The sequence below is a fragment of the Biomphalaria glabrata genome, chromosome 5, assembly GCF_947242115.1.
Source record: "Biomphalaria glabrata chromosome 5, xgBioGlab47.1, whole genome shotgun sequence".
NCBI classification, from domain to species: Eukaryota; Metazoa; Mollusca; class Gastropoda; family Planorbidae; genus Biomphalaria; species Biomphalaria glabrata.
The window spans coordinates 46,081,923-46,154,011 of NC_074715.1; the positions used below are offsets into that span (position 1 = coordinate 46,081,923).

Here is a 72,089-nt window from a genome sequence, read left to right on the forward strand (position 1 = left end):
CAACAAATGCGGACAGGAAAACCAATGACTTAGAGGGTTGAAGTATCTTATTAACATGCACGACTAAATTAACACATGGATACGCGTAGGACGTAATAATCTTCTCTTTTGGAGGAACGTCTTTAATTTATAAGATAAGACAATGTATGTTATTTGTTTTTTAATTCTATGGGAGGTAATTCATGAAATTTTAAACGTTGTAACACTCATAATTATTGTCTTCCTACTGTAGGCCTACAGAGATACTTTTGAATTAATATAGAATTAGAACTATAGTAGTTTATTATTATTTTGTTGTTTGGAAATACAATATTAAAACGTGGCCTCGTTTCTCTTGTATTATGTCTATTGATGATAATAATAATTGTCGCCTGTGGGCTTGAGAGTGTAAGCAATAAAAAAAAAATATTATTATATTGTACAAAGAAAACATCATATGTGCTTGAATAAAAAGTATCCGAAGTCATGAAATACAAGGCAATATTCATTGTACATGTGTATACCAGGCTGTTATTGTTGTCAAAACGCGAAAAAGCAGAAAATCAGATGGCATCGCTTTCAGTGAAATGTCATTCAAGGCTGTGGGCCGGATTTAAGGGAGGCCTCCACAAAATAGAAAAATATATCCGTATTTCAACAGGTCAGAAAATTTTAAGTTTTTATTTTTCTAACAGTTTTTACCGCACTTTTACGTCTGGTAAAAATGTCGCGATTGCGTGTAGCGTGCTTGGAATAAGTTAATACAGCCCCTGGATTAACGGCAATGAGTCCACCAAGGGTCCCTACACAAACTCAAAAAATTTACACTTTTTAAAACTAAAATATACAGATTAAATATTTTTTTAAAAGGAAAGTGAGATTAAATTTGCAAGAACTCTATTTTTTTAAATCTAAAAATATATATAGGCTACTATGCTTTTAGATATAGGTATTTTCCTTCATACAAGTGGATCTTTATAAAAGCTTTCGAAAAATTGTAGGGGTTTCCACATAGCCTACTTAAATCTGGCTCTACTTTGAGGCAACTTATTAGGCCAACGATGTCTTTCCATCATAATGTTCATTACGCGAGGACTTATAGTCCTATACAGGACTTTCACACACAAATGACCCTTCTCTCCTAATGCTATAACTGCTATTAAAGCATGGAATGGGGTTGCCTGTGTCAGCCAGGAAAACCAATGACTTGGCAGAATTTAAGGCATTGATTAACATGCATGACATAAGATTGACCAAAAAACACGCGTAGGACGTAATAATCTTTTTTTTAAAACTATGTCTGTATTTCACAAGATAAGAAGACTAATATAGATCATGTCATAGAAATGAGATGATTGCTTGGAAATATGTAGCTATTGAATAGTATCTACATCAACGTAACGATAATATCGTCCACACAGCAGTCCTCCTCCCCTCCCCCAACTGTAGTCTATAGAGTCAATTGAGCCATGTTAAATAATAATAATAGATTAGAGGTCTATCTTATTTTATAAAATACAGACGTACGTTACTTTTTAAAACATAAAAAAGTCGCTTACGTCATACGTCTATGGTCTCTGTAGATCTATATTTATCTATAGATTTGAATCAAGAAATTTTGAACCAGTTTTTAATTTACCGATTTTTTCTTTTTAATAACTTCATTCAGTTTCCGGTTTTCGTAATCGACTGTTTACTTTCAAAACAAGAGTATGGTGTTTTATTTTATTAGCAATGGTAGGCATTCGCAATTTATAGAGACCAAGAAAGTCTGTATTTGCTTATTTGGTGTCTTCTTTTTGACAGATCTAGATATAAAAATATCATATGCGTCCTCTGTTTGGGTCATACTCATAGACTAGTCACTAGAATAGATTCTACTCAGCCCAAGCCCAAGTCTGTTACTGTAACTGTACAGTTACAGTCACCAGTGTACTTCTACTGTCACCTGTGGTGTACTACTAGAATTTACTAGATCTACTTTAAGTTTAACTTATTTATTAGATCTAGAGATCTACTAGTAGTACTAGAGTCTAGTACTAGAGGAGCTCTAGATCTAATTCTCTAATTCTTAAACTTAAAATAAGTACTTACTTACTTAGAGTTTAGACTTAGACTTAGTGTCACTTAGTTTAAGTTTAGTAGTAGTACTAGATCTAGTACTACTCAGTCTACTTTACTAATTGTACTACTAGCTTAGACACTGACAGTTACAGCTAGATCTATCATCTAGATAGATTCTAGATTATAATTTAAATAATAATAATTGTATATAATATTATATTATAGTAGTATTATAGTATTGCTAGTATTAGTCTAATTAGACTTATTAGTAGATAGACCACCAATACTAATAGACGTCACTAGTACTACTAGTAGATCTACAGTCACTAGTAGATCTACATTGACTACATACTCACAATCACCGTTGCTGTCACAATCTAAGAATGATATTGATAATCATAAAATGATAGATCTATAATAATAATCTATTAGATTAGAATTAGATATAGATCTAGATCTATATTATATATCAATATAGATTATATAATATCATATATTATATGTAAATTGTAGGTCTAGATCTGTAGAGACCAGAAGTAGTCTTGTGAGTAGTCAGTAGCCACAGACACACTATCTGATCACTGTCAGCTGTGACTCACCCAGTCACTGTCACACCACAGACACCACACACTCAGGCACAGTAGTAGTACTATAAGACAATAAGTGGTAGATATAGAAATATAGATTTAGATCACTATCTAATCTAGATGTAGAAGTAGAATTCTAGATAGATGATTAATGAAAATCTATATAGATTATAGATCTATATTATAATATATATACTAGTCACTATTTTGCAGGGCCAACCTTAGGCCACTGCAACCTATGCGACCGCAGTGGGCCCCACACTTTCATAGGACCTGCGCTAATTCTAGGTGTATAAATTATTAAATTAAACCATATTATAACTTAAAATAGTAAAACTTGTCCCACCCCCCTTTTTTTTTCCTGAGCCATGCTCTGTGTCGCCTCGATAGTTCCTAAGGAGTAGATTACTTGTTTACTTGTTTAGATTATATAATATCATATATTATATGTAAATTGTAGGTCTAGATCTGTAGAGACCAGAAGTAGTCTTGTGAGTAGTCAGTAGCCACAGACACACTATCTGATCACTGTCAGCTGTGACTCACCCAGTCACTGTCACACCACAGACACCACACACTCAGGCACAGTAGTAGTACTATAAGACAATAAGTGGTAGATATAGAAATATAGATTTAGATCACTATCTAATCTAGATGTAGAAGTAGAATTCTAGATAGATGATTAATGAAAATCTATATAGATTATAGATCTATATTATAATATATATACTAGTCACTATTTTGCAGGGCCAACCTTAGGCCACTGCAACCTATGCGACCGCAGTGGGCCCCACACTTTCATAGGACCTGCGCTAATTCTAGGTGTATAAATTATTAAATTAAACCATATTATAACTTAAAATAGTAAAACTTGTCCCACCCCCCTTTTTTTTTCCTGAGCCATGCTCTGTGTCGCCTCGATAGTTCCTAAGGAGTAGATTACTTGTTTACCCCCCCCCCCCCACACCCTCCTGTGATCTTTCTTGGTTACAACGGTCCAGCCCTGCTATTTTGTGAATACTTGTTTCCCACCACCCTCCCCCCTCTTGTTTTTTCGTGGGGTGACTATCAGCAGAAATAAGAGCTCTAGTGATCTTTCCTTTACTTCTTGCTCATCCAAACTGTTGAGCGAAGAAGAGAATTATATAGAGAGATATTAGATCTAGATCTTTATTTTATATATATATATAATTATATATTCCTAGAAGATCTAGACTAGAGTTAGAGTCTAGACTAATCTAGTCTAGAATGAAGTTAGTGAAGTCTTAACTCAAAGAGTCTTTAGATTCTAAAATAACACTAGTGTCTAGATCTAGATTTAGTTAGATCTACTTGAGAAAACTTGTACTATGCCAGTAGACTGAGAATGAGTAGTCTCATTAGTGACTGTCACAACATCAGATGGTATGATGTCACGATGTGTTGTGATGCCGGGGATTTTACTTGAATTCAATAGTTAACAAAAAATGAAGATCTAGAATCACAATTGACAATTCTTTGATAAAACAAAACTCTGGAACTTTATTTAAATATAACGTAAGTACAGTTTATGTACAAATTACAAATCAATGAGCATGAAACATATTATAAAGGCTTTTCAAACAGAGCTCTTAGAAACGTGTCTATCTACAAGAACCTTATTTTATCGACTGACTTTTCTTTCTTACTACCGCCAATTCTCTGGCGCTAACCCTTTTCAAAAATGTCTTTGTTTAAATTCAAATCAACCAATATATTTCAAACATACTAATTACGTCCCTTGGGTAAATCCTGACTTGAATGACAAGTGTCTAAATTTGAGGATTAAATCCCGAGACTCATGTCGAGGGCTTATGTTTCTTTCAAAAGTGAAATGTACAAACAATTCCATAATGTAATCTGTGACATATTACCCCCCCCCTCCATTTAGCATTTGTATGGTAATAGAAATGCTCATATGTATTAAAATTATTTAAATATATACAAAATACCATACATGAAATTATAGAAAAATGGTTGAGGTAACATATGACAAAATAAAGTCAACTTGGAGATAAAAAAAATATGTAAATGCAGTGAATAAAATTATTGATGACTTTGGACACCTGTTTCACTATTCAAGTGGTTATGAAAATGAGACAATGCTTGTTATGAACAATATCAAAAGTTGTACAAAGCATAATACTTGGATAAATTAAATCTTGAATTGAATAGGTTACTTTCTTCACGGTGCCTTATGATGAAATTAAAATATGACATTATAAATCATTTGGTTAGTACTAATGTGAAAATGTGTACATGGAAAAATATATTGCATATGAAAAATTGACATAGAAAAAATAATTGTGATAGTACATGACAATCTTCTGAGAAAATAGTACTCAATGTGATCAATCTTCGGAATAATAATACTCAATGTGATATAAATCTCAACATGTGTGAAGCAATGAAAAATTCCAATTGTCTGTCATGTATCTGTACTGTTATAATAGGATATATGCAATAATATTTGACCTGAAATAAAATACCTGAAATAAAATGCTCATGATTTAAAAATTAAAATGTCTGATGCATGTCATATGCAAAGATGCTGAAACATGATAAACAAAGTATCTTGAATGAGTGACCTTCCTCAGTGGGTTGCTTGGTGCTGAAATAATAAAACATCTGATATAGAACTCCTGTGGAAAAAGGGAGTAAACAAATTAATTTATTAATTAAATATAACTGGATAATGTTCTTCCTTGACGAGTATGAATGATAATGGATCAAGTGACACTAAATATGGTATAGTACATATATAAAATGTAAGTGTGAAGTTTAGAACCCTTCTGAATTGCCGTCATGGATGTGTGTACGCTTTTTCTAAACTTGAAGAAAAGGTCTTTCAGTTTATGAAGCTGTTGACTCCATGTCATAATGATCTCACAGATAATGTCTGATTGAACCGCGTTTGAGTTTGGTGAAAATAAGAACTGTCCGAAACCAAAATTCAATTTTCTGGTTGATGAACTTTGACGCTGTAGAACAATGGTAGCAGAATGCTTTGCATTAGAATGTTCAATAGAGCAATGACTGAACATGTCTGAGTTCAATCGGTCAATACAGCAATGTTGAAGAAGTTCATTTGTTCCTTTCTGAAGAAAAGTTGCCCCTTGAGTAGAAGGAGGATGAAACTTGGTGTTGTCAATGTTGTTGCTCTCTGAGTTGCTTTCAAATTGCAGTACTGGAAATGTTTCAGAAACACTGGTAAAGAAATCTGCATGGTCTGGAAACACTTTAGTGTCCTTCACTTTCTGTAGTGCTATGTCATTCAGAGTGATGACCTTGGGAATGTCAATGTTATTGGATGTTGGTAATGAAACATCTATCTCAGGAATGTGTGTTGATAATGTTTCTTCTTCTTCCTCAGGAATAGTTGCTAAGCTTGTAAAATTATCAACTTCTGCTTTGATGTCTTCATTATCTGTTTCATGGTAATGTTCAAACATATGAACATGAAATACTCTGGTAAACTTGTTGACATTGATTTCATAAAGCAGGTTGGAAATCTTACTGGTGATGGTAAATGGACCTTGCCATTTGTAGAATAGCTTGTTACTCCAATCTGGTAACAGTAAATTGACTTGATCTCCTTGAGCAAAATATCTTGATTTCATGTGTTCATGTAATATTCTTTGACTTTCAATGTTCTTGGTTGTAATGGCTTCTTGAGTTGACTCACATTCTTTCAGATGAGGAATACTTGTATGAGTGGTAGAGTTAAGTTGAAAAGTTTTTCTTTTGTCTGGTATAGCCAAAGTTGATTGAATATAAGTATCTGCTTCTGGTTCATGAGACTTGTCTTGATTGACTTCAGTTTGGCCAGTTAGAGTTCTTGTATCATTGTTAGAGACTCTGGGCATGTCGTCTTGTTCTTCAAAGTTCAACAATGGACATTCGGGAATTGGAGGTGGACTTATGACCGGTAGGGATGGGCTTGATGTAACTGGGGGTGTCCATGTTGAGTGTTCTTGATTGTTGCTGGCTACTGGACTAGTAACTGGTTCTGTTGCATTCTGCATAACTTGAGTAACTGAGGTAGCCATGTGATTATTTTGGCTAACTTGTTCAGGTGCCAAATGTTCTTGTTGTCTGGACATGGATCTTGTCATTACTGCTAAACATTTTTGACCTTGCTCTATGGCATTCGTCCATTCAGTAAGTTCTTGAGGAGTGCATTCTTTATCTCCCTCTATGTTTCCAATGATTAGGTCCACTGGTAGATTGGGTGTTACTAATGCTTTTGTTTGACCACTGAAGAATGGTGTAGTAACATAAATGATGGCTTCAGGTAACTTGCTGACAGTTCCGTTGAATGTAGTGGCTTGGACGTGGTTGCCTGTGAAACGGTTTGCGTGTACGAAGCGTTCATGTACTAATGTGGACGTGCTTCCGGTGTCACGAAGAACTTCCACCTTCTTGTCTCCTACAAAGCCTGGATAAAATTTGAGACCATTGGACTTTGCAATGACTGTCATAGTTGAGTGCTCATTGTAATAGCTTCTGTTAGGCATATATTGTGGTCTGGAGTCCTGTGAATGACTTCTGTAGCGAGGTTTGTTGTTATCTGGTTTATTATTTCTAGGTGCTTTGTTGAGATTGTATTGCTCTCTATTGCTGTATCTTTGAGTTGGTGATGTGGGTCTATCAAAATTTTGATTTTTGGAGACTGCCTGTTTTTTCCAACATTCATGAGTTTGGTGACCCTTTTTATGGCAAAATGAACATTCTGTGGTTCTGCTGCGGCATTGAGATGTGAAATGCCCTAGTTTATGACATTTGTTGCATTTGACTTTGTCATCTGACTTATATCTTGCATTTTTGTCTTGAGCAAAGCAGACAAAATTTTCTTCAACAGATGGTTTGACTGACTTGTTTGGATAGGCTGCTCTATATTGTCTGATGATCTTGGTTAATGTCTGTATATCAGTAGGATTTCTCTCTATAATGTAGGATTGAATATCTTCTGAGTGAGCATGGGTGATGTTGTCGATAATAATATGTTGACGAAGAGCTTGGTAACTTTCTTCTATTTTTGCCATGGATACCCATCTATCAAACCACATTGACATATTAGCTACAAAAATTTGAGGATCATCATTTTGCTGTGGCCTTTCATTATAGAATTTCTTTCTATAGTTGGCTGAAGTTGCTCCGTATTGGCGCAGTAGAGCTTCCTTGATATCAGAGTAAGTGCTGCGTTCATTGATGGACAGTTGTGAGCAAATGTTGACAGCTTTGCCAGTCAAAAGGGTGAGGAGTGAGCTCGACCAATGTGCTTCAGGTAGACCGGATGTTGTAGCTATTTCTTCAAATCTTATGAGATACGAGTCCATATTGTCAATGTTTTCGTTGAAAGCCGATATTTTGTTCATTAATCTGTATTTGTCAAACATACTTGAGTGACCTTGAATTGAAATGCTTTCTTTATTTTCTTTATTTTGCCTTTCGAATTCCATTTTTTCTTTTTCATGTTGTCTTTGCTTTTCGGCGTCTTGCCTTTGTTTTTCAGATTCTTGCCTTTGTTTTTCAGATTCTTGCCTTTGTTTTTCGGCGTCTTGCAATTTTTTTTCTTCTAATTGCATGCGTTTTTCAGATTCTTGCCTTTGTTTTTCAGATTCTTGCTCTTGATATTCTTTTTCTTCTTGTTTCTCTGCCCACTGGTCTGGCTTTGAAATTTGCTTTTCTTTGGCAAATTCTATTAATTCGAAGAATCGTTTTGTTCTAGCACTGGAAGCCGTATTTAATTTTTTTTGTTAGTTTCTTGTATTGGAGCAAAATGTTCGATATCTGGATTTTGGCTTTATCTCAGATATAATAATAATATAGATCTAGTGACAAAGTTCTTGAAGCCTCAATTTGCTAATAAATTCTTGACAGTAGACTTGTAGTTACTGGAGTCGTATGATTGATATATAGATCTATTGAGCCGATGTACTTTTTACTGGTTTAACAGTTGGTTAAATCTGGTCTTCTGTTTACTTTGTGCTGCTCAAATGATTATTTACTGGTCTTCTTTATAATGCCAGTTATTTGATTTACTGGTCTTTTAATAATGCCAGTTATTTGATTTACTGGTCTTTTATATTGCCAGTTATTTGCTTTACTGGTCTTTTAATAATGCCAGTTATTATGTATATTGGTCTTATTCCTTTTGCCAATTACATATAATAATAGATTTCGTGAGTTAGACGTAACTCTAACGAAAATCTTTATAAAAGAATTATCGATAACCAACTGACCTGTTAAACACAGAAATTCTGTCCTCCGTTAAATAAGAATGAAGTTCCTTTGAAGAGTTTTAGAAATTGGTCCTAGGTCTTGAATAAATTTCGTTAAAAGTTGTCCATGAACTTTTGTTAGTCGGAGAGTGCCAATTATGTCACAACACTAGTGCCAGATGTAACAACATGCACGATGTTACGATGTGTTGTGATGCCGGGGATTTTACTTGAATTCAATAGTTAACAAAAAATGAAGATCTAGAATCACAATTGACAATTCTTTGATAAAACAAAACTCTGGAACTTTATTTAAATATAACGTAAGTACAGTTTATGTACAAATTACAAATCAATGAGCATGAAACATATTATAAAGGCTTTTCAAACAGAGCTCTTAGAAACGTGTCTATCTACAAGAACCTTATTTTATCGACTGACTTTTCTTTCTTACTACCGCCAATTCTCTGGCGCTAACCCTTTTCAAAAATGTCTTTGTTTAAATTCAAATCAACCAATATATTTCAAACATACTAATTACGTCCCTTGGGTAAATCCTGACTTGAATGACAAGTGTCTAAATTTGAGGATTAAATCCCGAGACTCATGTCGAGGGCTTATATTTCTTTCAAAAGTGAAATGTACAAACAATTCCATAATGTAATCTGTGACAGTGACAGTGATGTGAATTATCATCATGACTTTCTTCTTATAGACACTTTAAACTTTAAGACAGTTTGTCTAGAATAGTCTAGAGTCTAGATGATTCTACGACAGTCTAGATCTAGAAAACTAAATCTAGGAGTAGATCTAGATTACTAGAATAGCAGACTTTAGACCTAGACAACTTAGTTGAAAAATCCCTAGATTTAAAATAAATCTAGTTGAAGACTTAAACTCTAGATCTAGATAGAAATCATGTCTATCTAGACTAGACAAGTAGATCTATATATCTTAAATATCTATATTCTATATAGTCTGACTATACATAGAGTCTAAATATTATGTTAGGACACTGACAGAAATATTAATAATTAGACTAGATCTATCCATTCTAGGTCTAGAATAATCTTTAACATTAACATGCATGACTAGATTGACCTAGGAAGATGCATAGGACATAATCATCTTTTTTTGAAGTAACGTCTGTATTTCATAAGATTTAAGATTAATTTAAGATTTATAATTGATACAGTTACACTTAATATAAGCTTTGTTTTTTTAGAAAGTATTTTTTATGTTTTTCTTGTTTAAATATGCAATAGGCTAAAGTGACACATTATATTTAATTTCAGTATTCTTTTATCCACAGTGGTTTCACCGCCATATACTTTGTATATGGGCTTTGATAAAAATGAAAGTAAGTTTATTTTTTATCATCAATAAAAAATTATGTCTACAAGAAAGGTGAGCATTTTGTAAATAGCATACCAATAATTGGGATGCAATCAGTTACAAAAATATACTGCACATACTCTTAGATTGCTAATTTTTTGTGTAAGTATAAATGGTATATATTATATATAAAATTTTTAAACTACCCTTGATTAAAACACTTTTTGTTTGTGTACATATTTAGATGAAGAATTAATACGATGGGGATGGCCAGAGGATGTTTGGTAAGTTCATTTTACTTTCTTCTTCTTTGTATTTGTTCTCAGAGTTGTACTCTTGGAACTCTAGGCTCACAGAAGCTTGCCTCCAACTGTGTGTCTGAAACAAAACATCTGCCTGGGAAAGTTCCTAGGAAATGTAAAATTTTATATTCCTACTACCAATATCTCGTATTCCAAGAAGCTTGGGTTAGATACAAGGCTAAAGTTGGAGCACACCAAAAATTCTGCATTTTCATTCTCTGTACTGCATTAGCAGGTCATAAAATAGCTCCCTGAGAAAAGGTGTGTGGATAGTGACAAGTTGTTGGGGCTTTGTTTCATCCCTGCCAGTGCAATGGACTTTTCCCTTAAGCACCTCATCTGTGCTCTGTTTGACTTCTTTGGTATCCATATCATCTCCTCCAATGACCATTTCCACCTGAGCACCGCATTGAGGCTGAGAGGCTTTGCCTGGGAAAGTTCAATATATAACAGATATGTTTTACATGGGTTGTTTTTTATGCTTCTGTTTTTTATATTTTTGTTTTATTGTATAATACAACATAAATTAAAACTATTGTTAGCTAAAATTCATTCAAATATTTTAGGACAATTTATCTTACATGCATGTATTTCTTAAGACTTTATTTTTATTTATTTTTTTATAATCACTATTACAGGTTTCATGTTGATAAATTGTCATCTGCTCACGTATACCTCAGGCTACACCCAGTAAGTCTTATTATCGGACTGTTTTATCTGTAAAAAAGTATTTGTCATATTAGTTTATTGATCATTTCTTTATAATGATTAAAAAGACACTGTCATGCTACTTCGGAATTACTTTTTAAATTTTTTTTTTATTGTTATGCTGGTACAAAGCTATGAAATACAATACTTTTTATTTGAAACAGGGAGAAACTATAGACGACATTCCTCAAGCTGTTATAGATGACTGTGTACAACTTGTTAAAGCCAACAGCATTCAAGGTAGACCTACTCAGCTAATGCATACCTATGAAAAAATGGTTGTAGATTAAAATACGAAAAGATTAATACAAAGCTTCATTTCCTGTAGAAAAAAACGAAACTTATAAAGAATAAGAGAACTATTTACAGTCTTAATATTTTTCTGTAATCTTTTGGATAAATGAGGTGATTGGTACTTGTAAAAAAGGTTTCCTGTTGCCTTTAGGCCCTCAGTAAACAGTGAAAACATAGTATGAAAATTAAATTAATATTTATTTTTGGTACCATAGTTCATGATCCTAGTATTTTAACGTGCTCTGTTTTTTTCCTATCACTATCACTATTCTTTGTGGTTGATGAGGAGAAAAGTTTCCATTTGGTGCTGGACAAACACAGCTGAAGTTCTGAAGTTAAATCTTGAATATTCTTAGTCTCCGGCTTTGATCGTTACCTTCAGTCATTCACAAACCCCAGTGGTAATAAAGCAGTAAGTAAGATATCCCCATAAAACTTTTCCACTAAGGAGCATAGACATAAAGGTAACCTGTTTCTGTGGCCTGCAATAAATATGGCTGTTGTTTAGTTAGCACATTGGTCAAGGGTGTTTATTTTCCTGTAAACAAAAGGTTTACCTATTAGAGCTGGTTGATTACATGAATATCACTAAAACTCCTGAAATTAAATTCCAATCCATAACAGTCTAAATTCTTACTACTGCTCTTTCACCCTGAGCTTTTTCCACGTGCGAAGAACACAGAATATCATAAGTGACTACAAATTACTACATGTCACAATGAGTCTCAATAAAGGGTGTGGACACCCCCCCTTTCCCATGAAAATAATCTAAATTGTAAAAAAAAAATTAAATCATGAATATGTTGTTTTTTTTTAATGGTACAGGCAACAAGCAAAATAACCTAGATGTAGTCTACACCATGTGGGCTAATTTGAAAAAGACTGCAAGCATGGACGTTGGTCAAGTAGGCTTTCATAAAGAAAAAGATGTAGGTGTCAAGAAATATTTATTTTTATGCATTAAGCTCAACATCTACATTCTTTTAAATTGCTTGTTCAATACATAAACACAGAATAGTTGTGAGCTTTCATAAGAGGGAACAAAATAATTTCTGCAAATTGTCTTTTAATGTATATTGTCATCACTTTTCCATAGTCACTGTGTGGAATGCTAATTTTTTATTTTTTTGTGTTAAGGTTAAGAAGGTGAGAGTAGAAAAGAGAATTAATGAAATTGTCAATCGACTGAATAAAACCAAAACAGAAGAGCAGCCAGACTTCAGGGCACTTAGAGAGGAACGGGATAAGAAGGAAAGAGAAGATCAGCGCAGGTTACAGCAGGAACAGAAGTTGAAAGAAAAAGAAGAAGAAAAAAGGAAACAAGAACAGGCTGAAATAAGGTAAGCTGGGATATTGTCTAAGGTGTGGTATTGCGAAATAACTGCTACATTTAAAAACATCTTCACTGGCTTCCATGTGCTTCAATCAACATAACTGCTATTGCTAAGTATTCACAATGATGCTCTTCTGGCAGGAGCTGTATTTGATTTATGGTGGCTTTGTGCCTATAATTTGTGACCATTATCCTAATGATATTTAATACACTGCCATGAGACATTCATCTTAAGCTCAGTGCCATGAATAGCAATCATTGGCTAGTTTTTTATAGTCTTGGGTGTGGATTCTGCATTCAAAGAGGGGGGCAGTTTGTCTCTCTGTATCACTTGTGCTGGACCCAACTGCCCCCCTCCCAATTGAGAAGGCTCTTCACTGCACATCTCCCTATATTATAGTCATTTTGGAAGTTAGCAATAAGACATTTGGATCTCATGTCTAGCCCATTGTAGTTGGCACCTCTTTGCTTTGTCATGAATACTGTTCTTCTTTGACATAAAATGTCATGGTGTGCTAAAGGTGTTGTATTCACCTGGAGTATTTCTCAGTGGCATCATAGGCAGAGAGAACATTATTTGAATAGTTAGTTGTCAGAAACTATGTTCCGAGGATACAAGTTAATCTGGTGAATTAGTAGTTGTATTATTGTTACCAAAATAGAAATAAAACTGTCGAGGAAGTAGTTGTATTATTGTGCCTAGATTGTTTTGATTCTGACAGTGAGAAACTTCTAAGATGGCTTATGTTGATTCATATCTCTAGTATTATTTATTTTGTCTGGTCCAGTGTGTTTCTGCTTCATAGAGTACATTATGTTGATGAACGTTGATAAATAGTTTTTGTGTTCATTCAATCATTATTGTCAATTTTAAATTTTGGTTTCATTAATTATTGTGAGTTCACAGCATATGAACAAAATTTTCACATAATTAATCATAACATTTATTGACCATGTAAGGAAAATGTCTACGCCCGTGACACCTCCGAATCCCTCCTTTCCTACGCATGGGTATAATCTAAGACCCAGAAAGAAATAAAAGAGGTGTGAATTGAGTAATCGTTAACTGAAACTTCTGTGTTACCCATGCTTGTATTTGTAATCCTGTTTGTATTATCGTAGTCTGTGGATCGTGACCCATATGAAAATTTTAATAATTTAGGGAAAAGTTTTCCTTATTCAAATAGACAAAACCACATTTCAAATACATTTTTGCATAAATTATTGCAGCCAATAACTATTAGCAATCTGACACTATCTTCATATTATTGAATAAATTATGTGTATAGATACAAAATCAATAATGTAATACTTTTATTTCTTCAGGTCTTATGGTACATATATGAAAAGTGAGAATATGCAGTCGAATAGGGTAAGTGTACTTGTATTTAAACATTTTATTTGTTTACATTTTATTTTTCAAATATATTGAACAGAGAGGCTGCTTTTGTTCTCTGCTCTTCTCCTGTAGCTGCGCAAAGAGAAAATCATATCTGTTGTAGATCTGCCTGCCCTAAAGCCACTCTGCCACTCTGGATAAACACAGATCTGTAATCACTTTAGTAAAACTCTAGCAAAAGCCTTTCCTACTATGCTACAGTGAGATGACTCTATATGTGTTACAATCAGAGCGGTCGCCTTTATTTTTATAAATTGTTACTATGTTGGAATCTTTCATTTCCTGGGGGACCATTTCTTGTTCCCAGCACATGCTTAGCAGTTCGTGGAGTGGCTTGATTAGGGCATGCTTTCCAGCCTGAATGACTTCAGCAGGAATGCCATCTCCTCCGGGTGCTTTCCCGTGTGCAAGCATGTCAATGGCTACACTCAGTTCCTTTATTGAAGGCGTTATGTCTAATTCCCCAAAACTGGAAGTGATGGGAAGTTGGTAACAGCATTTGGTGAGATGGCGTTTTCAATCTGGTATAGTTCTGCATAGTTCTCTACCATCGCTCAATTTTCAGCGCACGAACACTGATGATTGAGCCATCTTTTGACTTAAGCGGAGCACACTTGCTGATGTGAGGTCCAAATGCTTTTCTCATGCCCTTATATAGTCCTCTTGAGTATCTTCACATAGCTCCTGCCAGTATTTGTTAGCACACTGTCTCGTTATTCAATGCCGTGCAGCTCTGAGCCTTATTAAGTTGCTTGGGGTGGGATCCTTTTTGTAGATTAGCATGGCTGCTCTCTTGTTCCTAGTGACAGTTTCTATTTCTGGTAGGCTAGCTTCAAACCAGTCTTTTTTTTTTTTTTTTGGTTTTGTTTCTAAAGACCAGTGATGATGTTTGGTAGAACAAAAGCTATGCAGTAGACCATCAACTGAATGTTATTTAGTACTGACATTTATTTTATTGCTAGATACATTGGGTTGTGTTTTCTTTAATTTCTTTTTGTTTTATTGTAAAATACATTTTTTTGTGTTTTATTATATTTATTATTTTTTTTTAGGATTATGACGGGTCAGACGATGATTTCATGTAAATTTCTGCCACATTTTCAATGTACCTGTTCATTTGCTGCTAAACAACCAAAATGAGCTCTTCTGTTTATGAAGTTGATAAGAAGATTTTCATATGTAACATTGCATCTATTCTATAAGAGAATTTGTAATGATACCATGTTGTGGATTGTGTAACACACTGCAAAAGATTTTCACAAATAAAATTGTTAATAATAGTAATCAGCTCTCATAGCAAAAATACATCTCCTTTCTCTATGGCTTTGTCAACACTGAAGGAAAACTGAAACCACATTCAATATAGTTGCAAACTAATTCAATTGACAGCCTAATATCTAATTATAGAAGGATAAGTCTGGTTTTACCTATTAAGATATTCATTTGAGATTGCAAACCTAATGCCTTTTTAACCTTATGTTCAATAGTGCAGAAAAAAAAATCATCAGTTAATTATTTTATAAATTAGATAATTAGACATGCCGCAGATGTTATTTATTATAAGATCTAGATGTCAGCAATGTTTTAATTTTATTTTAAATAACTCACTTTGACAATGAGAAGAATCATTTGCTGATTTTTGTGTACTAGTAGAAATATATAACCTTAATAGTATAAGGTAAAAACTTAGCCAAAACAACTTAAGTAAAAAGGTTTTAACATACTGTATGGCTGAAGAATATTCCTGCCAAGTCTCATCAAGAATAGCTAGATTTTAATTTCTATAAGCAACTTGCATAAATACACCTTGCAATTTAATTATTAGACATGCATACTGTAATAGGCGTGAATTTGATGGAAAATAGCCTATAAATGTAGTCAAGAGTTGTCTATTGAAAACACTTCTTCATATGAATTTTGACTGAAACATTTGAAGTTGTTTATGTTAAAATGGAATATAATTTTGAATCATTTTCTGACTTACTGAGGAATTTGGTATTGTATAGTTTTTGAATGACAGATGCAGCTTTTTATTAATGTCTATGACATAATTATAATGTAAATAAATGATTATACCCTTTGTGTTGAAATTGTTCTTTTAAATTTAGTATTTAGTGTGTGTTTAACAAAATGAATTGTGAATTCATTACAATTTATATTCTGAATTACTTGTAGTAGTTTAATAAGTTTTTTGCTAAATTAGCAATAAATAATCAATACTCAGGTTAGGATGAGTCACACTTATCTGGCTATCAACAGAAATGAAGTGAAGTTTTGGTGATCCTGTCAACTTGTTTTTTTTTTTTTTTTAAAAAGACATCTTTTATAGAATGCAGATTATATAGCTAGCTACCAGATTGTTTTCATATGCAAGATATGCACATAGCTATTCATTCTGATGTTTTATACATAACTTTCAGTGCTTCACTTGATTCTTTAACTTCTAAATACTGACATAATTTGTGGATCAACATGAAATACATTCTCTGAAATGTTTAGTGGGAAATTTAGTAGAGAATATTAGGTTGGATGACATTGTCCTTCCAAGATTAACTAATAATAATGATATACTTCAGTGATGTTCGACCTGGGTGCCATTTTATTTTTCGACACTTGTGTCACGGGCCATATGAACAAAAAGTTACAGAAACGAAATGAAATTGACCTGAAACTATTTGATTAGAAGCTCGTGGATCTAATACTTACATTAATTAATGGGATATTTTAACATTCATCCTTTTTTATACGCACCAGAAATTGGCTTCATTTCTCTACTTAAAAAATGAACAACATTGTAGCTAGCTATACCACCGACTCATTTTCTTGTGTCTATTTGGTAAATATTGCCATCCATCCTCCAACCTCTAGGCATAGTTTAATAATTTTTTATCCGCTATTCAAATCAAGAATGCTGTTATATTTGTTGTGTGATGCAGTTTATATTTTGATCTTTTTTTTTAAAAAGAAATAGTTGGATCCTATTGTTAGACAAGACTAGCTGTCAAAATCATCATTCAAGATACAGAAGTAATAAAATTACAAAGAAAGCTAGAACATCTTGAAGTAAAAAGTCTGTCATTCTCTTCATTTTAAGCTAAGAATATTTATTTATTTAAACAAAATTATCATTTTTTAGGTAATCGTTTTTACAGCAACAAAAAAAATGAGAACAAAGTTTAAATAAAAAAATACTCTAATGAGACTTTGAAGAACGATGAAAATAATACAAATAGAAGTTATATAAACATACTTTGAATTAAATTTTCTCATTAAAAGATATATCTACAATTTTTTTTTCAATTCCATTTTACAAAATATTACTTCAATATTTTTTCAGAATGCTGAGATTTATAAAAGTTAAAACATTAAATTTGATTTAAAACAGTTTAGTAAAAGAAAAGATAATGTTTTATGTAGTTGATTTCCTCCCCCGCAAAGAACAATCTACAATCTTCCAATTAAGAACAGGACACACACCACTATTAAATTACCACCTGAACAAAATAAACTCCACACAACTCCCCCTTTGCAGACACTGCGCCCACCCCTTTGAAACCGTAAACCATATCCTCTTTGAATGCCCCTCCCTAATCCAGCTTAGGCAGACTCTACTTCCACTACAGCCCAACATAACCAACACCGTGCACGGCAGTGCTGAACAGCTGAAGAAAACAGCACACTTTTTTTCCTTGGCATAGTCTGCAAAAGAGCTCACAGCTCAGCAGCAATAAATCTGGCTAGAAGAAGAAGAAGAATATAGTTGATATTTACGATTGAAAAACTATTAATTTTTATATAAATTAAAAATAGAAGACATCTTTTTCCAACAGTTATCCACCTTTGACGATGACTTTTCAGTAGATTATTTTCGTAGTACGGTCAAAGATATAGAGATATAGAGAGCTCTATGGACATTTTATTAGCAAAAGTTTGCATTTTTATTCAAAAAAAAATTCTTTCTGGCTCGCGGGCCGTATTTTGGGCATCACTGATGTAGTTTTAAGGTGGCTGTTAACAAACATATTGTAGGCTGAAGACGGCTGTTAACTTATGCAGGTTCAAGGTGCTATGAGAACATAAAAAATATTAATTTGAGGGTGAAATTGACAAACTAATATAAATAACATTTGAACAGTGAGGTTCTTATGTTACATTTGTAATGTAGAATGTCTGAGATCAATGGGGATCAAGTTACATACCTTTGGTCCATGCACTGAAAAATCTCACAAACCTTTTGTCGTAAAAAAACGCGGCACAACTTGAAGAGTCGAGTCTATGTCCCGGAGGAACGTTTGTAATGATCGTTTCATTAAGTTACGAGAGATTATCTTTGTTTTAGGTGCACTGATGACAAAGTATGGTTACCTTGTAGTCGATTCTTGCATTCACAGAAAGCCAATAGAGCTGTAACAGAATCGCGGCTTCTTTTGCGTAGAACTATTAGTGCAGGGTTGTCATGCAGCTTAGCGATTTTTCATCAGTTCTACCGGTCAGAAAGACGTCGCGGTAGTCGAAGTCGGGACAGTATGAATGCCAGATTTAGTTTTTTATTTGACTCCATTGTCTAATAATCTAATATGGTCGAATCTAGCCAATTTCCATTTATTAATTATTTTTTTTTTAAACACAGTAACATGAGCTCGACTGCTGTTGGCTCATACCTGTTTAACTTCCATACTGTGGGGACTGGGCAGATTTCATTCTAAGATTTAACCTGAGTTGAGCTTGTGCTTAGTCCACAAAACTAGATTTAAAAAAAAACATCATTTAGACCTTACAAGTTCACGTAAAGATAGGCCTATTAGGCCAGATCGTATTGTTATGTTGTGTAGTAGAACCTGTATAAGAAATGTCATGCGAATTCGCTTGATAGTTTAAGATATCCCTTGATACATATATAGGCTACATTGGTAGGCCTACAATGGTCAGTGCGTTTGTAATATAGGCTAAATATGCTTTACTGGCTCTTTGTTATGTTGAAAGAAAAGGTTGTTTGTTTTTTCCCAAACTTCATGGAAGGCTCCCTATACTAAAAACATGAATTCTAATGGATGAAATATCATGGCTTTACTCTTACTTCCACCCCTCCCCTATTGATTTGGGGAAAGTTGAATAGGCCCTATTAGATAGAGATGGGAATCGAACCCATTTTTATAAAGTTCGGGTTCAGTTCAGTCGTAAGTGATGGTTGAGTTGGGTTCACTTCCCATCCCTACTGGTAGGCCTACTTGACATGCATGACTATTGAGGCACAACGCGTAGGACGTAATCATCTTTTTTTGAGGTAACGTCTGTATTATATAAGATAAGAAGATAAGACTTGAACATGAAAAGTGCTAACAAGAATATGATAAAAAGGAGAGTGGAAGAGTGGGATAGCGTTAAAAAATTAAACAATGGGTTTGTAAAATATTTGACATGTTTCGGATGTTCCTTCAGAGTTGAAGATAGTTTACTTATTAGTCCAAACCTCCCGCTGGACGACGGGGGATAGAAGCGGCAGCTTTGACACGGAGGTCACAATGGAAGCGGGCAGGGTTTGAACCCAGCGCACAAACTGCATGACCAGGCAGTCTAACTGGGAGTAGGCCTATAGGGAATACTTTTTGAAGGCTTTAGATTATTTATAGGCCTACAATTTTTCTGGCAAGCGTTATGTAAAACCTTGTATTAGGCCTATTATTATTATTTTTATAGCCCATATGGCTTGTCTCTAGATCTAGAAGGCTACCTGTGTAGATGGCTGCCTGGTCGTGTGGTTTGCACGCTAGACTCTCGTTCAGATTCATCGATGGTCCCGGGTTCAAACCCTGCCCGCTCCCATCCCCCGTTGTCCTGCGGGAGTCTTGGACTAGGAAGTAATTATCTTCAACTCTGAAGGAACATCCGAAAATTATAAAACATTTTACAAACATTTTACTGTGTAGTTCGCCAAACCATGCCAACATGTAGCCTACAATGTAGACCTAGTCTTGATATATCTCACTTGGTAAACTAAATTTAGACTATTTATCAATCATGTACATGTGCGAAGAAAATACAACAAACAACTACCTTACAGATAATAATTATTAATATATGTCGGCTTTGTAAATAGGCGAATGTTTCACATTCAATTTACCATATGTTCCTTCAAGAAAGAAGATCTCTAGTAAACAAATTATTGTAAACGTTACTCGTTTAAAATCTAGAGTTACAAAGAGTTGATCTAGCATAGATCTAGACTAGATCTCTAGTATCATCTAGTAGTCTAGATTCTAGTTCTAGAGTCTAGATAGATCAATTTCTTTCTGACTAGATATAGCATCTACGACCCACAAACTAAAAATACTACTAGTACTACGGCAACTAATATTGAACTAGATCTAGGCCAATCTAGCAGTGTGAGTGACTGCAGTCTAGCTCTAGATTTAGTTAGATAAACATTTTACCCTTTCTGACTAGATATAGCATCTACGACCCACAAACTAAAAATACTACTAGTACTACGGCAACTAGCAGTGACTGCAGTCTAGCTCTAGATTTAGATAAACATTTTGATTTTTTTAGGTCAGATTTATTTATATTTGTTAGGATCTAGAAAATCTAGTCTAGGTCGTCTAGGATCTACAGTAACAGTTAAATAACTTAAATAAATTATTATATAATAATCTGATTAGAATTAGATACTAAGTGAAAAAGTGCAATACTGAGATCCTTGTGCGATCAGGTATTCCCAGCATCTTTACAGCCCTCAGACAACGCCGTTTGCGCTGGCTTGGACATGTTTGCCGGAAGGAGGACAAGCGCATCCCGACAGTCATCCTCTATGGTCAACTCGCGACTGGCACAAGAAAAACTGGTCGCCCCCACCTCCGTTACATAGATGTAATAAAACGTGACCTCAAATCAGTGAACATCAATACTGACTATTGGGAAGACATAGCTCTAGACCGCAACAGGTGGAAAGAGACAGTGACCAAGAAAGCTATGGACAGTGAAAGTACATGGGTCTCAGCTCAGGAAGAAAAACGGCCAGCTCCTCTACCACCGAAGCAAAAGCCACCTTAACCTGCGCTATCTGTAGATGGGAGTGTCTCTCCAAAATAGGGCTCCACAGCCACATGAGGAAGTGTGCTCTGAGATGAACCATAGTCGTTCTACGACTGAAGGAGGCCAATGCAATAAATAATCTGATTAATCACAATCACATCACAGGAAATCACTGCAGTCAGTATAGTCACAGTCAAAAAGTGGACTACACACATGACTATGACAATGTCATAGCATACAACATATGTAGATCTACTAAGTAACTATCATCTGTGGAGATATCACCAATATTTTTTCCAATAGATAGGTCTTTTAACCTACATTACATGCTTTAGAAGTCGTTTTAAGAGGTTTGCATATAGAAATAATCTTTAAAATCGCTACTACGTTAACCAGTAATTGAGAACAATTTACAACGTCTGTGGACTCATCAAGCTGTATGCTAAATATGGGAAAAGGAGCAGACATCATTTCCTGGATTACCTGATTGTTAGATCAGAAGACATGTCAACTATTCTCCTGTGAACATTGTCATCTGGATATTGCCATAAATTTATTTTTTAATGAATTTTGCTCCAATAAAAAATCTAACAATGTCTTTGGCCTCTGACAATAATTCTTTGGTAATGGTCTTAGGTTTCATAGCTGCAATTCTGAGAGCACCAAATTGGAAGCGTCAATGGCTGCTATGTTTTAATTATGGTACTTGCCACCTGAGTCAAGTCTCAATTTCTTGATTTCATCAGCCTTCAAAACTTAAATACTTGATGTCATTATTCTCAGAGCACGGATGTTAGTTTGGCTTCAAATGTTTGGATAGAAGCTCATTACAAATAATGCATCAGAGTTTATCAATTCCTGCTTAAACTATTTAAGTAAAACCATACACCAAAAAAAGTTCATTTTATTTTCTTAAAGTTCTTTTGTTCAAAGTCTGTGTTCATGAGTTGTTCCATATACCGACTTTATTTTCTCTTATACTATGGACTATAATACGATGGCGTATTATTAATTAATTTCTCTTCATGGCGTGATTACAACACATTTGATGGATGGCATTAGTTGAAAAATGTATTCTAGTACATACATACATAAATACATTATATCAATATTAATATAATTTAAAATAAAAATGTATTTGAATTTTCAGTTGAAGCATCTTTGTGCTGATTTAAGTGACCATGAAGAGCTCAGCTTTACTGTCTGGAGCAGCTAAGGCAGCATCATACAACATGCTGCTGCAGGTAATCTGAATTTGTCTTTTTATAGGTCATACATTTGGTGACAAATTATTTTTTCTGAAAACATCTTAACATCATTTTAACTGATATGACTGGCCATCAATTAAGTTGTAATTAGGATATAATATTTAATAATGAGAATATGTGAGCTTAAAATATTGATGTACAAAAATAAATGCAGTGAGGAAAAGAAAAATTGAAATGGGTTTTCAAATAAATAAAGCTAAGAATCATGCATAAAGTCCTAGATGGGACTGCCTATTTGGCCTATATGTTTTCAGAATACATCTTCATTTTTTGTTACATTTTTGACAGCTGTTCTAAGTAGCCCTCTTTTTTTTTGTATGAAATAAAGAAGACAGTTCTAGGAGAGTTTAGAAGTTTAATGGGGACATAGTTATAACATCTTGACTGAGAGGTCTCAAATTCTAATTCCAGTGAAGACAGAAATTCCTGATTTTTAAAAATATCCTGCTGTAATGTAAAGTTAAGTAAAGTTCCCATTGAAATCTTAAGGGCAGATGGTGTAAAGGTCATCCGTTTTTGTGGTCCACAGTTAACGAGGGTGTAATAAATATGTCCAGCACAACGACCAACCATTTTACTTTTTCTCAACTAAAATTTTGTAGAGGAGTTTGAGCATGCATTCAAGAATGGCAATGACCAGTGATGGCTGCCTGTGTGGCATGCTATTCAAACTGTAACCATGATGGTCCCCATTTTGATCACTGCTATGAGGCAGAGATGAAGTTAACAAATTAGTGAATGTCTCATGTTTCTCCCTCCCCTTTGAGGTTCTGTGATTTCCTTATTTTTAGAAAGTTTTTTTTTTTTTTTTGACTAAATGTATTTGTAGAATTCAAATAATAATTATTTTTTTCCAGCTGGCATTGCGAATGACAACATTTGTTTTAAATGCATTCATTCTGAGATATATTTCTAAAGATCTTCTAGGAATTGTTAATGTTAGGTTCGTACATCTATATATAAGACTATGCCTTACATAAATATTTGTATAAATATTTTAGGTAAAAAAATTGTCTAGGCTTAATTACTTGAATATTAACAATGATTATGAATATTTCCTTGAAATAAAGTTTTAACATATTTCTGTACTAAAAGAAAAATGTTTCATTCTTTAAAACACAGGTTAACTTTGCTTTATTCAACAACCTTATTTCTAGCAAAAGAAGCTTTTGACAGAGCATGTCTCAGCAAGTCAGAGGAAAGAGATTGGAGACAGGTCATCAATCTTCTTTGGTGCACGTAGGTCAATTTTATCTGTGATGGTTCTATAAGTACTCTCAATTTGAAGTTAGTAAATATATTTTTATTTATGAAATAAGGATAAAAGTAACAAATCTAGACAATTTTTAATGCAAATGGATCAAGCCAGTAGTAATTATTAATAATGCAGAGTAAAACTATATATACTTGATTGTATAAAATGAGTAGTGATCATAGACTAGTTTTTTCCAGTCATGGGTGTTGAGCCAATTAAGGCATACTTATTTTTCAATTTTATTTGCATTCTACTCAGAAGTAAGCATTTTTTTGCTAATTTAAGATTCAGTATTTTAGTTAGGGGGCATGGTGGCTGAGAGGTGAAGTGCTAGCCTCCAAATGGAGGGGGGTCTCAGGTTTGAATCCTTGTGAAGATTTGGATTTTGAAATATGGGATTTTTTAGTACTCCCTTCAGTCCACCGAACTCTAATGGGTACCTGACATTGGTTGGGGAAAAATAAAGGCAGTTGGGAATTGTGCCACATGACACCCCCGTTAATTATGGACCACTGAAACAGATAACCTTTACATCGGCCACCCTATAGATTGCAAAGTCTGAAAGGATACTTTATTTAGTAAGACATACTTTTTTAAAAGAAAAAGAGTAAATATTATGTGAAGTATTTTTTTTTTATATACACTCTCTCTTTATTATACATGTGTATTATCTTCACATGATGATTTTCCGTTTTTCGTATGGTTATTATAGAAATGAGAAAAGGAGACGCAATTCAAAAATAATTCTGAACACTATTTTTCATTATTAATTTTTTCACACATTAAAAAAAAAACATTGGTATAAAAAAATTTCCTATAAATGTTGTAACCTTGTGATAAAAGACATATTGACCTTAATCATAATGATATATTATTTAAACATAAATTCATTCTCAGTTTTCCAATAGCATTAATTTGGTGTGGCAGCCTGGGATACATTTGGTTATATGTTTTGGATAACCCTGATAGTACTTCATCTATTACTGGATATACAGCAGGTGTTATCTGTTACTCCATGTCCACTGCCATTGAAGTTTTAGCAGAGCCTTTATTTGTTGTTGGACAAAGTTTTCTGTTTGTCAAACTAAAAGTAAGTTGTTAGATCTCAATAGTTCATCTTATAATAAAAGATGGATTGCTAGTTTTTGAGTTCTTTTGGTTTGTGGATTATGTTTCATTGGGCATCTTGCATTGTCAAATATAACATCATTCTAGTATTCAAAGTTATCAGAAACAATATTGGTTTATGGTCTATCTCACATCAGCACTCAATAAACAATGTTGTTAGGATAACAAAGACTCCATTATAGATAAGGCACTCCATGTGCTGTAGCGCCACTGAGATGGAGGGATGTGTTGAGGCAGGCCAGGCCCCCTATGTGCTGTAGGGTCACTGAGATGGAGGAATGTGTTGAGGCAGGCCAGAGCCCTCCATGTACTGTAGCGTCACTGAGATGGAGGGGTGTGCTGAGGCAGGCCAAGGCCTTCCATGTGCTGTAGCATCACTGAGATGGAGGGAATTGCTGAGGCAGGCCAGGGCCTTCCATGTGCTGTAGCACCACTGAGATGGAGGGATGTGCTGAGGCAGGCTAGGGCCTTCCATGTGCTGTAGCGCCACTGAGATGGAGGGATGTGCTGAGGCAGGCCAAGGCCTTCCATGTGCTGTAGGGCACTGAGATGGAGGGATGTGCTGAGGCAGGCCAGGGCCTTCCATGTGCTGTAGGGCACTGAGATGGAGGGATGTGCTGAGGCAGGCCAGGGCCTTCCATGTGCTGTAGCGTCACTGAGATGGAGGGATGTGCTGAGGCAGGCCAAGGCCTTCCATGTGCTGTAGGGCACTGAGATGGAGGGATGTGCTGAGGCAGGCCAGGGCCTTCCATGTGCTGTAGCGTCACTGAGATGGAGGGATGTGCTGAGGCAGGCCAGGGCCTTCCATGTGCTGTAGGGCACTGAGATGGAGGTATGTGTTGAGGCAGGCCAGGGACCCCATGTGCTGTAGGGCCACTGAGATGGAGGGATATGTTGAGGCAGGCCAGGGCCCTCCATGTGCTGTAGCACCACTGAGATGGAGGGATGGACTGTACAATAACAAGGGACATAATAAACAATATTTGTTTCAATGCTTTGCTTAATAGACTTATCTGTGTCCCACCCCCCTCATTAGTTGATCAGTTTTAATTTATTAGCAACACTCAACTTTTAATTTTGTTTCAGGTAGTCTTGCTTGGCATTTCACAAGGTATTAAATGTATACTCACAGTTTTCCTAGTTTTAATGCAGCCACAGTGGGGCATAATCAATTTCTCCATAGCACAAGTAAGTTCATTTGTTTATGTCAAAAATATCATTATTCTTTTCCTGATATTTTATAATGAGAATTAATTACTTTAGCTAGATAATTTCATTTTTAAACAAGACATGTACATTTTCAAAAGTATTTTTCAGAGTTACTAAGAAAAATAAAACTTAATATTGGGTTCTCTAATTAATATTATTCATAATAGGATTAGAAATATTATGCATTTTAAGATGGCACCTTTTGTTATATCATATTTTTTATATTCTAGTTACTACTTTTTTCAGAACTTTTTTTTTTTTTAGTTATTAAAGGATACTTCTGATCTAAATTGACCATGTTGTCATGTCATTATTTATTAAATGTTATGTCTTATTGCAGTTAGTTTCCAGTATAGTTTACGTGACACTTTATCATGGGTACTTTGCACATTATATCCTGAAGAATAAAAAGGATGATGATTTCCCCTTGAAGTCTATACGTGATATGTATCCAAGAATTATTCCTAATAAAGTGAGTTGATTTAAACTACATTTCTGAAATTTTTGTGCTGAGATTTGTTGATAGAGTTTAAAATAATTTAATTATTTTTTCACTCAGAACAATACTAGCATGAATATATTAACTGTAATATTTATTTGTATTTCAGCCATTTATTGACCTCCACATGGCAAGCTTGACGTGGAGCTTTTTTAAACAATCATTTTTGAAACAAATATTAACTGAAGGTTTGTGCTTTCTGATATTATGCTATATGGATAATATATTAAGTTTGAAATCATTTGATCTCATTGTTAATGAAAAATGTAGTTTAAATATATGCTTGTCTGTAATGTTTACTATACTAAGTCTGACTGAAACTCTGATTTCTGCAGGGGAGAAGTACATAATGACATTTTTTGATGTTCTCTCTTTTGCGGACCAAGGTAAGCTGAGCATGGGCATGAAGGATAGAATATCCAATCTGATATAATAGCAAATGAAAAAGACATAATTGTATTTCCATATTTAATATGAAAGGAAACAATAAAGAAGTCAAAGAAGGCATTCACCTTTACCTGTCTCTTAGTCTGTTAGACCGTTTGGGAACCACACTTGACATATGAATAATCTCTCTCCATTTCTCTTTTTCAAGGATTAGAGTCTCTTTCATTAACAGGCCCCTTGCATTCCTCAATGCTGTCTTCCCATTACTTCTCCTTTTCCCTGATACTGTTCTCTGCAGGATCTTATGATAGGGCCATACAGTCCAATTTTTTTTCTTTTAATGGCCTTAAAAATAATAAAGGTGTAGTTTTAACTCTTTCTCTCCATAATTATTTTTCTCATTCCAACAGTATTATTCATTTTGCTAATTTGTATTTCACTATCCTGTTATGATTAAACTTCAATAACGTTTTTGATTTGTTATCAGAAAATGTTATATCTGGTATTGAATTATAGGAGAATGCATGCTATTTTTATACAATACAAATTAAAGTTTATAAATCCGAAAACCAATTTAGTTTAATGGGAGTCAAATCAACGTTGTCATCTTTAATTAGGAGAGAAAGAGTTAATTCTTCATGCTAGGACAAATTCATAAAATGCTCTTTCCTCCCAAGTGTAAATAGATGCTTGTATCAGCCAGAAAAACCAATAACGTTAAAGTTCAGGGACTAACCATTTTTTAAATGAAATCTACATATAAAGAGTTGTAACTCATACACTATGTCAAAAAAAAACTTTTCCCAAAATCATATTCAGAATGTCCACCAATTTTTCTTTTTTTTTTTTGTTTAGTGTTTAGGTATCATTTATATCTGATACTAATTTGTTCATATAAAAAATTAAGTTAATAATCTTTTTTTTAAGGCATTTATGATGTCATCAATAACTTGGGATCACTTGCTGCCCGCTTTGTGTTTCTTCCTATAGAAGAAAGTAGCTATTTGTTTTTCTCTCAAATTCTGACCAGGGGTTCTCCAGCACACAAACAAAGTCAGGTATTCTCACACTTATGTATGTAGCTAACCTAAAATTAGCTTTATCTTTTATTTTTTTATTTACAAATATTTTAGTCATAAAACTAATCAAAAACGTTTTGTTGTTGTCAGGATTCACTAAGATTATGTGCAAGTGTGTTAGGTGTTCTTCTAAAAGCAGTCTCTTTGATTGGTGCAATTATTCTTGTCTTTGGTTATTCCAATGCTTACTTGGCTTTACATTTATATGGAGGAGAAATTTTGTCCACTGGAAGTGGTGAGTTTCTGTGGGTTTGAGTGCAAATTAGATCTAGAATACATTATTAATAGTTTGTGTTAATTCACATCATCACATGTAATTAAAACTTTCAGCATGCTTAACGTCTGAAATGCAAGGACTTGGAATGGATTTTTTCCCCTCCCTCTTTTTATTTAAAGGCTAAAATAAATATATCATAATCCCCCCCCCCCCCCGGTATTCATCTATTTGTGTCAAACTTTTGGTGCTATGGACAACTATTTGCGAATAATTAAACTTTTTTGTTTGCTTTACATGCTTTGTATATTTATCAGAATTGGAGTATATTACATCCTAACCTAATCTCCCACAGGGCAGCAAGGGATGGTGGCGGGCAGGGTTTGGACCCAGGGCCACTGAGATGACAGTCCCAGAGTGCATACCACATGACTAAGCAGACATTTTAGTTATTTCATATTTATGTATAAGTATTAGGTCAATGCTTTTTTTATTTTGAGAAAAACAAGATTTTAATGACTTTGTTATTGCAATAGGTCCCCTACTGCTTAGATGGTATTGTTTGTATGTGTTGTTTATAGCAGTGAATGGAACCACTGAAGCCTTTGTATTTGCTGCCATGAGCAAAGAGGAAGTTGATAAGTATGACTGATTTCATACACATTGTTCTGATTTCATACACATTGTTCTGATTTCATACTCATTGTTCCATTTTTAGTCGTCCGTTGGGAAAAGCTGAATTTTTGTTTTTCTGTCACAGTTACATCTGAAAAATTAAACTACTGTTGAAAATCTTTATTTTACCATCACCTTTATCCTTCTTGAAATATGAACAATGGCTAATTTTAGAATTCTGAAAAATTCTTTTTAAATAATCAAATTGGGCAGAAAATTGTATGTACTTTGTAAAATGTTTTACATGTTTCGGATGTTCCTTTAGAATTAGAGTTAGATGATCTAATCCCTAATCCAAACATACCACAGGATGATGGGGGATGGCAGCAGTTCAGGGTATGAACAGGGGACCATCAAGGCGACCTAATGACAGTCCAGCCCATATACTGCACAACTAGCCAGTCATCCTTAGGATAGGAACATTCAAACATTTTAACACAAGATTTTTTTTTAAATGTCATTACAGTTTTTTTTTTATTCAAACTAAATCAGCTATTGCAACTTTATTGTCCTTAGCATGCTCAAGTTAGATGGGAAGGCTGATTATGGCCCCTTTCTGCAACTTTGTTTTACAAATTGAATTAAACAAGATGAAAAATTGTTTGTGTTAAACAGAGTCTCATCTCACATTTTATAACTAAATTGAAAGATACAGTTCAAGATGGCTGCCTGGTCGTGCGGTTTGCGCGCTGGACTGTCGTTCGGATTTATCGACGGTCGAGGGTTCAAACCCTGCCCGCTCCCATCCCCCGTCGTCCTGCGGGAGGTTTGGACTAGGAAGTAAACTATCTTCAACTCTGAAGGAACATCTGAAACATGTCAAAGAAACATTTTACATTTTACAAGAAAATTATTGTATTAATGTGTGGGATCTTAATTATCCACTATACTGACAGAATTACAGTAAGTTAAGATTTCTCTCCTTCAAAGTCTGTATAAATAATAATGGTCTCATATTGGTTCACTTGGGGTCGCTGTTGATAATGTGCTTTAGCTGTGAGTTTTTTTGTTTAGCATAATGTGTGACAATGACTGCAGGTGTAACAAACTCCTTAGGTGACATTGTTTTATTTGAATCCTTGTGATGCATTGTTTCTTGCAAGTATTACTTACAACCAATAATAGTAGTTGTATCAAACTTTAAAAAAAAATAAAAAAGGGGCAAATTGTAAATCTGAAATGAATTTAAAAAAAAAAAGTTTTTAGTATTTGTACAAGTAGTTATCTAAAAGTAGAGTCTATTATGACACTTCTAATTTCATGCACATTGAAGTATTTAGGTCTAGCCCATATTGACCATCTAAAAAAAAAGGATGTTCTTTTTTAAATACATTATGCCTAGTAAAAAAGATACTGTTTATTAGAATGTCTACATAAGTTTTTAGATGTATTTAAAAAGTAGAAAATTATAATATTCTGTCTAGGAGTTTAAAATGTACACTACTAGTAGTATAGAAAACTGATTTAATTTTGATTTAATGAACTGTGTATAATTTGCAGGTATAACAAAAAGATGTTGCTTTTCTCAGGACTTTTCTTGTTTTCTTCATGGTTGCTGACCTCTTTGATAGGCAGTGTAGGATTTATTTTAGCTAATTGCCTTAATATGGTTGCACGCATAATTCACAGGTAGGTTAAAATAATTGTCAAGCTTCTATAACCTTTTAAAATTATTATTTGATAAATACCATGATTTAAGATTACATGAAAGTTTTATTTAAAAAAAATTATTTTCTGTAATATTGTATTTTATGTATTATTCCTACATATTTTTTGTTTCTTCAGTTTGTATTTTATTTCTGAATATTTTCACAACACAACGTATCATCCCCTTTATGGTGTGGTTCCATGTCTTCCAGTTGTATTTAGTCTGATTGTTTCACTCCTGGTTACATCTATTTCTGAGGTATGTAAAAATAGTCACAATATAAATTTGAAAACATATCACTTCATCTGTCAACATACTGATATTATAAAAGGGTGTTTAAATAGTGGTGTATATTCTGAATATGATTTTGGAAAAAGTTCTTAATTGGCCGCCGGTGGACAATGGTTACGCTTGCCCTGGATGTGGGAATTAAGTAAAAAAAAATACTGAAGACATAATGTCCAGAACTGGCAATTAAAAAAAATACATTCTGTATTCAATGTTTTAATGGATGAAAATTTGATTTTTTTTTTCTTTTAATTCCATTCCATTTCTTTTTCTATTGCCAGTTAACTAATGTTTTTTATTTTCTTAAATGTAAACAAGTATTTGGATTTTTATTTGTTTGTTTCCAGTCAATATGAATCACCTGAAATGAATCTTTTTTCACCTTATCTAAACAGATGCTGTTCTGTACTTCAACAAGTAGTATCTTGTACAAGGTGATTCATATTGTAGTGTCAGGGGCATGTCTGCTCTTTGTTCTAGCCACAACTTATTTCAAAGAACAGAGATTAGTTCAAATAGTTAAAGAACAATTATTCAAACATAAAACAGACAAGTCAAGATGAAACTTAAAAAAAAAAATTAAAATATTTTTTTTCTTTTAAAACATTGTGTCCTCCTTTTTTTTTTAAAATATTAATTATTATTTTTTAAACTGATGTCATTATCATTATGAATAATTCACTGGTTTTTAAAGTCCAAATATTAAGTCAAGGTATATACTTTTGTAATAGTAAGAGCCAAATTTAAAAACAAGAAACTGATGGGTAGCTGTGGCTGAGTGGTAAAGCGCTTGGCTTCTGAACCAGGAGTCCCGGGTTCAAATCCTGGGATTTTTAATTTCGAGATCTTTGACCGCCTCTGAGTCCACCCAGCTCTAATGGTTACCTGACAATTAGTTGGGGAAAAATAAAGGCGGTTCATCGTATTTCTTGCCACATGACACCCTAGTTAACTGTAAGCTACAGAAACAGATGACATTTACATCATCATCAAGGTCTAAAAGGGGAACTTTACTAATGGGCAGTTAATAGTTTGTCATTTTGATCAGCTGGGCCGGAAACAGTCATAGGTTAGTGGTGCAAAAATAGCATGACTATATATAAAATTATAAATGCTGTAACTGTATCCATTTTCAACAATTCAAATTCATTTGAAGTATAAATACAGTATTTATTCAAGTTAATTTAAAAACAAATTCAGATTCAACAAAAACAACATACAATATCTTTTTTATTCATATTACATTATTTACAATATTCACTGTTATAGACTGCTGTACAGGCCAGTAGACTACTAGGTACAAACCATTTTCATTCTTTTAGTTTACTGGTAGAAAAATGGCATGAGAATAGCAACTAAGCATAGCAAATCTAATTACTGGTAGTACCAAAATGCGAATATTTATGTAGAAGAAAAAAAAAAAAAAATGAAAGTATTTGCTAGCTCATTAATCCATATAATCTTTTCAGCAATAAAGCTACTAAACAAAACTGAAGCCAAGCAATTGTATTTTTTTTTTAAATCTATAATACAAAATAAAACTAAGCTATAAAGATTTATTTAGCATTTTTGGTAGATATTCTTGCTTGACCTTCTCTCTGTCTTCTGGATGAGGTAAGTATGGGGAAATTCCTTGTTGCTTCCTCTGACTTGTAACCCAGCTCTGTAATGGAAAATTAGTACTGTATTTATTTTGTCTGTTTCGGAAGAGTTTTATTGAGTATTTTATTGTTTAATGATAAATGACAACTTAAAAAACAGAACAATTATGTTTAAAAAATAACTAGCCAAATTTGCTTACCCAAAATTTGCGACAGTTATTGTAATTCAGAAAAAAATCAGAGCATTTGCTTCTGTCATATCCATTGTCATCAAGGCACCGCAGAGTCATTTCATTTTCCTGTATGTATATGTATATATATAAATATGTATATATATGTATAAATATAAAAAAGCAACATTTCAATTTTGGTACATTTCTTCACATGACTTTAGGCTTTATCAAATATAGTACAATTTAAGTTTGAAGTATAGATTTGATAATCAGAACCTTGACTTCGAGTGCTGGTTGACAGGGGAGAAGATTATTGAATTAATGTTGGTTTAGCTCCAAGAAAGGAAGGGCAAAATTTGGAAAATGAGTGACAAGTGAGCAGAAAGGGCTTTGAATTGTATATATACATTACACTCCTTATATGTATTAAAGAGAGAGAGAGAGGGTGTGGATACCTTGAATGATGACAATGTGTATTCTCAGTAAAATGTGTAAAATGCAAAAGAAAACAAAAATCTTAGTTTTAAGGAAAATTGTGCATTTCACAAACATTATTATTAACATGCAATCAAATTTTAAGAAAAGAAAACATAGAAAAAGAAGAGAGGAGCAGAAGAAAGAATAGAAAAAAAAAAAGATACAATGATCTAAAAATGAAAGGAAACAGATTACTTCTCATCCAAATAGCAGTAACTTACATAAAGTCATTATTTGTTTTTACAAATATTTAAAATTAGTATCACTAAAAATGTCAGTTTTAAATTTGTCAATACACTGGTATATGTCTCAGGTGGGTGTGCATCAACCTACTTGAGTAAAAGCATTATAATAAGGCACTGACTTGGAGGCAAAATATTCAAAAGTCCAGTATTTTACACCACCACACAAATCCAGACTTTGCATGTAATCTACAAATTTCACCCCATCTGACGCAGGCATAACCATTGTCTACCAACAGGTCTTTGCATCCGGGTCTCAAATGCATATCCAGCTAACTTCCCCATCTGTTTTCCTCCATGACATCAAGGGCAAACCAAAGCTAAAATTGTTTTACAGTGTTTCTGTTTTGCCATCCTCCTAGAAGCTTGACAAAAAAATTTTCACCAGTGATACAATCATCCACAATATGTGATAGCTGTCCCACCGATCATTTATAGTACATGGTATAGCCAGAGCTAATCTATGTTCAAATCAGAAAATTAGATAGATTTTTACTAAACTCCTAAAATGCTATCTGTGGCATTTTACATCTCGAGAGATGATCTTTTCCCTTTGCAACTTTTTGTGTGACTAAAGAGGCCAATCCTTGATGCACAGCTGCGGCCACAGGTTGAGCCCATGTAATCACCATTGCATTTTTACCCTTCTTTCTACTACTGTTGTGTACGGCATCTGAAATCTGGGACCCTTCCTTTATGCTCGCTCTCCTTGTGGATCTATCAGTGCCATTTTTTCCCAGCAGCTCTTCCTCATTGGTTATTTTATCTTACCACTTTATTTTAAAGATCATCGGAGGTGGAAGATATTTAGCTTTTTTTCCTACCATGAGTAGGTTGACCATGTTTCATTTCCATATATATAGCAAAGTGTTCATCACACAGGTCCGGTAGACTAAGGCTTTGGTATTGTTAGTCAGCAAGGTATTGTCGCACACTCTTTTGAGTCTTTTCTGCAACAGTGACATGGTGCCCATTGCTTTGGCTATCCTATTGTTAATGTCTTTTTCCAGTAGAACATCCTTGGATATGATGGAGCCAAGATAAAAATGGTCAGCATTTCCAGTGGTTGGCCATAATTGCATAAATGCTTACGTAAGGTGCAGTATTCGTGTTCTGGACTAGTATAATCTTAATCTTGTTTTGACCTATTGTAAATGAAGTTAATCTTTTTTTTTCTGAAATTAAATAAATACTAGAATTTACTAGAGACTACATCTATAGATCTAGAATCTAAAGCTGTAGTTGACTCACTCTACTTTAGAGGTTAACTCTAGCCTCTCTCTTCTCTAGTTAAACTTAGAAAGATTATATCTACTCTATGATCTAGCCAATATTAAACTTTATTAAATTTTAAATTAAATATATATAGATAGATCTTGACTTCTAGTAAACCTTATATAGATTTAGAACTATATAGATCTAGATTAATAAATTAATAATATTAATAGAAGTTAGAATTAGGTACTTTGACATCCCTACTCCACTGACCTATAAACTGCTAGACTAGCTGCTATATATATCTATATAGTTTTGAAACACCATGGCTAGACTTCCAAAACCATGGTGTTAGTTGATTGATTGTTGTTTTTACATTTGCTTCATGTTTTAAAAACCCTCATGCTAATCTTAAAGGAGGATTCTTAAGCTTTTCAATGATACCACATTGTCAACAAATGAAAGTCGTATTTATTTAGAAAATTTACAGTAAAGTCATAGGTAAGAATGATTTTGCATTTAATATAATTTTTAAGCAAGCTTGGAATTTTTTTATTGAATTTAGACCTAGATTTATGCTTAAAGTTTGTTATTTCATTATTTTTTAATGAAATTTTGTCCTCCAAAATTAAAAAAACTTCCCCCAACATGCTATAAATGATGCCAAATTAGGCTATTTTTCTAAATGGGTACGTGGAAAAATTATAACTACCATAACAATCTATGACTATAGTATCACAATCAATATTTTTATTATAGAGTAGTGTTAGAAATATTTTTTTTCTATATTTAGGTACACAAAATATAAAAGGAAATCAGCTAATTAAGGCAAGTTTGGGTCCATCCTGAAGATGTTAAATAAAGTCACTCCATGATGCAGTGACATGTGGCGCCAGACATTAGTAATTCTTGTGGATAATATGAAGTATAAATGATTTATGCATTGTTTAACAGCTTATCTTTGATCAACCAAGTGGAGAGAATGCTATCAAGGTGTTATTTTACATTATATTTATAAATATTATAAAGCTGAGGAATTTTCTACGAAACGGCATTCTAGAAAAAGGATCGAAGTCAATTTTCAAACTATTGGATTAGCTGTGAATGAATGCATGTTAGCTACATGTGAGATGAAACATTCAAATTCAAAATCATATAATGGGGTAGCTGTGTTCCAAATTTCAAGCTTTTATCTATTATGGTTATAAAGTTATGATGAGATAAAGACGAAAATTCATTTTTTCGATCACAGCTTTTTGGACATTTTCTATAGTCCATTTTTCTACACAGTTTAAAAACGCCTTAAACGGCATAACTTTGCTCCTATATAACATAGAAAGATAAATGTGGTATCATTGTAACCCTCTCAGCAAAATCTACATAACTAAATAGCTTCTGTTCATATATAGATCTATTTATTTTGAATTTTTTGTCAAAGTACCTATTAGAATATCTTAGATCTAGTCAATCTTAACTTAGATTACTAATCTAACTTAACTAACCGCTAAACAAGGGTCAGTTTTTGCTTTTTCAGCTGCAATTTCTGCGCTTCTCGCTGTATTGTCAACAAATTTTAATTTCGACTTTTCTTCTGGCATTTATATAGATCTAGGTCAACGTTAGATGTATATATCTAGACTCTAGATCTATCTAGATCTAAGCAAAGCAAACAGTTTTGACCTTTTACTTTTAGTTTAATGTGTTTATGGGCGCCGCCATGTTGACCTCCTAATGTCAACGTATCCCATAATGCAAGGCGACATCTTGAGGGTGGAAGTTGCATATTAAAATCATTTAAGAAATTCATTTCTGCATATAAAGTGATATATCTTAGAGACTGTTATCTATGTTTACTTTGGGAATACTAATTAGTTGATCAATTATTCATTAACTTTCATTATTTGTGATGTTTTAATAGTTTGTTTAATAGAAATGATGTGATTAACGTAAAGGCTTAAACCCAGAGAGTGCCTCTGTTTAACTAAGGAAATAATCATAATGGTTTGGTTGTAATGAGGTGCTAGATGGGGTTACCGTTATCTACCGGTATCACGGGTGTTAGAAAACATAATTTGTAATCTTATTTCTATGAGGGTCTTGCGGGGGTAATTTAGTTTTTTTTTTAAATTACCAAGTTATAGTTCATGTTCATGCCAAGAACGTCTCTCTAGATAGATCTAGTAGATATCTATAATCAAGCCTTCAAGGCCACTTTGCGTTCTAATTTTAGACGTTGACAAAATGAAAATTCTTAGATTATTAATATTATTATAACCTAGATTGTCCTAGATCTAAATCTAGATAGACCTGCTAGATCATCTTCTTATGTCATCAATTTGACATAGATTATGATGGGTTCTAGAATCTAGATGTTTTTCTAGCTAGATCTAGGTCTAGGCACTCTAGGCTTCATAATAATTTTAATGGACTTTTCGGTATGTTTGTATGGTCCTGTGTTTGAACCCTTTTTTCTTTGTATTTCCCCCCCCCCCCCCCCCAAAAACCATCCTGCGAGAGGTTTATTGGGCTAGAATACATTAAAAGCAAATAACAAACAACTTTAAGATCTATAATAGTACATTATAAGAAGACAAATTTAAAAAAAAAACAGATTTACCAACCAAATTCAGATTTCAAAGTCATTACCAATAAATAATAAACCTGCCTAGGTTAGTCTTGATAGTGACATAATATATCTGCTGTACTTTATTAGTCTAATATGCTCAATTCAAGTGAACACTTTTGAATTTTTGTTTTAAATTATGTTTTTAATTTTTCTTTTAAACTTAATTATCATTTGTAGTTTATTAGTATAATGTGAAAAATTTAGGTATTTATAACATATGTTATATAGGTACCTCGATTTAATAAACATTCAAAATGATCACAATGCAATGGAACCTATTTAGCTAGATAGAGCTTGAGAATTATTTATAAATTTTTTTTGCTGAGAAGTTAATTGTGAGGAAAGTAACTACAAAATTTATGCGTTAAAAAAATAAGCCTTCTTTAGCCTTCAAATTGTTTGTAAAATGTTTTACATGTTTCGGATGTTCCTTCAGAGTTGAAGATAGTTTACTTCCTAGTCCAAACCTCCCGCAGGACGACGGGGGATGGGAGCTGGCAGGGTTTGAACCCTCGACCGTCGATAAATCCGAACGACAGTCCAGCGCGCAAACCGCACGACCAGGCAGCCATCCTTCATAAAGCAAAAAAAAATCTTCAAGCAAAAAACTGACTGATGAACTTTAATTGACTGCATTATAAAAAGTCTTTAAGATATCTGGGGTCAAAACTTCACTCTCTTTTTCAATAACATATGTTAAAATTTATTATAAAAAATAAGACCCATAAAGATGAAGTCTTAAAAAAAAATGGATTAAAATCAACAAAAGCATGCAACAAAAAATACAAAAATGTGTATAGTATTCGATTTTGTTTTCATATGAGCAGAAACATCATAAATAAAACTAATTGGAGATCTCTAAATAAATAATGTGTTTATTTTGTTTATAATTACAGTATATTTATAATATATATATATAATATACGTATAATGCCTATCTATATAGATAATCTCTATTTAATTTTTTATACTCTATGCAGGCTTAGTCAATACAGTTCTAAGTAGTTCCCTGATGGTCCCCTTATCTAAAAATGTTTATTAAACAATATCTACCAATATTAATTATATAAATGTAAAATTGGTTATCTTGTGGATATATTTGTATATATATATATTCTTTAAGTGAACTAGAAGGACTAGTTCACTAAATGAAGAACAATCAAGCTATTGTTTAAGAAAGGACTTTACAAAAAAATTATAATCTTGTCAAAATGCAAGAATCTGGTGTTACAGTATCAAATACAGCTGAGGATGTTGGCACAGATACATGTAAGAATTATTAATACTTATCTATTTTATATATTGTAGGCGTTACTTCAAAAGAGAAGATTTATATATATATATATGTCATATTATATATGCATTTCATATTATATGTCATGTGTCAATCTAGTCATGCATGTTAATCAGTAACTCATCTGGCTGATTCAGGCAGCCCATTCTATACTCTTATGGTACTAGAGAAGAAGGCACTTGTACAAATGTGTCCTGCCTCTAACTGTGTGTCCTTCTTAGTATTTTATTAGGTTTTTATTTTTCTGTTTTTTTTTTTTTTGTACATTATGGTGTGTTTTATGTATTATTGCTACTGTACTTTTTATTCTTCTGCCCTGAAGTGTCTCTAAATTTAGTGATTTTACTAATGGTGTTACTCTAATCTATTCTCACTGCTCTATTTTGCATTTGTTCTAGTTTCTTTATATTTTCTAGAGTTGAGGGATCCCAAACAGTTATGCATGTTACTCTTATATTTACCTAACTAAGATTAAATAGCATTGTAGTTTTATGTTTCTGTTTGATTTGATTCCTAATGCTTTGTTTGATTTTTTAATAATTTCCTCAAAATGGTTTATTAATGGTTGATTACTCTTAATTTATAATGGCACCTAGATATTTTGAGATTTTAGTCTGTGTAACTGGTTTGTAAACCATGAATAAAATATTATAGCTCTACAGTTGAGAATCTATGAGAATCATAGAATTAGAATCTTCATAATTATCATTTAAAGCTTTCCGCCCCATCAATATTATTTTAAACATTGACTATTTACTGGTTTACAACCTAAAGAAAGTTTTTCGCTTAGCCACTTTAAAATTGTAAAAAAAAAATTTTGAATGTAGGCCTCCATATTGTGTAGATACTTTTTTTTTCAATGGAAAATTATTTTTTTTTATATTTTTTTAAGAGCCATATCTTTATTTCCTTTTCACAATTTAATTTAATGTTACTTAAAACATAATTTCTCCTATTTTTTTTCCTTTTAGGGTGTGAAGAATGTGGAGTTAGCAATATTGGAGAGTGTTTGATACATGGAGGAAAAATGATAAGGGCTCATGACACAGCTCCACCACCAAAAGCTTATTTGTCTCTTCCTAAAATTCTTGCTATTAAAAGAGCAAAAAGTTTTGACATTTGCTCTTTAGAAGGTAATAAGCAACTATTATGAATGTGGTTAACTCTGCTCTCATCCTTAATCTTCTTTGAATCCTGGCGAAGACTGGTACTTTTAATTTCAGGATTTTTAGGGCACCTCTAAGTCCACCCAGCTCTAATGGATACCTAATGTTTGTAGGAGAAAAGTAAAGGCCACTGTCATTGTGCTGGCCACATGACATCCTCATTAACCAATTGGCCACAGAAACAGATGACCATCATCTGCCCTATAAATCTCAAGGTCTGAAAGGGGAACTTTGCTACTTTAATAGTAGCTCAACTAAATGTTTAATAATTTAATTTAAAGGCAAACTAATCGAAATAAAAATGACACATACATGCTAAATATAAACATATTAAGGCAGCACTAGTGATAAATTTTAATGAGAGAAAATATTGAATTAAATTTATATAAAAAATAATGAACAGTTCATTTCACAAACCATGGACCATCTGATTTGACAACTCTGCCTTGCCACAACATAGTACCAAGTGAACAACTGTCCAACTTACAAAGTTTAAGCATATTAATTTATTCGATGAATATTATTAAAGATATTTTTAAAAGAAACATTAAAAAAAATGAAATTTAAATCTACTCTTCAAATTATCTCTTGACAGTTTCAAAGTAAAATTTTTATAATATTTAATAATAGAAATTTAATGTTAATTTTCTGAAAATACATTTGTAGGGAAAAAATACATACGTAACAGTTTATACATGATTACAAATCTGTAAAAAAAAAAAGGGTGTCATGTGGCTAGCACAACAACCAACAGCCTTTACTTTCCTCAACTAAAGTCAGGTACCCAATTAAAGTTGTGTGGACTCAGGGGCGCCCTAAAAATCCAAAAGTTCAAAATTCCAGTCTTCACTGAGATTCGAACCCAGGACCCCAGGTTCAGAAGCGATGCACTTAACCACTCACCTATCGCACCTTCTTTCATTTAAGATAATATGCTATTTATATGAGTCATAGCATAAATGTCATACAATTTTTTGAGTAAATGGCTATAGTGCATCATTAATACAACCACCCACGTATTGGGTCATTGATTCAAAGGTGTTAAAGATGTTGATAAATTGACCTTAATTTCCGTGATGCAATACAGAGATGTAGTAGGGTAATTGAATGGAAGGAACCTTTTAATCACTATGTTATCAAAGGATGTAAGAAAATGGTTTAGAAGGTAGGACATCCTTAATTTTGTTGACCAGCTGACTGTCTGTTGATTATAATTATTATACATAATTTCTATTGACATTAAACTTATATATCTTATACATTTTAATGTGCATTTCCAGCCAGGAAAGGAGTGTTTGCTAAAAAGACTATAAAAATAAGGACACTATTTGGACCTTTGGAAGCAGTTGTTACACAGACGAAACCTCGTTTGTCATATGGTGCACTTGAATTTGAGGTAAAAGAAACAATTAATAATATTTCTAATTTTGTAAACTATCTTTGCCGATTATGTAAAACATCTTTTCATGACTATCCGGTCAAATCTTTTTCTAGATAAGGCATCAACACTGCTAAAACTGTTTCTTTGTATCTGTGATTCTTGATATCAGACTTTTTATTTCCCATTGTGGCTAAAATCTCAAATACTTTTCAGACCATGAAGTGATTTAAAAAATGTTAACTCTTTATTTTGTCATGCTTGAAGAGCCTTTCTAAAAAAAATTGTTATCCAACTGGACCCTTGATCATTGTTTAGTCCCAGCATTTAGTATATATTTGTTGTTTTTTTTCATGTCATGTTTGCATATAATGGCAGTCCACGTTTACATTCACCTTTTCACTTGATCGCCTTCAGAAATCTTTCTTCTGTCCTTCCTCATGATACTTTGTCTTCTTAGTATGTATAGAATGTTCTAGTAGATGTTCCAAAGTGAAAGCAGAGGAAGGAAACTAAAATGTCTTTCTCCAATCTCTTCATTTAATACTTGAAGTATTTCTCATGTTTTTAGCAAGCGCCACTAATCTCTAGCTGGTGATGATGTCATACTAGTTAACATTATTATGGTATATAAAATGTCCTAGGCCATGCCTCATGTGTTTTCCTAATTCGCCAGTAACAATTTATATCAATAGATCAATCAAATTATCTTATGTTATCTTATATATCAGCAAAGGTATTTAACAGGTTTTGTGTTTATCATTTATGATGTATTTGACTTTGTGAGCTCTATCAAAAAGATATCAGAAGAACTGCTCGGAGTGTCATCTATATGTTTAATATATATATTAAATATATTTATTATAGAAATAGATGCCATTTTAGGTTATGAAACAAAAAAGACACTACATAAGGATGAAGACAGATGAGAGACTATGGTGCTAAACTGAAATTCCCTAAGCAAATAAAAGTAGAAAAGCCAAAGGAGACATTTTGGTGTTGGGGTGGAAAGCTTCTGATAGTTAAAATTAAAGTAAACTTAACTACAATGACAAGAAGGTTTGAAAAGACCATTGGAAATGTAAATAACTTTCTGTAGATGAACTGGAAAGATAAAACTTTTTGAACGGTTGTAAATAGTAATTTTTGTTTTCTTCAGTTTAAATTATTTTTATGTGTTTTTTATGTTTAAGAATTTTGTATTCAGTTGACATTACATTGAATCTCTTATAAATTATTATATAAATATTTTCTAACTTCATTATGTAAAATGTCTTCATAATTAAAAAAAGAAAAAAATCTATCTTGCAAAATGTAAATTAATTATCTTTTTCTTTTAAAATGTATTGTTGGATACAAAAAAAAAAAACTAAATTAGAAAAATTTATTTTTACCTTTCATCTTCAGATTCACAGACAGACTGGAGAAAGGCTATATTTAGATACATCTGATAAATATAAGTGTAACTGGATGATATTTGTCCGGCCAGCTAGCAAGTTTTCCCAGCAAAACTTGGCTGCATTTGAAAACAATGGGCAGATATTTTTTGTGACTTGCAAGGTAATAAACCTATTTTATGACATTGAATTTTGAAACTTAAGTTCAAGGGGAAGAAGTAGACAGCAGAGATGTTCTGCAAAGCTTAAATCAACTACTGTGTCTGTAAGGTAAAAAGTTAGTATGCATTATTTCTCCAACACTCTAAATACTATTCTTGAGTACCTGACTTAAGTTTAAAAAGTAAAGACGGTTGTTCGTTGTGCTGGCCATATAACACCCTGCTAGTTAACCGTTAATCAAAGAAACAGATGACCTTAACATCCTCTGTCCCTGAGATCGCAATGTCTGAAAACTTAAACTTTTTTAACTTAACTTTAAACAAGTTTGAAACAAACAATACATAACTATACAATGTTCTATAGACATAATCACCTCACTAGTATTTATATTTTTACTAATGTACTCTCTCTCTCTCTCTCTTTTTATATATATATATATATATTCTCATGCTGTTCATTCAATTTGATTCCAGAATATTCCTGCTGGGACAGAATTGAGAGTATGGTACTCAGCTGCTTATGCTAAGTCTATGGGCAAAAGTTGCTTAATGCCTGATTTGTTGGACATAGTTAACGTAGAGAAAAAAGGTAAAGTACATAGACCTGTAATTTACAAGCAACAAATCTTAATTCATCTAATGAATTAAAGAAGCTCCTTTAAAAGAGACGATAAATACATCCTACGCATATGCATTTTAAATGGAGGCTTAAACTCTACTAATAGATAGGCTTTCCTGGCAGCTTCAGGGAACCCATTCCATGCTGTAATGGCACTTTGGAAGAAGGAGCTCTTGGTCAAATTTGTCCGGCATATAAAATAAGAAAAGTGCCATTATCTATGTGTTTTTTCTGAGTATTTTATTTGATTGTGTTTTTATTTGTAAAGTATGGTTCATTATTTTTTGTTTCATTGCTATTTTATTATTAGTCTGCTTTCCTAAAGTGTCTCTAATTTCGGTGATTTTACAAATGAAGTTACTCTAGTCAAATGTTAATATTCATTTGTTATAAATCTCAATGCCCTATTTTGTGTCCTAATTTCTTTATGTTTCCTTGAGTTGAGGGGTGCTAAAAGACACATATATTCTAATATTGATGTAACCAATGCAATGTTGAATCCATTTATCTCATTGTATGATGAGACTGATTCTGTAGTTCTTTTTTTGCTGAGGGGGTCAATTTTAGTCAAACTGAATTTCTATTAGATTGGACCAATAAAAATTATCTTATCTTATATTGTATCTTTTATCTTGCTTTAGTTTTATTCTGCAATCATATGTGCATAGTCTTAAGTTCCTGAACTTATATAATTAGGTAGGTCATTTCTGTAAATAAGAAACTGTAAGCCTGAAACTGTTTCTTAAGGCACAACTGAGTTCACTGTTGATTTGGAGACATTTATTATCTCCCTAGGAAAGGGAGATAATAAAGTCTGAATCCATTGGTATAATGGACCACTAATGTAATTTTTATAGAAAGCTTTAGAGAAATCTAAGTAACCTAAGTAAAACTGTAGCAGGTGAATGTTTAATATTATTAGTGTTATTATTATTTTTTTTTTTTGAGATTTTGATTTTGTTTTATTATTTTTATTTGTTTCTGTTGTAAACAGGACAAGACGAGAGTCAAAGTTTAAAAGTTGTGCCTCAGAAGATTGAGGATAAAGTTTGTGTTGAGCAGGCTCATTTGATCTCAGAGGTTAAGGATGAAAAGCTTGAACTGAATTCACAATTATTGAGTCAAAGTTTAAAAGTTGTGCCTCGGAAGATTGAGGATAAAGTTTGTGTTGAGCAGGCTCATTTGATCTCAGAGGTTAAGGATGAAAAGCTTGAACTGAATTCACAATTATTGAGTGACACTTTTGAAAATGTACAACTTGCTGACAACTCTGATCCTTCACTTCTGATAAAAAAGGATAACAATGTGTTTAGCTGTTTTTTATGCTCAGCATCCTTTGCCCGGATTCGACAACTAGAGTCACATGTATGCACTGTGTTTCGAGATAAAATTGAAACACAAGAAAGTAACCCAAGAAGAAGAAAAGGGAAGCCCAAGAAGATCTCAGACAGTAGTCAAGAGTTAGGTTTTGTTATGCCAAACCTTCTTGGTCCTTATGAACTAAACAATAACAGTAGTGAGGATGTCATTCTGCAGAATGATATGAACGAAGATCTTCAGTTGACAGACCATCTCCTTCTACCTGAAACATTGGCTGACACATTGGAAGACACATCCAGACCAGATTCCAACCAAGAAAAAACTCGGGTATCAGAGGACGTAAAACCAAAGGTGCTAGAGAGTGTCAAACCAAAGGGCCGTAGAGGAAGGCCTAGAAAATTCCCAGTAAAAGACAAATCCTCTGCTAAATCAAATATACAGCCCCGTAGTCAGAAAAAGTTCTCATGCAGTTCGTGTGATGCCACCTTTGTAAGTAAGGAACAATGGCTCCAGCACAAGGACTGTGCACCTACTGTGATTGTCTGCAAGTATGAGAACTGCTCCAAAGTGTTTGCTACCAAGTATAAGTATCACAGACATAAGATCATTCATGAAAAGCCCAATAACTTTCAGTAAGTGAATAGTCATTGTAATTTTGACAAACTTATTTAGGCTTTTTTTAACACCCTTATCTGCTGTGTTAACAAAATGTATACTATACATTCAAATCAAATTGTTTGTTCATTGTAAATAACTTTTCCCCATGTGCTCCATTTCCCCTAATGTTAATGCAAAATGGCTAGACCTTAGCAAATGTTACCATTAGATTTATTGTTCATTAGTGAGATTTGTTTACATTTTGTTAATACACAAGTTTTTTTTATTGGAATTGCCATTCCTTTATAATTGTAAAGCCCATTTATAATGATTTTTAATACATGTTGAAAATAATACATATGTATTTCAATTTACATGAAATGAATTTGTATTTCTAAAAAGTTCAACTTTTCCTTCAGGTGCCATTTCTGTCAGACTAAGTTTAACCGGCTGGATCACTTGAAAAATCACCTCTTGGTTCACGACATGAACCGGAGCACTTTCGCATGCGACATCTGTGGCAAAAGTTATCTCTATAAGTAAGAGTCATTTTGTTAGTGAAAAGTGTTAAACAGCTGCTCAACATACTTTAGTTTACTTCATGCTTTAAAGGATTTGTTAGTTTGTTTGTTTTACACGTTTCTGATATCCCTTCAGAGTTGAAGATAATTTACTACCTAGTCCAAACATCTCACTGGATGACGTGGGATGGTTGCGGGCAGGGTTTGAACCTGGAACAAACATAGCTCACGACCAGGCAGTTTTTTTTTATAATGAATTTTAAATTTAATTTTTCTGCTGTTCTTTGACTAATTTTTAAATAGTTTATTAGTCAAAAGCATCTTGAAACATTTTCAGCCTAATTATTTAGTAGTTACTATGCTTAAATATTTTCTCTTCATTGACCACTTGTTATGTGCTTCGGGCTGCCACCTTGAAGGTCCTGATTTTGGACCTTACTCCTTCCATCTCTGCTGTCCTGCAGGATGTTTAGACTAGGACATAATAATCTTCACTTCTAATGGAAAGTCTGAAACTTGTACAATAAAATCAAATCTTTAAAACTTAGCCTTTTGTAGACTGGTATTCTGTATCTCAATAACTAGTAACTGTTAAAAATTGTTTCTAATCTTATCTAATACAGACGTTCCTTCTTAGCAAAAGATAATTATGTCCCATGTGTATCCATGTTTCGTTCTAGTCCTGCGTGTTAATTTGAGATTTAAACTCTTCTAAGTGATAGGCTTTCCTGGCTGATTCCCCAATGTAAGGAGATTTTTAAAAATTGTAATTAACACAAAAAACAACAACTTTGAGACTAAGTAGAGACAAACATTTTATACTTGAAATTAAATGCTTTTCATATTCCAGTCCTTCCATACATACAATAATCATTGGCATTGGAAACTATTTTACTCTACATCAACCAACTATGGAAGCACAGTCAGTGAGTGGTAAATTGCTTGGCTTCCAAACTTAGGGGTCCTGGTTTTGAATTCTGATGAGATTTTTAATTTTGGGACTTTAAGGGCACCTCTTGAAACCAAAGTAAAGTTGGTTGGTATTTGTGCTGGCCACATGGCACTCATTAGCCACGGGCCACAAAAACAGTTGAACTTAACATCATCTGCCCTATAGATTGCAACATTTCTAACACTTATCTGAATATTCTTTTTTTACCATTCTCTGCATTGGTTGTTTATTTTAGGTCTACATTAATATTTCACAAAGCCAAGCACGAAGCAGTGGAAGGGAATTCTTTGTCTTGTCTTGTCTGTAAAAAAGTTTTCCCATCAAAAGAGGAACTTAAGAAGCACATAAATGTGCACAATCGGTACAAGCGTGAAGAGAAGCCTCGTAAAATGAGTTGTCCGGATTGTGGGAAACAGTTCTTGACTCAGAAAGATATCCGAAGGCATCGAGTCACTCATTCTAAAGAAAGGTAATTCATTCAAACTATATCATATTATTAGTTAATGTTCCAAAGTATTTTTAAACTGTTAACATAAAATTTAAAATATTTCTGGCTGAATACTTTGTAATTTCTGAGCCTCCACAATATGAGAGACTTGGAAGCCATCCTGCGTTTTAATAATAATAAAAAAAGACTGAAAAAATATATTTAAGTACTATATATTGTACTCATTGAAAACACAGGTAGCAATATAAAGCAAAAACTATATAATAATACATCTTTCATGGCCAAAAATACTTAACAATACAAATCAATATTCTTCTTCACATGATTTTTAATCTTTTTCTTTAGTTGTGCTACACACCTTTGTGGTGCCAAGCAAAAAAAAAAGAATTTTTAAGCAATGTGTGTGTTCTAATCGGAGGAAAAAAATCAACACTAAGCAAATGAAATTAAAAAAAAAAAAAGAAAACTAATGAAATTTTCTACTTAAAATGAAATAAGATAAGATAAGATAATTTTTATTGATCCAATCAAATGGAAATTCAGTTTGACTACCGTTGACAACTTCAGCGTAACTACTGTACAATAACAACATAGATGAAAAATTCGAACAACATTCACACACAAAACACATACACATTCACAACCAGCGCTTTATGAATTTGACTTCTATGTACTTCTTGATGACAGTTGATCTTGTAAAGGAGTTCTTAAATCTTTCTGTTTTAGTCCTAATAGAAAGGAGATGGCCACTTCGTTCAGATCTTATGTAACAGTGGTTTAATGGGTGCTGATTGTCTTTAAGAATCGTGAGTGTTTTGGAAAGGCATCTTTCATGAAAAAGGTCTTCAAGAGATGGTAGCTGTATTCCAGTGATATACGATGCCTTTTTTAATTAGTCTATTTAGTCTAAGTCTTTGTTCCAGTGACGTATTACCATACCAGCAAGTGATGGCAAAGTTAATTAGACTTCTGATGGTTGCTGTATAAAAAAGTTTAATTATTGTTTTGTCGATGCTAAATTTTCTTAGCTTTCTGAGATAGAAGAGTCGCTGGTGGATTTTTGTGTAGAGGTTTTGACAGTGTTCACTCCATTTCTGTTTATTGTTGATGGTTGTTCCTATTCTTGTACTTTTTCTATGGTTTTGTTGTTTATCTGGATTTCTGCAATATGGCCTTTATGTTTCTTTAAATCAGTAATCATTTCTTTAGTTTTCTGAACATTTAAAATTAGAATAACTGCTTTCCTTAACATGAAAAATACTTTTCAATAAAAAAATATGTTCATGAAATCTTTTGAGATTTATTTTACATTCATAATCCTTTTATCATTTTCTCCTATACAAAATTAGTTTTTTTACAGTACCTCTATTCAAATTACCCCTTCATGGAGGGTGGACAGATGCTGATCTCAAAAACGGCTCTAACGATTTTCCTAAAAATTGAACAGTTGATGTATATCACTGAAAAAAGAATTACTACGGGCTCGTTGGCCATGTGGTGAAAACTCTAGTTTGACTGTTATAATTTTTCAAAGTAAAAAATAAATAAATCTAAATATGGCTTTAAAAAAAACATGGCATGTCAGCCATATTACAGTGTTCCGAAATTACACCATAACAAATTGTTCAATTTTATGGAAAGAATATCTTAGCTTTACTAATTTTTTTTATGTAAATCTAATATAGATTACATCTAGATTCTAGATCAGCGGTTCTCAACCTTTTAAGCTCGGCGACCCTTTTTAGAATCCCCCACTTGGCCGCGACCCCCCCTCTCCCCCCACACACAGCAAAAGAGGAATAGACAAAAACAATCCATATTTTCGATGGTCTTAGGCGACCCCTGGCAAATCGTCAATCGACCCCCAAGGGGGTCGCGACCCACAGATTGAGAACCCCTGTTCTAGATCTTTAGAGTTCTAAATCAGAAGTCTAGGTCTAGTAATAGATCTAGATGTCCATATAATGATAATATCAATAAATAATCACAAAAAGTATGAATTCCTGCTGGCTGAATTGATAAATACATTTGTTTACGCTGTATTAAAATCACGGGTTTGATACCTGGTTTGAACCAAATATTTTTTTTAATGATCTTTTTAAAAAAACTTTTTTATTTTTAAGTTGTATAATTGTCTTTTTTAAAAAAAAATATTTTTATTGTTATTCTTGTTCTTTTAGGGTTAAGGTTAGTTTTTTTTTTTTTTTTTGTAGTTGTAATAAAACAGCCACTTTTTTTTCCCTCTAGACCTTTCCTGTGTGAACATTGTCCTCATACATTCCTTCGTAAAGATCATCTTCGTAGACACTATTCCAGCAGTCATAAAAAAGAGCTTTATGAACAACAATTGAAATCCAACCCATTTGGCTGCAGCATCTGCCTGGAAGCGTTTAATAAACAAGAGTTTCTAGCCTACCACATCAAGACTGTTCATCCCAATGGGGTGGACAAAGTGGATCCAAAACAAACTAAAGAGAAAGTTGTTAAAACTTTGTCCAAATCAGCAGCTGTTAAAGTGGTGAGCATTCCTAGTCCTCAGGAAAGTATATCTAAAACAGATAAGGGCTCTACTGCTATGCAGAAGCTTTTACTTAAGCGACAAGTTCTAAGCAAGCAGCCTCTTTTACAAAGTCAACCCAACAGTCTTCCTGGACAATCATTGCTTCCTCCTCAACTCCAACCTTCACCTCATTCATCTCAAGCTAGTGAGGCTCAGTCATGTGAACCTTACCCAGTTAGTTTAATCAAAATTCACCCTAGTGAGCCTGTCATTGCGGGTACCCAGCCAGTTTTTTTCCCTTCTCTGCAAACTGCCAACACTCAGGCTACTGTGTTAGATGCCATAGGAGTTGACTTGCTGGCGCAGACAAGCAAGGCTCCTGCACCATTCCGTGTTCACAACCAGGTGCTGAGTCAGGTTCAGCTCCAGGCTCCCACTCGTTCACACATTCAGCTAGAAAATCAGCAGCTGCAACAACAGCAACAGGAGGACCAATTGCAGCATGTTCACCAGGTGCAGCAGCCCCGTCAGCAGCATCACCTTCAGCAGCAACAACAGTACACCACCTCCAACAACTGCAACGCTGTCCAGCAACTGCAAATCCAACAACTCCTTTTGCCTCAACACTTCTCGGTTCAGCAGCAGCCTCAACAGCAGACAATACAATCTGTTGGGCATGTTATCCAGGGCATCAAATTGGCTGATTTCCAAAACATATTATTAGCTCTTGATGGTCAGAATTTGGTAAGCCTTCAGGGTCTGAACATCAGCAAACCAGTACAGCACATGGTTGTCAAAGATACTACCCTTGGTTGCAAACAGTTACTGCAGATTCCTGTGCAAGAACCTGCCCCGAAATCAGAGAGCAGCTTTTTCATCAATTGTAATGGACAGATTTTCCAAGCCACAGTGGATAATCCTACTATTGCTCAACTTTTAAATAACTCATCAAGCAAATTAGATTTAAAACAGATCCAGGTGGTGGAAGATGACTTCAGTCGGATAGTTGGCCAGTCAAATAGTAACTGTATGAAAAGTACAGGTGTTATTAAGTCCCCTTCTCAAAATGTACACAGTCAAAGTGATTCCTTGATGGGTCAGCAACAACTTCAGGATGACTTCAGTGAAGCATTCAGCTCACAGGTACAAGCTCAACTTTTACCGCAGCAACCACAGGGTCATGTCCAGCAGAACCAGATTATGGATAAATCTAGCAACCAGGACTTGTCAAGTTTTTCTGTTCCCTGGGCAGACAACTTTGACTTCAAGCCAGTGGGTGAAATGTCTATCCCAGCTGATGTCACATCTTCCACTCTAGATAACTTAAACTTGTCTCAAGGCAGTTGCTGGATACTGCAGCAGCAGCCGCAGTCATTAGATCAGCAACCAATTCTGCAAGTTCAAAATCAGCAAAGCTCACCTCTGTTTACTCTCTCCACTGCCTGCACTATTGCAGACTCATAATAAATTACTATAAGGGAAGTATTCACATTTAATTACAGAATGGTCAAGTGGAAAATTAGACTGCACACATTTTTTATGCTTGATTAGCCTTAACCAACCAAGCTTTTATGTATAGTATCAATTCTCTGAAATAAGTACATATTTGTAATATTTGATTGATTATGTTATGAAAAGCTATTCAGGGAAAAAACTGTCCTAAGTTGCAAAACAACTGTAATAAATGGACAAAGTTTAATAGTTTACATGTACAACTTGTTAACATCTAAACTAGGAATATTTTGGTATTATGTTTTCATTAAGTTCCTTTCATTCAAGATTCACAATGACCTGTTAATTAGATGACCCCTTAATTAGTCTAATCAGTTATAGTATTCATGAATTATTTATTACAATGTTGTGTCCATGAACTTTGTTTCTGCCAAGCTTTTCAAGATTTTGTTTGTTTGTTCCTAGAATATCATGAGACAAAAATTTAATGACAATGAAAAATTGTTTTAGCATTGAACATTGCACTTGTCTTTCAACTGTCCATAGAATTGATGTTTGTTGTTTTGATGCTCATTACTCTATGATAGGTGCTGATTATATATATACCATTAGACTTTTTTAGGTGCTGAAAAACGTATATACCAATTTACTTTTTTTTCGATATTATGAATAATATATTACATTTTTATTATTAGTTTATCCCTTGAGTTCTGAATGAATTGTATTTAATATTTTTCCCTGAGACAGATGTGAAGGAAATTGATTAGAAAACAAAATGAAGAAACAAAAAAAAATGTTCATTTTGTTGGAAAGATCAAGAAGTGAATTTTTAAAATAGAAACTTTATCACACAGAAACAACTTATAAGCCTTTTTTAATTTGTAAAAGTTTCTTCTTTATTTTTGAATTCATTTTTTAACTATTTTTTTAAATGTATGTTTAATCAGCTTCAAAGTCTTTGTTTATATCTGAAAGCATGCTTACAATGACTTGATTTGATTTCAACCTTCTGGATAAAAGAAATAATAGTCATAATACCCTAGAGAAAATGTGTGTTCAGTTTCATTTCACAGTGCCTTAAGAGCATGGAATGGATAGCCTGAATTAGCCAGGTAAACCAATGACTTGTAGAGATTGAGTCTCTAAAGATATTGTAAAGCTACACATACATAACTATGTAACAGTTGTTGAAATCTTTTTTAGACGGAACTATTGTAATATATAAGATAGCAATGACTTTGTCATCTTACCATAACACACAAATATAAAACATGATGCTTTTGACCTAACTCTTATGTTTAAAGATGTGTTTGCATAATATTTATTTAAAAACAAAAATTATATTGCAAAATAATTTTGTTCAATGGAATAACTCATAATAGAAAAACATTATTACTAGCTTGTCTCCCTTTGCACATCATTTTTGTTTAAATTGTTTTTTTTTAAGCTGTATTTAGTTTCAAAGCAATAGCCATGAAATTTAGCTGGATCAGAATGAAATATAAACATCTGTGATATTAAATATTTCATTAAATAGAAAATAATTTCATATTTTTTAAATGTTATCAAAAACATTCTTCAGAATAAAATTAAATAATTCTATTATTCTGCATGATAGTTACGATAGTCCATGCAGAACTAATATATCGGCTGAAAATTTCACATACAGTTACTTTTGAATAAACAATCAATTCCTTTTTTCTTTTTTTGGGCAGCTTTGCCTATTTTCATTTGTTTATGTTTTGGCAATAGTTTTGTTGAAAAACTGAAAAATCATATATATAGTAAGTAATAACTTACATATTTGAATTATCAAAATGTTTTATGTTTAGGTTGAGATTTCTTCATTGTAAAGCAAATAAAAACTAAAATCTTATATTTTAAAAAAAATTACAGTGTTTTAAATTAATTTTCAATTCTATACAGATCCTGGGGGGTCACCTTTCTAATTGGAATATTTTCTCTATAAATAAAATGGTGGTTTCAAATAAAAAATAATGTTATGTTAAGTTTTATTAAATTACTGAATTAAAAAGTGACCTTTCAACTTTGGCTATTGGGATGAAGTTAGTAATGTTTAAAGTGAAGGTCTGATAACTTAACTGGACAGTGACTTTACACATTTTTGTTGAATTTTTATTTATTATTTATAATGTAATGTATTTCTTACCAAGTCTTTTGAATAAATTTTATACAATGATTCTATTTTGTATTTCTAAGATTTGCCTGTAAAAAATATTATTGCACAATAAAAATATTTAAACAAATTTTTTACCTTACAAACTATCCATTACATTTATTAACTTATATCAATTAATATATGCTACAAATTGTTTCACTTTCAAAAGATAAGAAAATCACCTTCCCAGCTGACCTTACTGGTTATAACCTGCTTATATCAATTTTGTATTGATCTATTTTGCATTGTCATATAGGGATGTAGTTGTTGATAGTTTACAGCTTCTAATATTTGTGATGAAATTACCAAAACCTGACATTTACTTGCCTGGGTGGACCATTTCAAGAGCCACTTCTGAGTTTGTGTTTCCACACAAATTCTCTGTGTAATATTGTTTATTTATACATTTTCATTCTGGTGGTTAAAATATCTACAAACTATTTTTTTTAGAATCTTTGAGGGTATGTTGTAGATAAACCCTTATGGCCCATTTTATAATCTAATTTTGACTGACCCTACTGCCACTACAGCCCATCATAACCAACACCCTGTACAGCAGTGCTGAACAACTGAAGAGAATAGCACATTATTTTTCCTTGGCACAGTCTGCAAAAGAGCTCACAGCTCAGCAGCAAAAGGCTGGCTAGAAGAACAATACAGCGGATTTTTGTTGCTGCACAATTCTTACTTTTCTCTCAGAGAGACTCATTCATGAAGAACAAACTGAAAGAGATGTCAAAGTGATGTATTGAATAGTGTACTTTAGGAGATTTTTACTCACTTACTAGGATGATTTATGGTGTATAGTAAATCTCTAGCTTGATGTGCTATAGCAGATTAATATGAGCAATCTTTACAAGTGTTTTAAAGCAACATTTGTTTGCACCAGCCAGGAAATGTGATAACTTTAGTAGCAACTAACTAGATTAACACATGGCCACACAATTGAATCATTTTTAAGCATACTTACTAGCCCATCGACTTGGTTAACTTATGAAATTGGTGTGATGTTTAGTTGCTACTGTTTTCCCATCTTTAAATTGTCTCCTTTCCTTGGACTCACATTTTGCAAAACCAGACAACGTCTTGCTATCAAAGTTTGAATTCTGAACATTGTTTGTAGATTATCACGTAAAACTAAATCAAGTAGATTTGGAATACATCTCATTTCTATTTATTTTGGCTTCCATCAAAAACTTGTTCCACTACAACTGATGAGTGTAACACTGAACGTGATGGACTGGTTACACAGTTATGTAATCACCATGGAAATAGTCTACGGTGAAATACGTCCCATATGGATCGTCTAGTGGCTTTAAAAAAAGGGTTCCAAATGTTTCAATTTTCAGTTCAAAGCCTCTTTCTAAAATGTGCACTGAGATGGTTTCTGTTTGAGTTTCCTAGTTGATTTAATTAGGGAGACCTAGCATTGCCCTTGGGACAACACTCGGGAGAGGGAGGAGCTCAATAATTTTAGTTCTGACCGAATCAACACGATCTGGGAAAGAGGCTAATCTGTGTCCGGGGGGGGGGTGGGGGTACAGCTTTCAAACGTTCATTTTTTTCTCTTGATATAGTTGTACGATGTCAGAATAGCACAGTCTCAGAATAGCACAGTCTAGTTTATCAATGGACGTCGAAACAACCAAAGTCTATTTTCTGAACTAATACTAATAATGTGGCCAAATTCAAATTTAACAATAAACAAAATATTGATATTTCAATAGTGAAACTTAATTTATTACATCGTGATTGACCGTAAATATTAAATATAATGTAGATTATGACGTCCATGATAGCCAATTAGAATAGTTTATTTTATGTAGACCACACTATTCTCAAGCCTGCATCCAATATCACAAGAGAAGCCCTGGAGCCCCCAAGGAAAGAGGAAGAGGAGCCGGCCCAGAAGTAAATGGCGCCAAGATTTGGTTGCAGATGCCTTGAAGTTGTGCAAGATGTTGGTAAAGCTGGAAAGACAATTCCAGAACAGTGGCATGGAGGAAGCTGGTTAAGCCCTCCCCCCTCAAGGGACCACAGAGGATGAAAGAATTGAAGATAATCCACTGCCTAGTCCAAACCTCCCGAAGGACTACGGGGGATGGCATCGGGCAGGGTGTGAACCCGAGACCATCGAGACGACTGAACGACATTCCAGCGAGTATACCGCGCGACCAGGCAGCCAGTTATATGTCGTACACACTTGTAAGCCTACAATGGAAAATGTTTCTTTTTTTTTTGTTTTTCTCTACGCGATATCATCCACACTGCCTTAAAAATGTCATTCAATGATTTGGTTTAAATGCACACTACGTTCAGAGAGGAGCTAGGCTTATCGCCTGCTTGACCACTCCCTGCCCATTCTCACGGCGTTGTCATGGTCACCCGTTCACTTCGGTACGAAGGATCTGTAAAATGTTTGTAAAATGTTTTACATGTTTCGGATGTTCCTTCAGAGTTGAAGATAATTACTTCCTAGTCCAAACCTCCTGCAGGACGACGGGGGATGGGAGCGGGCAGGGTTTGAACCCGGGACCATCGATAAATCTGAACGATAGTCCAGCGCGCAAACTGCACGACCAGGCAGCCATCGTAATTAAATATTCTACACAAGCACAAACGCTATCCCATACATTACAAACGTTCTTTCAAAACAGAAGATAATTACATCCTAGGCGTATCCATTTTATAATCTAGTCGTGCATGTTAATTCGACTTAAGCTCTGCTATTAAGTTATTGGTTTTCCAGGCTCAGGCAACCCGTTTTATGCTCTAATGGCATTAGGGAAGTAGAAGCACTTATTGGATTTTTTCCTAGCATATGAATTAAGAAATATGCCTTTGTCTTTGTGTCTTTCTGAATTTTTTTTTTTTGGGGGGGGGGTAGTGTTTTAGTGTTTGTAACTGAAAGTTATGGTTTAGAGTGATTTGTTCACACCCATGCCAAAATACAATCGTTGTAGATTATTTGAAACAAAAGAGGTTGTTAAATTTGTGGTAAAAAATCGAAGGCTATGAACAAGCGTGATCGACCCTGGCGTGAAAGCGACTAACAAATATGTTTAATAAAAGATTTTAAGTACAACATTATAATGAATAATGATTAACATGCAGGAATAGATTGACCTAGGAACATGCATAGGACGTAATTATCTTCTCTTTTGAAGTAATATCTGTAATATTTAAGATAAGATAAAACATATTTTATTGTAGGCCTACATTGTTTTTGTTTTTTTATAATAGCCTATAATTCTCTCCTTTACATAGGTTTGAATGATCGCAGTATTGAATGCTAAAAAAATAGCGTTTAGAACCTTTCTTTCAACTAATCATTACACGTGAAGGCTTTAAAATTGTATTTTAGCTAGAAATTTTGTAGTGATCGTCTTTGCTTTTGTTCATAAAATGTATTAATTAAGAAAAGAAAATCGTTTAAAGGGGGAAAAAAAGGGCAGAATTAAAAAAAAATACACGAGTTTACGGCACATTGCATTATGGGAGATAATACTTCCGCCTGAGATGATTTTGCAACCGCTCGGACCAGACGACAAACACCGTAATCAATAATGCAACTGTAGTGTTTAATGCTGCACTCGCTTCCAAGTGAACAAGAAGCCAGGAAGCCTGGTCGAGGGTTTAAAATGATGGTTTGAAGCTGAGATGGTGTGGGCGGGGAGTTGCTGGCAAGAAGGATTCTTTTTTTTTTTTTTTTTTTAAATGGACTAAAATAAAATGTAAAAAAAAATATGTAGAAAGAAAGTTAACAGAAGCAAGACAGACATTATTTGAAACAAAAAAAAATGGCTTGTTTTTCTTTCACATTTTTAGATTATCCCCAGAGGAAACAGAATTCTGGATATTTTCACATTTCTCATGGTATTTTCTTTGGCAATACAGAATTCTGGGTTGTTTCAAGTCTCCTTCCACCAGACCTATATATTTTCTGTAGACTATCCTTCATTTTACAAAGCTCATATCAACTCATTCCGCCTGTCTGTCTAGTAAAAGAATTGTTCACGTTATTTCTCGGCACCCAATTTCGGGTCATACTGAAATGTTGCACAATTATTTCTTTTACTCGACAACACAAGAATCAATAAAAAGATTAATTAGCAAATTACTTAACTAACTATTGATAATTAGTTATTTTGTTTGGTAGGCAAAAAATAGTACTTGACTGAAGAGGTGATATAAGCTGAATTAGTCCTTATTTAATTACATAATATAATTTCGTTATTTATTAAAATTACCCTTAATGTAAGAAATAGAAAAAGTTTTATAGTTATCTATTCTTAGTTTCAAACTTTAAAGTAAAGTGTAAAGGGGACTTATTCAAGTTATACCATCACAAGGGTCCGAGAGGCTTCTGAAGTGGGTCCGCTAAAATCTTTTTCACTTAGGTAAGTTTTAACTATATAAAGGGGGTTCCCGGGTCAAAAAAGTTTGAGAACCTCTGCCGTAGGAAGCTAGTTTGGGCCCTACTGGTTTAAACAGATTTCTAATTATTTGAGATTTTTGTGTTATCTATGGCGGAAATAATTATAAACAGCTCGCTTTTTGGTATATCAGGTAAACAGAGTAAAGGGAAGTTGTGATAAGTCGTATCATAATTTTCTATCCTCTTCCATGCAGTGGCGTAGCTAAGGGGGGGGAGAGGGGGGGTGTCCAAATTTGAAAATCACCCCGGGTCCCCACTTGTCCCCCAAATGAATGTCCAAATTTATTTTACATTAAATATTAAGTCAATGCCCTGTTAATCTTGCTACTCATGTTGTTATGTGAATTAGTGACCATGTTGTATTTATTCCAAGCATTAGACTTACACACATATATATATATATTACGTTATTATCTCATGTCATGATGTCGAATGTCAAAATGCAGGGGCCCTCTAAAGATGCCGAGCCCCTCCTCCAGGCCCCCTAATCCATTGCTAAGCCACTGCTTCCATTTCTAGCTCTGTTATTTTCTATTTAGTCTGCAACTTTGAAGTACATATTATAGCGTCCTTGACCTTGTTGACCTTATCGCGACAATCCCCAATTAATAAATGAAAAACAAATTATAAACGAGTCTATTTGTAGCACAGTGAAGACAGAAATGAAACTGGATTTTCAGGATCGCCCTTTTGTTTTCGAGCTACACTTTATATACGTGACGAAGAGATAGACCACAGACAATAGCGAGGTCAATGAAACATTATCTGAGACCAGAAGATAATCAGAACAAGAACATTAAAAACTAGGATGTCAAGAAGGCGAGGGAGATTATGTATCTACATCCTAAGCAAGGAATGCTGGGACAATAAAATTTGAAATAGCGAGATCATGACTACATTCAACGGCGACACACGATTTCTGAAAGCGTTGACCCGAATGAGACATGAAACAAATCAACGGAAATGAAGGCTAAGTAAAATAGTAGACAAAAGAATTGAAACAAAAGATATTTCTAGAAAAAAACAAGAATAATACAAAAAAAACTTTTTAAAAAAGCTTATATTAAGTGTATCAATTAGATTGAATACGTCACATAACTAGATTTATTATAGCATCAAACGATAATCTATAAAGGGGACTAACTCAGCTAATACCACCTCTTCAGTCACGTACTACATTTTCCCTTGTTACCAATAATTAATTAACTAATTGGTTAATTTTTTTTTTTAAATTGATAATAGTGTAAAGTTTCAGCTTGATCCCAGATTGGGTTTCGAAGAAATAACGTGTACAAACCTTTGTCCAGACCGACAGACAGACAGAGTTGATAGAAGCATTGTAAAAAAAAAAATAAGGTTAAAAATAAGGAAGAGATGAAGTGATGTGCTCATCATTTAAATCTAATCCATAAAAATAGTAGAACAAAAACGATCTTTTAATATGAACATTGAGTAGAAAATGTTCAGTTGTAATATGAACAGAAGGAGGGCAGACGATTTTATTGGCTGAATGTAAAAGCAAGGACAGACAACTTGCCATCAAAACAGCTGGGTACGGCACCCAAAAAAAAAAAACTCAACCATTTTTCGTTGCAACAGATCCATCCATTTCAGTTGACAGGGAGCAGAAGAGAAGTCTTCTGGGAGATTTATTAAGTGCGATCATAAAATGCTTCCGAAATACTGAATAGTTTCAGCTTGAAATCATGAACAATGGAGATACACACACATATAAGGGCAATATCACTAGTAATAACAAATATGACCTAAATTCTGCGGAGTCACTGGTTTTCCTGGCTAGCTCAGGCAACCCATTCCAAGCTCTAATAGCGCTAGGGAAGACAGAGCATTTGTAATAATTTGTCCTAGCATATGGAAAGAGAAATGTCCTTTTATCTTTATGTCTTTCTGAGTATTTTATTCAATTTTATTTTTGTATTTGAAGATTATGGTTCAGTGTTTTATGCATAATTGCTACTTTACTTTTGAGTCTTCTGTCCTGAAGGCTTTCTAAATTTAGTGACTTTACTAAAGGTGTTACTCTAGTCAAATGTGAATATTCGTTTGTTATGAATTTCATTGCTCTATTTTGTGTCTGTTCCAGTTTCTTAATGTTTTTTTGAGTTGAGGGGTCCCAAAAATAGGATGCATATTCTATAATTGGCCTAACCAAGGTTAAATAACATTTTAGTTTTATGTTCTTATTTGATTTATAGAAATTTCCTTTTATAAATCCAATGCTTTGTTTGATATTTTGATAGTTTTATCAATATGGCGATTCTATGACAGTTTTTCATTTATTATAACACCTAGGTATTAAGCGTTTTTTAGTCTGTTACTGGTTCACCATGAATAAGATAAGTGGAATTAATTTGTTTTAGGTTTTTTTTTGTTACTCTTAATAACTGACATTTTTCTGGGTGGAAAGACATGCTCCAATTAGATTCCATTTCTGTAATTCATCTAATTCTCTTTGTAAAATTTCTGCGTCTTGTGTTGTTTTTATTGTTCTATATATTATGCAATCGTCTGCAAATAATCTGACTTTTGTTCCTGAACTAATGCAATCTGATAAATCATTTATCTAAATTAAAAATAGTAGTGGACCCAAGACTGTTCCTTGAGGTACACCTGAGTTTACTGTTATTGGTGTTTATTTAGAGCCATTTATTATTACAGTTTGTTTTCTCCCTATTAGAAAATCCTTAGTCCAATGATGCAATGGACCATCAATGCCAAATTATTTAAATTTTTAAAGTAAACTATGGTGGTGAACTTTGTCAAAAGCCTTGGAAAAATCTAGTAAGATCTATTTGCTCAATATTATCTAAACCTTTTAAAAAATCATCAATTAGTCCTATTAGTTGTGTTTCACATGATCTATATTTCCTAAAGCCATGTTGGTATGGAGTAAGGACATTATATTTGTCTAAGTGGTTTATGATGTTGCTACATATTATGTGTTCTAGGATTTCACATGTGATGCTGGTAAATGATACTGGTCTGTAGTTTCCTGGGTCAGATTTTTCTCCTTTTTTAAATGGGGGGGGGGTGACATTAGCTTCTTTCCAGTCCCATAGTGCTCTGGATGCCTGAAAGAGTATTTTGAACATTGGTGCTAGTTCTTTGAGTAATCTAGCTGAAATACCATCAGAGCCACTCTGAGCCAGATGCTTTATTCGGTTTAATGTTCGCTAATAGTTTTTGGATTCCATTTTCTTGTATTTCTATATCTCCTATGTTGTCTACTTGGTTCAGATAAAGTAATCTTCTGACCTGGAGGTGAACAATAGCTGCACGTGTAACAGAGAGTAGGCCATGTAGTGGTCCCCAACCAATTTCAGCCTTGGGGAAATTTGGGACCATATTTAAATTTCTTCACGCGTCCAATAGAAGCGTCTGCGGCTTTACTTTGCACGGTGTGTAAAGATTTGGGAAGGGCCAAATGACAGCTCGATGTATATTGATGGTATACTAAAGTAATGTTTAAAAGTCCATTCTGACCAAACAACAAGAGGTCTAAGTCATGTCTCTGAGATCAAAGATTAAGAAAGTGTGCACAATTTAAAGTAACCAAGCAGACCCAGCTGTGATAGTCTATATAAGTTTCCTTTTCAGCATCTGCGCCTGTCTTCGGTGTAGTCTTTCTGATCAAAAACTAACATGTTAAAGATTTTATCGACCTTACAGTTCGTAGAATTGAAGTCAACGAATGTCATGAATCGCAAACAAGGATGCAATTAGAAGATTCAAACACAATGAAAACATATTTGAGAGGATATCAAATACTCCATATTTAAAAAAAAACAAAAAACCATTCCTCCTGTCTTTACTAGATTACTGGAGTGTCACAATGATGGTGCTACGATTATAGCCAATAAAGAATACATTATAAGCACACCTTCTCAATCAGCTGTACAGTTGATGCAGGTCAGTGTCAGAGATCTTCTCCATTCTTTCCATTCCAGAAAGTTGGAACAATCTGAAGAAATTGTTAGCTTAGAATGCGCTTCAGGAGTATGTTGTGGACGGTCGTTGACCTCAAGCACCAAACTGCTGGTGGACAACTAAACTGCTGGTGGACAACTAAACTGCTGTAGTCTTAATAACACGTTAAAGAGCTTTGTGAACAAAACCAAATATAACCTTCATCACAATATAGACAGATTTTAACTTGAGATGAAATTAAATAAATGTAGTAGACTTCAGTAATTACTAATAGTATAAAATGGTATTCTGAACAAAACCTCAGTTCAAAAACACGTCTTTTCTCTCAGGCAATCTGGCGTTGTTTGTTGCAAAACAGCTGACGACAATGTCGCTCATCTTACGTCATTCACACCGCATAGCGAACCTTTTCCCAGTGTCACGTTAGAAACACACACACACACACACACATACACACTCCATAACAGAATGCTGGAGTTTTTGGGGGTTTTTTTTAACAAAAAAAAACCAACCCCATTTCAATCCATTGGTAATAAATATACGTTCATAACTTTAAAAAAAAAAAATGATCAGTCTTCATTTTCTGTGTTTCACGGGGTAATGTATAAATCTAGATCCTTGGAATTGGGTTCCATGGTAATTAATGGTAAAACTATAAATAATCTTTGAACAGTTGGATAACCCATGCAGAAATACAGGAACCTCTGAGCAACGCATTGTTCTGGATAACAGTTATTTTTTTTCAATTTTTAAAAAATGTCTGCTTCTGTCAGAGATTTCTAAACAGAATAATTCGATTCAAGCTTACGGACTGAGATTTGATCTATATGCTCGCTTTATTTTTATCTGTATTACTTTAAATATGCTTTTTATTCTCAGAGACACTTGTACGAATTGGAGCGATACATTGTTTCGTTCTGTTTTCTGGGCTTCTCCTGATTAATTACTTATGCGCATCAAGATTTTATAATCTTTGATAGTAAAATTTCGATATATCTCAAAAAGATTCGGTTCCCTGGAACTAGGCTGGAACCAATTGTTCAAAACAAGTATTCTCTCCATTTTCTGTGAGAGGAACTCCCATAAATCTGAGCAATAACTTGTTCTGGGCAGCGACTCACTCTATTTTCTGAGTAATAACTTGTTCTGGGCAAAGATTCACTCTTATTCTTTTGATAGAGACACTTCCATCAATCAAACACTTAAGTTGATTCAACCCCCCCTCCCCCCTCTCGGACGTACGTCTGTAGATAGATATGTATGGAGAGGGGCTCTTTTCCCCTCACACATTGACCCGCCCCTCTCACCAACATACTCACAGGCGCTTATGTATCCACCCAGCACACCCTCACACTCGCCCGCACGCGCACACACACACAATATTCCTGCTGTGTGGAAATATTTTGGTTGTGATGAGAGAGAGACATGAGTTTGATCGGAACACGTCAGGAGTTGCGGCTAATCAATATCTTCCTCGATAATGACACGTGAATGAATGAATGGGAATAGGTGAATGAATGAATAAGAAAGGCAAGCCAAAAGAGAGAGTGAGGGACACAGAGAAATAGTAAGAGAGAGAGAGAAAGAGAAAAAGAAAGAGTGAAAGAGAGAAGAGAGATTGAAAAGGAGAGATAAAATAAGTGGATGGGAGTAGGTGAATGAAGTGATAAGAGAAACAAATCGAAAGAGAGAAAGAGACAAAGAGAGAAATAGAAAGAGAGAGAGAGAGAGAGAGAAAGAATTAGAGAAAGAGAGAAGAAGAAATAGAAAGATCGATAGAGAGAGAGAAGAAGAAATAGAAAATCGAAAGATAGAGAGAAGAGGGAGAGAGGGAGAAAGAAAAGAAGGATGTTTGGAAGAATGATGTTTGGAAGAATGATGTTTGGAAGAAGGGTGTTTGGAAGAATGATGTTTGGAAGAATGATGTTTGGAAGAAGGGTGTTTGGAAGAATGATGTTTGGAAGAATGATGTTTGGAAGAAGGGTGTTTGGAAGAAGTCTCAAATATCTTTTGGAGACTCAACTTCTTTTTTTCCTTTTTAGTATACAGAAAGCAACTAAGACTACTTGAATGCTTTCACCAGAAATACTTGCGCTCCATCACGGACATACGAGGCAAAACCACACTTAGCAAAGTTTGTAATTGATTAACATCCATTGACTAGATGGACACATGAAATGCGTATGATGTAATTATCTTCTGTTGTTGTTTTTTTTAAGTAACGTCTGTAATATATAAGATAAGATAATTGTATTTATAAGAAAAAACCACAACTACACTTACATATATACAGTAAATAGTGGCCTAGATAAAAGAGGTCTAGTACCGGTATGATTATAGAAAATTAAAAATAAATACTTACAGAAAAGTAAATTATAATATATTATAATTTGTATTTAAAAATAGTCAAAACAGAATATTATTATCGACAACATACTAAGCAACATACCAAGCAGTTCACAAGAGGAGCTGAAAGTCTCCACCATGGGCCGTCATGTGCAGCAGGGCTCCAGGCCATTTTTTATCTTGGCCACGCTGTACTTTCGAGGAAATTGAAAAAATGAAATGGTACTTTCGAGCATCATACTAAAAAGAGGACATCGTTATCCAAAGAACTAAAAAGATGACATCGTTATCCAAAGAACTAAAAAGATGACATCGTTATCCAAAGAACTAAAAAGATGACATCGTTATCCAAAGAACTAAAAAGATGACATCGTTATCCAAAGAACTAAAAAGATGACATCGTTATCCAAAGAACTAAAAAGATGACATCGTTATGCATAGAACTAAAAAGATGACATCGTTATGCATAGAACTAAAAAGATCCATAAACATGTTGCTTCGTTAGTTTCAGGCTAAACTAAAAAGTCTCTTATTGGTCTATTGGTGATTTTCATACATGGAGGCAGCTCTATAAATAGCAAGCTTTTTGGTCTATCCTGTGTACAGAATCCGGGACGTGTCGATAAAAGCTTTTTTCTAAAGTTAAATTGAATTTTGTGCGTGCACTTTTAAGCTCTTCCGTTTGTAGTTTTTATTTAGTTAGCAGAAGTGAAGCGCCATTTAGTGTCCTTGACATTGTTTAGTTTATCGTGACAATCTCCAATACTGTTTGCATCTCAAACATGCAGGCGACTGGGGAATGAATTACATTTTTAGAATGCTGTTAGCAACTTTTATTTATGAAACCTTTCCTAATGTTTATTACCTAACTATCAAGGGCGTCGACCCTTGTTACCCCCCCCCCTCATTTTATTGCAAGCAGATGTTTGTTTTCCTATTCAGACTGAATGAAGATTGCATACTTTATAGTGTTGTAGATTTAACTTCTTTTAAGGTGTAGCTATAATTTACGCAGGTGTTACAGAGTCGGGCACAATTTCTAGAGTAACGGGGTAAATATACTATACTACTACTAATAATAAACATAGAAGAACATTTTTGTTGCTTGTCAGAGGGCACTACTGTAACATGCCACATCGTCAGAAAAGTCCTCACTGGACAATGGTAAAGGGACAAAAATGAATTTGGTTTCTCTTTGACGAAATTCGGACCTGGCAATGAATGAATGAATGAATATTCGTTCGTTTCTAACATAATAATAATGATGATGATAATGATAATAATAATAATCCTTATAATAATATTACTTGTAAATAAAAATACACTTTTCAGACCTTGCGGTCTATAGGGAAGATAAGCCAGATGATGTAAAGATCATCTGTTTCTTTGGCCAACGGCTAACGAGGGTGTCATGTGGTCAGCACAACGACCAACCGCCTTTACTTTCCCCAACTAAAGTGAGGTACCCATTAGATTTGGGTGGATATAACGTCTCTTATTTTGATAAGACTTATCTTATCTTATCTTATCCTATGGATTATAGACGTTACTTAGTTCTTTGAGTAACTCCTATTTCATGTATCAATCTAGTCATACATGTTAATCAATGACTTAAACTGAAACTCTGCTTGGTTGTTGGTTTTCAGGCTACTCTGATTTATTTCAGTTTCTATTTATGTTTTTTAGCGGCCCCCGAAAGGGGAAAAGGGCTCGCAATCTAGAAAAGATAGTGAAAATCCGACATCATAATATGCAAGACCATTCAAAGTTCTGATGCATCGGTTATTTTTTCTTTTACATTTTTATATATTATTTAAATATATTTATATATTATTAAAAAAATATTTTTTTTTACAATTGTATTGCTAAGTTAAGTAAGTTCTGTCATACTAACTACTACATTTACACACACATACAAATGTTTACTTTTCTTTAAAGAGAAACAAGATTACAAAGAGAGTTTGTGTTACACAAACTCAGAGGCGGCCCCCGTCGAAGTCGGATCCCTGTCGGATCTGCATATTCGCAAATAATATTCAAGAGGTGATTTTACACGTTTCGGATGTTCCTTCAGAGTTGAAGATAATTACTTCCTAGTCCAAACCTCCCGTAGGACGACGGGGGATGGGAGCGGGCAGGGTTTGAACCCTGGGCCATCCATAAATCTGAACGACAGTCCAGCGCGCAAACCGCACGACCAGGCAGCCATCCGATGGTCAAAAGTAATAATGTTTCAAAGATTCATTTGCCGTAAATTTAAATTTAAATTTAATAAAAAAATAGTAGATTAGTTTTAGTATATTAAAACATTACAATATTGATCAAAACGTTTGGAAATGAAAATCTACACTTTTTTTTTACACTTTAAGTTTAGAAATTGAAATTCTACATCTTAATCTAGTCTATTTTAGTCTAAACTAGATCTAGAAATTCTAGATCTAGACTCTAAAATAATTTTAATTAGAATATAAATCCAGATCTAGATATACTGTAATAAAAATCTAGATCTAGTTTAAAAAATCTAGATTAGATCTAAATCAAAATATCATTCCTTTTTGAAACGCGAGTCACATAACGAGGCTTAATAAACATTACTATACCGAGTTCTTTTTTCATTTCATTTGAAGAATTAATTCCATATAACGTCAGAGGGAAAAAAAAAACACTGCGTCACACGGCCTAGCTAGACTAAAAATCGCCTTCATCTACAAGAGCCATTTATCGAGTGTTCCTAGACTTTGGTGCACCGAGTGCATTCTTTAAGCATTTCATTTAAAGAATTCATTCCATATGACGTCAAAGGAAAAAAAAACACTACGTCACACGGCCTAGCTAGAATAAAAATCGCCTTCATCATTACGAGCCTTTTATCGAGTGTTCATAGACATTGGTGCACCGAGTGCGTTCTTTTAGCATTTCATTTAAAGAATTCATTCCATATGACGTCAAAGGAAAAAAAAAACACTACGTCACACGGCTTAGTTAGACTAAAATATGTTTTCATTAATACAAGCAATTTTTTTCGAGGGTTAATAGACATTGGTGCACCGAGTGCGTTCTTTTAACATTACATTTAAAGAGTCCATTCATATGACGTCAAAGAAAAAAAATTCCATTACCTCACAATAGGCTAGTAGCCTACCGGTACCATAAAAAAAATGTTTTTATTTACACGAGATATTTAACGAGGGTTCATAGACATTGGTGCACTGAGTTCTAATAGATATTATTTAAAAAGGATCAAAGCCGCATTGTTTTTGCGTTTTGTCTGTCAGTCGGTCTGTCCGTTATCTTGATATAAAAAAAACAACTAAAAGTTATTAAAAATTGATTAACCTTTATTTTACGTTTCAAAACATCGCAATAATTTTTAGGTATGAACACAATTGAAAAGTTTATATAATAGATTGTTCCGGATGTTTGTATAAATAGTAAAAGAAAAAGAGAATTTCAGATAAATGTAATACCGTTAATTAAATTTTTAGGATGGTCTCGTACAAAAATTAGATGTACTACAGCCACGTGGAGAGATTTTCATACCTTACTTTGGTGTTTGGATTCTGTTTTCCTTAAAAATCGGAACATAATATTAACGATAATTAGATTTGTTAATGTTTTAGGTAGAAAGTTAAATGTACTGTAAGAGAGTAGTGAGTTAAAATATTTTTCATAAAAATCCGTAAAAACATTATTTCGTAAATGAGAAGATTATTTGTTTATTAATTAGAAGAGGGAGTTCAAACAATTATTTGGCGTTAGTAGATTTTTAAATAAATTCGGAAATTTCTGGCGACGATTTGTAAGAAACAAAATCCGGAACTTTCTTTATCGATTACAAAACTTCTATGTTATGTTTTTCAAGAAAATTAAATGTCTAAAAAGTAATTTTCAGTAATCAATTCTAGTAAATTACTTTTTTTATAAAAGCCTTATGCGATTTTAAACAATCATTAGGCATAATTCATGTTTTATAAAACAATATCCGGAACATTTTTACACTTAATGAAATATAAGTCAGTATAGAGATTATGATTTAGCATTAATATGCTATTTACATAAAAAACGGAACAACATATTATTGATAATGTGTTTTTGCAACGTTTAAGCATGGAAATTGAATGTAATATAAGTTAGAAGAGCAAACAAACATTTGTTGGCGTTGATTAGTTTTGCACAAAAAAATCCGGAACAATCAATTTTAGATACTTAAAACTATTGAGATGTTATGGGAGGAACATTAAAGGGTAAATCAGATTTTCAATAGCTTTTAGAGTTCTAGTTTTTTAAATCTAATCGTGACGGACAGACCGACCAACAGACAAAACGCACAAAAATAAGCTTCTTTTATTCGGATGGGGGCACTAAACAAAAAATAAATAAAATCTGATTTTTAAAAAAAGTTTAAGGAATTGGTTTAGCACCTGATCATGTTGCGACGTTACGCTACTGCACGAAAATCGCTGCATAAAAAGTCCATTTTAAAAAATGTGCGTGATATTTACATACAAAGTGCATTATTAGCCTTTATAAACAAACAGAAATGTTTTCTTTTAATTTTAGCAGCTAGTTGACCAGAAAAAACGTCTTTAACTATTATTTGTATTTGTTGTAAACATTTCCTGTACATTTTAAAAATATATTTGACTTAGTGATACTGAAAATACACAAAATTGTCCATCTTTGTTAGCATATTGTAACATTGCCTCCCTTACATTTACGTAATTGTTTTAGAATTGGTGTATTTTTATGAAAAAATCGCTTGCATAATTAATTTTATAAATTAAACGGTTTGCTTTTAGAAAACTAAAAGTAGCCGTTGCACCTAAACTTTTCAAGCCTGATTTAATGATGAAATAATATTTTTCATATCTCTTCTAGTTTTCGAGATCTGAGTGTGACAGACGGACAGACGGACAGACGGACATTTTGCACAAACCTAATAGCGGCTTTTTCCCCTTACGGGGGCCGCTAAAAATCTATTTAGTATGCATATAAGTTGGACATAATTTAAAACATCAATTAATAAGTAGTTTTTCTTATTATCGCGTGAACTGCAGCACCGCACCGAACTATAAAACACGTAACTAAGGGGAAAATGTTTTTGTTACGGAAATGGTTTACGAGAGATTGACCCTTTACAAAACAATTCGATCAATTAGATATTCATTATAAGACATCAGTTAGGCCAGGTTCACATCTAACTTCACATTCACTTTCACATATCCTTTGGTCTGTGGACCGCTGGGGCACCACACAATATCTGTCAACCTTCTCTCTCCATTCTTCTCTGTCATTTGTTTTTGATAGAATTTCATTCTGATGTTCTTTCTGAAAATATTGAAACCTGACTTTTTACCTGCCTGGGTGGACCACTTCGGGGGCCGATTTTAAGTTTGTGTTTACACACAAACTGTCTATGTAACTTTGTTTTTTCTTTCTTTTGTTCAGAGAAAAGTTTTGTTTTTATAATATAGACAGCCATTGCTTTAATGAACGAAAACAAGTGTTTACAACAGTAAAACATTTTCCCCCATCTCATTTCTCTTTATCAATGGACTTCCAAAAGTTTCATAATGTCTACTAAACAGTCTACCCAAAACACCAGACATCAATAGTACTTTAGAAAATGAGGGAGGGTGGAGAGGCTAGAGTCTTGACTCTCATCTCTGGTCAGCATTTGTTTTCATAACTTGTCACTCTGTGAGGCTCAATATGTTCCTTTTTTTCTTCTCTTTATTCTCGCGGCTAAGACGTCTGAGCTTTGTCTAGAGAGTAAAAATTCTACACGAGAAGAGCTCAATTTCTTTAAACGTTCACAACAGACCTGGGAAAAGAGACGGTCAAGCGACGGAAGGAGAGCTCGAAGAGTTGGAAAAGAAAGCGAATGCGTATGTAAAATGGCAGAGCACAGAAACAAGGCTGTTTTCAGGACCCATGCTGAATGAGCAAAGAATATTTTTTAAAATACTATTATTTGAATATGCAGAGCTTCATAAAGGGTACATTAAATTGAAAAAAAAATTCTTATGTAAGTGGAAGAACTCCGCATTTACAACTATATATCTCAATTATGAAGAATTTATCTCCCTTCTTCGATAACAAACAAAATAATTAATTATCAATAATTAATCGACTAACTAGTTATATTGATTAATGTCTTGTTAGGTACCATCAATAAATGTTTAAAGTTTCAACTTGATCCGAAAATGGGTGTGGGAGAAAGTAGCCATACCTGTGAATACTGAAGTTTAATTTCCCTTGTTGGTATAAAAAAAAAGCAATTACCGGTTATTAATGGAATATTCATTTAATTTAATGTATTAAATCATGTCTTGTCCATGCCAAAGAATAACTGTGCTAAGTTTTAACTTGATCTGAAAATGGTTGTGGGAGAAATAACGCGAGTACTGTCTGTTATAGACAGACGGACGAAGTGAGTTGATATAAGCGTTGTAAAAATAGGGATTAGAAGAGGTTGTTGCTAGAGCTGGAATGTAGGCCGGAAAGTGAAATACTGTAGTGACCAGGTGCAAGGGAGGTCAATAACAGAAATGTAGCATATATACCAAGGGAGGCCATCCAGCTGTTTATCCATAACAGAAATGTAGCATATATACCAAGGGAGGCCATCCAGCTGTTTATCCGTAACAGAAATGTAATATCTATTATTATATATACAGCTGTTCACCCATAACAGAAATGTTATACACAGATTTTCACCAATAACAGAGATGTAACATATTTTCCAGCTGTCCATCCATTTGGTCTTCAACAAATTATAATACATTAGCCAATGGCAAAGAAGTCTACGATTAATTAATCCAGCATCTGTTTGAATCAATATATCATTTACAAACTACCACCTTCATACATCAGGTCATTCATTTTGGAGAATAATTTGCACATATATATTTGTGTGTATGTGTGTGTGTGTGAAGTACATTTGCTTAACTTTGACTAAGTTTTCCTATGGGGAAAAAAATAAAAAAGAGAGAGAGAGGGGTAAAAATATCTCTCCAAATGTCTTCCATTTGTCCAACTAATGTCGCCATGTTGTTCGTTGTCCGCATTTCCTTTTAAACTGTGCTGTCTTCTTTCATTTTGGTTTTACTTTCACTTTTTTTTTTTGGCGGGAAGGGTAAAATGGAGAAGGACTTGGCTGGATGACACTTTGTTAGGACAGACCGGAAGTTGATTGTCAGGCCATCCCGCCTCTTCTCGATCGGCTCTTCCGGTTCTGGAATTTAATCAGAAGTAGCACGTGATGTAGGCTGCGCGCGGGAAATCATTAGCGAGAACTAAACGAGAAAGCAAAGAATCATGGGAGCAGCGCACTAATACAATTGGGGACAGAAATTAAAGCTGCCAGAACTATTTGCCAAGGTAGAAAAAAAGAAAAGAGCTAAATTGTTTGCAGATGATAACTGTCTTTTGGAGCTGTGGGCAACTTTAGGAGATGTCGTGGGAATAAGCTGAAGGCAACACGACAATTGACGTCTTGATCACGTGCCCTATTTTGATTTTTTCAGATTTAAAATAATCAGTAATCGTATTAGTATGATCAGAAATCAATTAATGGGGTGTGTTAGATAACTTAACAGTGTTTTTCAGTTTTAATTTGCTGATTTTTTACAAAAAGGTCTGAAACAAACGAAGTTTGTGTTTAATAAAAGCCATTTTTACAAAGCTTATATTAACTCACTCCGTTTGTTTGTCTGTCGGGATGGAATCTTGTAATCACAACGAATTTCCATAAGGATCAATAAAGCAGTCTTATTCTTAGTCTTAGTCTTAGTCTTAGTCTTAGTCATATTCTTAGTCTTAGTCTTAGTCATAGTCTTAGTCTTAGTCATAGTCTTTTACACCTTTTTCTACCACTTCCCACACTGGAATCAAGTTTAAATTTTGCCTATTTGTGCATTGTCGATGAAAACACAAGATTCAATAATAAAATTAACAAATTAGTTAATCAATTAGTGGTAATTAAGTTTATTTTAGATACGATAATATAGGATAAAACTTGCGATATTGAGAGATATAACAGCGATTGAATGATGCTCTTCCCTAACTCAACTTATATTTGGTTGTTCTTTTTATTTTATTTTATTTATTTA

The 72,089-nt window shown here is 33.6% G+C and overlaps 3 protein-coding genes and 1 long non-coding RNA gene across 8 annotated transcripts; 3 read left to right on the forward strand and 1 right to left on the reverse strand.

Annotated features, from left to right (window-relative positions):
- Positions 1-1,620: 1,620 nt before the first annotated feature.
- LOC106058789 (coiled-coil domain-containing protein 25-like) lies at positions 1,621-16,323 on the forward strand. Its single transcript, XM_056030256.1, has 9 exons — positions 1,621-1,716; positions 10,185-10,232; positions 10,452-10,491; positions 11,148-11,199; positions 11,382-11,457; positions 12,337-12,440; positions 12,649-12,851; positions 14,171-14,216; positions 15,296-16,323. The coding sequence occupies exons 1-9, from the start codon at positions 1,692-1,694 to the stop codon at positions 15,326-15,328; spliced, it is 627 nt and encodes a 208-aa protein (XP_055886231.1). The 5' UTR covers positions 1,621-1,691; the 3' UTR covers positions 15,329-16,323.
- A 4,063-nt stretch (positions 16,324-20,386) lies between these two features.
- On the forward strand, positions 20,387-35,913 carry LOC106058792 (protein RFT1 homolog). Of its 4 annotated transcripts, XR_008777981.1 has the most exons (16): positions 20,387-20,626; positions 22,426-22,519; positions 23,401-23,486; positions 23,666-23,782; positions 24,696-24,888; positions 26,013-26,114; positions 26,476-26,607; positions 26,744-26,822; positions 26,970-27,020; positions 27,949-28,079; positions 28,191-28,335; positions 28,851-28,956; positions 30,490-30,618; positions 30,775-30,895; positions 34,429-35,134; positions 35,427-35,913. XR_008777981.1 is itself a non-coding variant. In XM_056029770.1 (15 exons), the coding sequence occupies exons 2-15, from the start codon at positions 22,457-22,459 to the stop codon at positions 34,429-34,431; spliced, it is 1,458 nt and encodes a 485-aa protein (XP_055885745.1). In that variant the 5' UTR covers positions 20,387-20,626; positions 22,426-22,456; the 3' UTR covers positions 34,432-35,913. The 4 variants fall into 4 exon arrangements, 3 of the variants coding, with proteins under 3 accessions (XP_055885745.1, XP_055885743.1, XP_055885744.1); XM_056029770.1 differs by having other exon boundaries at positions 34,429-35,913; XM_056029768.1 differs by lacking the exons at positions 34,429-35,134; positions 35,427-35,913 and adding an exon at positions 31,321-31,529.
- LOC129926362 (uncharacterized) lies at positions 32,550-36,379 on the reverse strand. The gene is made up of 3 exons (XR_008777982.1): positions 36,314-36,379; positions 32,727-32,825; positions 32,550-32,588 (listed from the first exon to the last, which is right to left on the reverse strand). It is a non-coding gene; the product is annotated as an uncharacterized LOC129926362 (long non-coding RNA).
- Positions 36,380-36,387: 8 nt separating this feature from the next.
- Positions 36,388-53,338, forward strand: LOC106058791 (PR domain zinc finger protein 10-like). 2 transcript variants are annotated; one of them, XM_056029767.1, is made up of 10 exons: positions 36,388-36,453; positions 38,383-38,528; positions 39,525-39,686; positions 41,000-41,115; positions 42,505-42,657; positions 43,130-43,244; positions 44,269-45,226; positions 45,611-45,730; positions 46,900-47,133; positions 49,360-53,338. In XM_056029767.1, the coding sequence occupies exons 2-10, from the start codon at positions 38,471-38,473 to the stop codon at positions 51,074-51,076; spliced, it is 3,633 nt and encodes a 1,210-aa protein (XP_055885742.1). In that variant the 5' UTR covers positions 36,388-36,453; positions 38,383-38,470; the 3' UTR covers positions 51,077-53,338. The 2 variants fall into 2 exon arrangements, with proteins under 2 accessions (XP_055885742.1, XP_055885741.1); XM_056029766.1 differs by having other exon boundaries at positions 36,392-36,453; positions 38,240-38,528.
- The last annotated feature ends 18,751 nt before the right edge of the window (positions 53,339-72,089 follow it).

What these genes read in the sequence shown, in the direction of transcription:
- LOC106058789 (XM_056030256.1), top strand. Translation starts at nt 1,692, where the DNA reads ATGGTGTTTTATTTTATTAGCAATG. An exon ending in GGATGGCCAGAGGATGTTTG is followed by an intron (nt 10,492 to 11,147) that starts GTAAGTTCATTT and finishes TCACTATTACAG; the next exon opens with GTTTCATGTTGATAAATTGT. An exon ending in CAAGAACAGGCTGAAATAAG is followed by an intron (nt 12,852 to 14,170) that starts GTAAGCTGGGAT and finishes TTATTTCTTCAG; the next exon opens with GTCTTATGGTACATATATGA.
- LOC106058792 (XM_056029768.1), top strand. Translation starts at nt 22,457, where the DNA reads ATGAAGAGCTCAGCTTTACTGTCTGGAGCAGCTAAGGCAGCATCATAC. An exon ending in TTCTGTTTGTCAAACTAAAA is followed by an intron (nt 24,889 to 26,012) that starts GTAAGTTGTTAG and finishes ATTTTGTTTCAG; the next exon opens with GTAGTCTTGCTTGGCATTTC. An exon ending in AGCAAAGAGGAAGTTGATAA is followed by an intron (nt 28,957 to 30,489) that starts GTATGACTGATT and finishes TATAATTTGCAG; the next exon opens with GTATAACAAAAAGATGTTGC.
- LOC106058791 (XM_056029767.1), top strand. Translation starts at nt 38,471, where the DNA reads ATGCAAGAATCTGGTGTTACAGTATCAAATACAGCTGAGGATGTTGGC. An exon ending in ATGGTGCACTTGAATTTGAG is followed by an intron (nt 41,116 to 42,504) that starts GTAAAAGAAACA and finishes TTTCATCTTCAG; the next exon opens with ATTCACAGACAGACTGGAGA. An exon ending in AGTTAACGTAGAGAAAAAAG is followed by an intron (nt 43,245 to 44,268) that starts GTAAAGTACATA and finishes TGTTGTAAACAG; the next exon opens with GACAAGACGAGAGTCAAAGT.